The sequence below is a fragment of the Lissotriton helveticus genome, chromosome 7, assembly GCF_964261635.1.
Source record: "Lissotriton helveticus chromosome 7, aLisHel1.1, whole genome shotgun sequence".
Classification (NCBI taxonomy): Eukaryota; Metazoa; Chordata; class Amphibia; order Caudata; family Salamandridae; genus Lissotriton; species Lissotriton helveticus.
This window is the reverse complement of record NC_136068.1, coordinates 621,410,170-621,482,258: the sequence shown is the minus strand read 5'-3', so window position 1 is coordinate 621,482,258 and position 72,089 is coordinate 621,410,170. Positions and strand designations below refer to the sequence as shown.

Genomic DNA, 72,089 nt, shown 5'->3' with positions numbered 1-72,089 from the left:
CCGTTCTGTTCTCGAGAAATTCATGTATTCTGTTTTCAGTATTCCAGGTAGTATTTTGTCCAAACTGTTAATTTTAAATGTCATTCATGTATTTCAATGTCGTGGTATGAAAGTGGTGTAATTATCGTGTTCATTGTGTATTGTATTGTGTCTAGACTACAGTTCAGTCATGCCTCTATTTTCCAAGTTACGTCAGTTAAAAACTAGAAAAGGTCAGTTAGAAGAAGCAGTTCCTGTCCCGCCTAGGGACAGTCCAGGTCATTTTATGTATCAGAAGCATGGCATAAGCGCCATATTATATCTAGATTTATGGGTGGAGTACACCAAGAACTTAGAGGAAAAGTACAGATGGCCCGTATCGGGTACATGGGATGCCGAGTGCATCATGCAAGTAGAAGAAGTATTATGGAAAAAGAAAGCCAGACAGTCACAGAAAGATGCCATCGAGTTATGGCGCAAAGAATCTCATAAAAGAACCGAAAAAGAAATCAGAAAGTCAGAATTAAGTAGAGAATCCTTAGAAAGAGCCCAAGAAAGGGAATTAATCGAAATAGGTGAACGAGTTAAAACCGAACAGTCAGACAGACAGAGGAATGCCCTCATTAAGGGTATGTATCCTCTTCTTGCCGAGGGCTTGCCAAAAGCAACCCCGGAAGCACCATGTAATTTTCCGCCACCCTTAGTTCCGACCAAGCTACGTCACAAACCGACCGCAGCTGATATTTTTCTCTCGTCCTATTTGGACGACACAGTCCCAGAATATGCAAATCCTGTTCCGCCAGCTCCTGTAAATAATGTAAATCCTGCTCCTCCAGTCACCGGGGCACCTGTTGCAGTACCTGTTACGGTACCCCCGGTCCAGCCCGTAGTACAAATTCCCGCCACATCAGTCACTTTGCCAGCACGAAGAGTATCAGTCGACGATTCCAGTATAGGGGCCGCGGGAGGAGGTCCTCCTGGTACCCCGCCGCCAAGTAGACGTTTAGGAGCAGTCGAGTTACATGAACGTGCGTTACAGCGTACGCCTAACTATAAGTCCATTGCAGAAATCAGGCGACTTCTTACTGAATGCTGTTATGATCCAGTCCCAGGCGAGGATAGTATGGTTATATATTCCGTACGTATAAGGCAGGTGTCCGAGTATTTGGTCACCCTACCGAATATGAAAGAAGATCTAGACAGAATGTATCGTTTCATTCGTACAGGAGACGATCCAGAAAGTATTGGTGAAGTCATGTCTCTCAGAAAATCTGAGATCCAGTTCATGTTATTAAAGTTTCTGATCAATTGTTTAATTAGGGAACAAGATTCCCCGACTAAAGATCCGACCGAAATGAAAATTCTGACAAAGTGGAGTGATAATATAGCCGAGGGTAAGCACAAGACACTCAATAGTATTGAGAATATGTACAAGAAAATACGTAAAGAAATATTAAGGTTACACGAACAACGCAAAGAAGCACAAGTAAGCGAGAAAGAAAATGACTCTTCTACTGAAGAGGTAGACGACGAGAATACCGCCAGAATAGCGTATGTAGGTAAATCTAGAATTCCAGACCGACATTTACGCCTAGAACACAAGAAAACTGTTCATCTTCCAGCACCGGAACAAGGTTCCCTAGAACAAGTATTTCAAGCTACCGATCAAATTCTGAAATCACGAATCGGTTATAGTGAATTAAGTACTATGCATGAACAAGAACTAGCCCGATCAGCAGTCCGATGGATTACTGATTCTACCACTTTTCCAGACGAAATAGTGGCACAAATGTTTCTGAAACTGCCCCTAGCCGAGCAGCGACTGGTGGGTATGTATATGATCCAACACCTCATTACACTGTATGAGGGTCAACATTCTGATCCAGGTCCGTTACATGATGTCCTGAATGAGTTACTCCAGTATAGATGGAAAGGTTTAGGTACCGATTTAATTAGTGTCATTCTAGAACAGCGCCACAAATACAGAACGTTTTTAAACCCGCATTTTGTTCATGTCTCACCTCCAGAAAGTAAACCGTTTTACATAGACAGACAGCATCCGTTACGAGAAGTACACCCAGTTAGGACACCAGATGGTGAAATGCAACGAGTATTTGTTTACACCCCAGTCACCAAGATGGAACTCTTAGAGATGAAGAAATTAATTCCCTGTCACGACAAAGATCCAGCAGGGTTCCACCGAGAATTAAAAGACATGCTCCGTATGGGAGAATACACGTATCCAGATATTATTAAAATGTTAAAAGTCCTGTTGCCTGCAGGCATATATGAAAAACTCAAGGAAAAGGATTGGGAGGTGGGAGAGAAAAAGATCGATTGGACAGCTCTAGAAGCTGAAGATAAGATACGAGTACCAGGTACCGGTCTTGGAGACAAATGTAAAGAATTACCAGAATTATTAATACAAGTTTTACCTAGATTATTAGCCACTAAAAAGGAAGACTGGGATGCAATCTCAGCCTGTAAACAGAAACAAGACGAAGACACTAGTGATTTTTATTCCAGATTTGAGAAATGTTTTATCATAAACAGTGGTTTGAAGACGAGTAGCGAGTCATACCCTCATCTTTTTGTTACTAAATTAGTCGAGAATTCAAGTCCACAAGTTAAAAATCGAGTTTTGAAAGTCGAAAGTACTTGGCAAGCTAGTACCCCGTCCCAAATGCTCCAGATGCTCCAGTATCACCAGAATAGAATCAGAGAAGAGCAAGAACACGAGAGAAGACGTATGAAAGACACGAAAATGAAAGTACTAGTTGCACAATCTGTTCCTCAAGACAGTCAGAAGAGGGGTCCGAATCAAGCCAGTCATCCTGCAGCTCCCGTTAAAGGGACATGCAATTATTGTAAACAGCCAGGTCATTTTATAAACGAGTGTGCAGTTCTGAAACACAACATAGCCACTGGTAAAACTAAAGAAAGACCACGTCCGCCTAGACAAGAACAAGTTTCACAGACTTCTCAGCCACAGAATGCGCAACAGACAGTTCCAGCACCGCAGCCTATCGCTGCAACACAGCATGTTGCACAGCAGATGTACCAGTATGCACAGACAGAGTATCCAGAGTATCAAGCGTATTCATGAAACAGCCTAGAGAGGGAGGTAGGCTTGCCTCTCATCGAGATTCCTGTAGATCAAGAAGGTCCCTATGTTCACAGTCAAGTATTAGGGAAAGACAGAAAGTTTCTGATTGATACAGGGGCAAGTAGGACTACCATTAGTCACGACGAGGTTCCAGGGGCTCCGCTCTCAGGCTCTAGAAATGTTTCCCTTGGATTTTCAGGAAAGCCTATTGTAAACGAGATATCAAAACCAGTTACTCTAGAAGTAGGTCCATTGTCCCGAACTACTGACCTGTTACTTACGAAATCATGTCCAGAAAATTTGTTAGGCATTAAGACACTGAAAGAATTAGGTGCAGTTATTTGCTGCTCCCCAGAGGGAATACGTTTGTTTTTACGTGACTTCAAGGGTCACTATGTATTACGAGATTTTGATCCGAGATTGTCTAATGTTCCGCAGCATCTATGGGCGCAAGGTCCAACTGATGTTGGTTTCATGCAAATCACACCCCATCGTGTGACTCTCAAGCAAGGTGTAGTCTTGCCACGAATCAGACAGTACAGATTGCCACCTGAGGCTGTAGCAGCCTTATCCAAAATTATTGACGAGCTCATGGCTCAAGGAGTAGTTGTAGAAACTGACTCCAATGTATGTAATTCTCCGATCATTCCAGTCATGAAACGTACTGATCCAAATGCACCCCCAGTATATCGATTAGTGATTGACCTTCGAGAACTCAATAAATGTATTATTCCCCAGTATCCAGTTGTTCCAGATATCTCATCTCTATTGACAGCTATTGATTCTGAGGCAATATTTTTTACAGTAATCGACCTCAAGAATGCATTTTTCAGTGTTCCAATTCATCCAGACAGCCAGTACCTTTTCGGTTTTTGTTTAAATGGAAGGAGCTATAAATTCACACGAGCTCCTCAAGGTTTCACAGAAAGTCCTAGCATTTACAGTCAAGCACTTAAGAGACAACTAGACAACATTCACATGCCAACTGACACTGCCCTGCTCCAGTATGTCGATGATCTACTGATCACAGCCCGTTCTGAACGTGCTTGCGAGCGAGCATCACTTACAGTCTTGTATTTCATTTATGTTTTCCAATTTCTCATGTAAATAAGTCTTCTAATGCTACAGTAGAGCACACGTTTAGTGATCTGCCTCCTCATGAACTATCTTATCGTCTTGCTATGCGCAACAATTCATTTATCTGTATGTTACATTATTCACACCAGACCAGCAATGCCACAAATTGTTGGGTGTGTGGTCGACTCCCTCCTTTCCAGACACCGAAGGGAGTTCTGCCACTGTTTCCTTATCCATTCTCACATAATGGCTCATGTGGAGCCTGGTCCATGTTAACGTCATCCTCAACTGATATGTCCTTTCTGAACAGTACATGTTTTCCAGACAAGCAAGGTCTTCCCCACAGAACAGGGTTAGATCTAGAAAATGAAGTTTATAATTTAGGTAATTATTCTTCGAAATTCATGGTCCTGAATGTTCAGTCTGATCCTACTCCAGACTTACCTGCTATTTCAGTACTACCAGTCAAAGGCGAATTATGTGTCAGAAAGAATGGTTCCGTACATGTAGGACATAGTGATTGTACTACTATTGTCAAGTATAGTGACAGTGGGAAATCTATTTTCAAAGCCTCACGTCATTCTTATTTTGTTTGTGGTCAGACCGCATATGTTCGTCTGCCCCTCGATTGGGATGGAACCTGTTACATTGCCTTCCTACTGCCACCAGTTTTCCTAGCCCCATCTGATTATCACAGAAACACACATCTAGTACACATTAGACATAGAAGGGAGATCGAGTCCCCGATTGTCGACCAAACTGAAACTGCTCTAGAACAGTATACAGATTTCAATAGAGGATTCTTTTTCTTTATAGGACCTATCCAGAATAGTAAGTTAATCCGTAGATTAACCAGAACCCTTGAGGCAGTAGTGAATGAGACTGCTTCTGCCCTAGGTAACTTAACCAAAGAACAATCTGCTATGAGATTTGTCGTGCTCCAAAATCGTCTCGTTCTTGACGTCATACTGGCCGATAGAGGAGGAGCATGTAGAGTCATCGGATCTAGTTGCTGCATTTTCATTCCTAATAACGCGCCGTCTGTTTATTCAGCTATAACCAGACTTCATAAAATTGCCCATCAGTTACACCAGAATCCAGGCACCTGGACATGGTCCGGTTGGTTCTGGAGTATAATTTCTGCCTGGGGATGGAAAATATTGTCCTTTCTAGGTATTGCAGCAGCGATCATATTCAGTTGCTGCCTCTGTATACAATGTGGCCCTGCGATTTGCGGCATTTGTGCTACCTCTTGTATTCCTAGTCCCAAGTCCCGTCCTAGATCCCGTTCCAAGAAAATTCGAGACGAGCAAATGATACTGTATGAAATGATAGATGGTATCATGAATATTGATGTTTCCTGATGGAAACGTAGTGACAAGGAGGGAATGTGGAAAAGTAAATTTTGCCATGTTCTGTGTCCCTACGTGTTCCCCATCTTATGTTGTATGTACATGATTAATATGCATATGTATTCCCCATGATCGATTAAAGACGCAATTACAGTTGTGTCCATCTCTAGTATGCCAGTTTCCAGTTTTCGTGAATACAACGAATATCAGGCCTATGTAAAGCTACGTTGCCACGTTTCACAGTGTGCACGTTATTTCATTGTAAAGTCCCCGTTTCTAGGCCTCAAAAGGGCCCAGACTCAGATTCAGCTCCTGTCTCCTGAACCCTCTCCGAGGAGCGATACAGCCCCCACCTGTATCCCTGACCCTTCACTTACTTCCTGCCTCACAGTGCCCGGCTCGGCCTGGCTCTGCCTGTCAGTCTGCCAAGAGTATGTTATGATTCTAGTTATCAGTCCAGCTCTCCTTCTCTGCATTCCTAAGCTACTGAATCGCATCAATAGTTTCAGTCATCGTCTAGCCTTTACGTCTCCATGTAAGAGAAATACTGTATTTATGGTCATTTAATATTCCTCAACACACACTACATGTAGAATAATGCATGCACCAGTCTTAGAGTCTGTTAGCCTTTACCCCGATAACTTTTGGATTCTATCAACATGTTCTCTAAACATCAGATACTAGATAGTGTTTAGGTACATGTCGCTCTGACTCTCCAGACTTTCGTCTCTCCTTCTAGCTCAGAAGTCATAGCCCCCAGCTTCTCCCTAGTTACACGTCATTGCCAGCTTGCGCGCACCACTAGGTTAGAGGTCCCGGCTCCTTAGGTAGCCCCCTCCATGTTTCCGCCCCATTTGTGACATATTCCGTTACGTTTACATCACATGTCTATGTTCACGCCTCCTGTTACACCTACTTGCACCCACTATCACGCCTACTGTATGTACTGTAATGCAATTGTTCTAGTATATATACTTGTGTACTGTTATTAAAAGCCAGCGCGCTCATTCCAGATCCTGCCCGACAGCTGTCGGGGCCCCCCTGTTGGCTAGCCATCCCAGATCTTGCCTGTGCAGGTTGTCCTGTTCCTGTCCTTATGCTGTATTAAACCTGCAAACTCCTACTACCTCGAATCTTGACTCTTATTTATTGAGCTATCTGTTATTGTTATATCTAGTCAAAAATAGAGGTATTATTTATTTATTTACCACAACTTCTCAGTACTGCTGCAATGCATTTAATAGGAGAGTACTGACACTTTCCAGGAACAAATGGGCACTCTGGATAGCGAGTACCTGCACTTCTATACTACCATTAAAAGCCTTGGCGGGGGACCATGTGTACTGGGCGTAGGGGTCGTGATTGTGTCCCAGGGTGCTCCACGCTCCCTTGCAGCCACAGTAAGCCCATACAATAGCGGGCACGGCAGACAAGAGTGTAAGCCCAGCTTCTAAGGTTCCGCGCACTCAAGGTACCTACAGATATCACTCCAAGTTAGTTCTGCAGATGTTTTGGGGACCAGGGTGGGTGGAGATGCTTACAGACTTGGGTTCTGGACATTTGATAGTGTCTGGTCTCTGCCCATCACCGTAGCCTTGACACTTACAGGTGACGTGCTGGTACAACTGGTTTTGATTGAACAATACTGGTGCGACAGACATATGGGGCCCCGTTGGAAGGTACCTGCCCTTGCGGTCTGAGAAGGCACCGAGGGTGCTCGGTGATGTGTTGCTGGCAGCTTTGCACATACGTGTAGGATGCTGGGATGAGAAGCAGTGTCTTCCTACAGTAGCATTCTGATGCCTCTGACTAAGGCATGTGGGATAAAAAAAGGGGGGTATCTCAAAGGGGTGTGGGCGAGATAAGTAGGGCGTGACTTAACACAATTTAGCTAAAAATGTGTGCTCAGCATAGTGTGCCACCTCACTGGTAATTTGCTGCTTCTGTCATTACAACCAGATCTATAATACAACACGTAACATTACACCATCAAGCCAGGACTTTTGGCTTGCCAATGGTAGTTGTATGAGAGAAATAAGCAACAACTATGGCTTCGTTGTATAGAATATTGAAAATGCTTCTGTTCTGAAATGATGAGATGAAGGATGTATAACCAGTCTCTTTGAAGTTACCTCAAAGGCAGTGACGGTGGTACCGCTGCAGAGTTAAGATTTTTTTGGCATCCTGAAGGTGAGGGCAAAAATGTAGAGCCCGATATGGACCCGTCTCCGCAACTGCTTTTTACAACTGCCGATGCTCAGCACTGGCAGGACCCGGCGCACTTAAAGCCCAGTGTAAGGCTCACTTCAACAGATTATGTGGGTTCTGTTACATAAGCATATGAACGTGACAAACGTGTCCCATGGTATTGTGGGATGAAGAGGCAGTCGCAGGTGACAATGTATTGACATGGGACGCACCTTGGAGCTGATGCTGCGATGTCATGTACAGCTCTAAAGGGAACGTACAAGTTTTATGCTGTTTTATTTAAAATACAATAAAGAAATAAAAAAAAAACGACAAACAAAGGCGTACGGGTGGATCATATACAATGGAAGCAGCCAGGGCCTTTGTTTCAGGGGGTCTTATAAGATCTTCTTATGAACACAACCAATGCATGCTGGGCTGAAAGAAGCTGCTATAAAGAGGGTCCCGTCCACATCAAAAGCCTAGGTTTTTTTTGTAGCTGAACTGAGTCTGTGTGGTTGTTGGTAGTTACATAACGTATCCTTTGCAGCTCGATAAGAGTGCCTTCCCTCAGAATCGACCAAAAGTACACTTTTTCAAGAGTGACACCCCTGTGTTTCAATGGAGCCTACAAATAAGGTCAACATTCTAAAGCCGGCATCTATAAAACGTGATTGAGTGGACTAAAGAGCAAGCACTCTCAAAAGCGTTAAACAAACACAGTTGCATGTTGTTGATTAGTTCTGGCCTCTTAAGGTTTTAGGTCGAGCCAGGGCAGCGCTCCACGAACTACTGAGTCCCCTCCCCCTCCCGCCCAATTCCGCCCCGAGGCTGCAGTTCTGACAGACTATGCTAAAGAGCGACAACACTTCCCCAAAATGTTTTTCTTCTTTCAATCCATTTCACAGGGTAATATGGAGGGGAGAAAGAGAAGGTAAGAACAGTCACGGTTTTCCTTCAGCAAGTTTGAACGAGGGAGAACATGGGGCTCCAAGGACCACCTCACCTCTCCCAGCCCCTTTCACCTGAGCTGGCAGGACAGGACGCGGTGACAAGCGCCGTGCGGACTTAACTACCCCACACCCAGCTCTCCGTCCATCTGCCAACAAGCATTTGCAAATCAAAATGCCTCGCATTTTTTAAGCTATTGGCATTGTAAATGACAATGTCTTTTATGTTTGTTTATAAAACCAACGCGTAAATAAAAGGCATCGTCATTTACAATGCCAATAGCTCAAACTCTTGCAAAGGTTTCCATTCCTGTACAAAAATAATCATCCCCGCAATGCAGGCACCCTTGCACCATTGTGCAAAGGTGCCTGCGTTGGCACAGGCTGCCCATTGTGATCCACCACAGGGGAAAAGGACAGGAATGCGCAGTATCTTATAGATTCGGCACATTCCTGCCCTTTTCTTTTGCCGTAGGGAAGCGCAGCAGGAAGGCCTGCTGCGCTTCCCTACGGCAAAACCTCATAAATGAGGCCCACAGCTTTTAAGGTGGAATTTACCTTGCAAACGAACATTCGCAATTTAGTGAATCTGGTGATTCAATTTTTCACATGCAATCTTTCGAGCACTGAGCATGGCATTAAATATCACAAAATGAGACAGCTGATTGTGTGAGCACTAGGCAGCAATGAGTCATGGCTACAACCGAGCAACCAGCCATATGGTATCTCTTGACAGTGACTGATAGTTCTTTAGATGTATATATTCCTTTCTTTATGGAGCTATTGCATTCTTCTTTCTTCTCAGTTAGTTGTTTGGTGTATTATAGTCCTAATCCTAGTCACTTACATCTCATATGTTTCTGTTTCTGAAGATCTCCAGCCCCAATCTCGGCGCCACATGAAGTACTGCACAGAGATGGTGGTGGATGAATGCTCTGTTTTTCAAATCTTCACACAAGGGACTATTTTCGATTTCTACACGTCGAGGAAGATGGTCTTAATCTTTAGAAACCCTTTTAGGATCATGCTGTCCTTTGTGTCTCTTCTGAATAAAGTAGTAAAGCATCCCAATTTTTGCCTTCTCTTTGTTATTTATCAGAAGAAAGTATAGACAAGTGTAAATGATATTAAGTGATTGCATACAATATGATTTTATTGCTTATCTCCAGCAAATAATAAGGTAAATTTATTGAAACCAATCCATCCCAGAAGAACATGGTGAGTTTAGTAGATTGTAAATGGTCGTTATCAACTTCTTTTCTGTGGAAGGATAGTACTTTCTATAGCCAAGATCACAAGGAACGTATGCTTTTCATCTACATAATCCATTGCTATCAAATATCAATTATATCAATAGAAAATGATCGGGCATCCCTTTTTGATGCAAGAGTTAAAATGACCCACCTTGACATTAAAGTACAATAGTAGCAAAAGGCCTTTGACACTATTATTGGTGTGTTCTCCAGAGTGAAAACGCTAAACTGCTTACATTAAAAATCACAAAGAATCCATAGGAAAGGAGTGTCATAAATGAATATTATTCGACCAAAATTACAATGAGATCTTAGTGATTCACTTTATTCTTTTACATCTATGCCATCAAGTAGCATACCCCTTTAACATTATATCTACATTTTATATATTACTTAAATTTTGTGCTCACCTCTGACACAATCAGTGTCTCAAAGGAGCAGAAACTAAACTTTTCTTTAAGCAGAAACCAAAGAAGGAAGAGAAAGGCTGGTTCTATGTTATTATATGTGTTGTAAGAAGTTTAGAAAGTTGTGGTGAGCTGGCATTAAATGGGCAGCATTAAAAATATTAACAAATTTGTCTTTAATTAAATATAAATTACTTCCCATCATGCTTTACAGTGTCTGCGTTATTAGTAGTCAATCAATCAATCAATAACGCTTGATTCCGCTTAAAGGATAAAACCATAAAAGTCATACAGCCTATGTTATACCATAAATCAGACTACAAGTTGACAAATGTTATAAAATCCAAATGAGCTATACACATATAAATAACATAAGTTACAATACAGATAATATTTACAATTTGCCGTTTGTCTGATGGCGAACCGTAAAAAATTGATAGTGTACAAAAAATTATCACTAGAAAGAAGTTGTAAGAGAATAAAAGCTGGTCTCACCCTCCTAAAGCCCATTTTTTAAGATAGGGATAATAAATAACTTTCTAGGAACAGCATAAAAAGTGCAGAACATTAGAAAGCGTATCATGTCCTGAGGAGATTCTCCATCACAGCCACAGGGCATGAGGCACTGACCTCTGTGAGAACCATCAGGGTATGCCAATAAGTAGTGGAAAAGGTCAAGCTGGAATCTCGTCAAAAGAAAACGATTGTGTATGCTTTTCAGCCCTAGAAGATAAGGCTCTATGACAGGCACACTCGTGCACACTGGGATTACACAGCACGTTTCCTTCCCTTTCACTATGTTGCATTCTTAAAAAATACTCCTTGGCCCAAGTGAGGTCCCTTTTATCAATTCCCTCAGGATTCGTAAAGAGATCAACTCTTCCTAGTCTGGCAAGGCCATATTTTATATACCGGAGCCATGGAATACATGTAAAGTGATCAAGAGAAAGACAGTCCCGTAGGACGTCTTTACTAAGTATGCTCGCTTGCTTGGCCCATATGTTAAACCACAAGGCCAGAGGTCGAAAAGCCAAGTCTTCAGAGAGATAAGGCATCCCCAATTCCTCATGCACAACATAAGATGGGGTACCTTCCAGGACAGAAAGAGCTCTTCGCAAAAATGAGTTTTCGGTGCTCTGCAGAGCCCCAAGCGCAATATGGCCCCATATCTTGCTCCCATAACAGACCTTTGAGATACATTTCACTTGGTAGATCTTCAGCATGGCCCCTATTGGCTTCCCTCCCACTCTGCTGGCAAAGTTAAAAACAGAAGCTGAAGTTTTCACTGGGTCCCCTTTCTTTCGGTTAAGCAGGGGGTTCCAGCTCAGTGAATCGTCAAACACTACTCCCACATAGGAAAAAACATTTTTCTTGGGTATTAAAGAACTTCCTAGTTTAAAGATGGGCTGCTTAGCCTTAGCCTTTCCGGGGCCCACCTGCATGATATATGATTTAGAGTGGTTCACCGACAGATCCAGCTCCTCCATAAAAGAGGCAAAACAGTTTAGGAGAAGTTGTAAGCCACTTGCAGTCCTCGCCAGGAGGACTGCGTTGTCTGCATATATAAGGACTGGCAGGCTACGCTTGCCTTCCTGGGGACTGTCAGCTTTGGTTCCTAAGAGGGCCTTTTCTAGAGAGTTGATGTATAACTTGAAAAGGAAGGGTGCAAGAATGCACCCCTGACGTACCCCCCTCCTGATGTTAAACTGAGGGACACTTTCAAGTCCTTATAATAGAAGGCAACCGCCCTTGAATCTCGGTGAAGGTCCCTCAAGAACCAAATTATGTTTTTATCAATGCCAATGGATACCATCAGCAGCCATAACATGGACCTGTTCACACAGTCAAAGGCTGAGGACAGGTCCATGAAGGCTAAATATATTTTACATGAATGAGCCACAGTATACTTATTCAAAACATGATATAAGTTCAAACACTGCTCCTGGCCAGGGCGGAAATCACATTGCATTTCTGATAAAAAGTTGCCTTTGTCCGCCCAAGTTACCAACCGGTTAAGAATCATATGACCCACCACCTTCACCACAGAGTCTAGGAGAGAAATGGGCCTATAACATGAGGTACTGTCCTGGTCGTCCTTTTTAAATACTGGCACTATGGTCGATAAAGCCAGGGAGTCTGGGCGGCCGGCCACACTGCAGAATTAATAACAGCTGTAAGGACAGGCGCCCAAAAGTCTATATGGGCAATGTGAAGGTGAGGATGAATCCCATCTGACCCTGGGGCCTTTCTTTTGGTTAGAGCTAATATACCAGCTCTTACTTCTTGGGTTGCATAGAAAAAAAGAGATCCGCCTTGCCTTTCACAGTTTCCTGCCCTTCAGGTAGTGTGGACTTTGGTTGAAAGATACCCTCAAATTGGTGGACCCAATCATCCTCCGTGATGTGGGCGTCCAATAAGTTGACGTTCTCTTATGAAGTAAATGGGCTATTAATGAGGGCCCAAAACCTTTGAGCTATTGTGCAGTGTGCTTGTCTCCACTAGATCAGCCCAGGCCTCCTCCTTCAGCGAGGACTTACGAGTTGCTAGTGCGGCCTTATATGCTCTACGCAGTCCTTTTACCTCCACCACGTCTCAGGCCTGTTACTTAAGGCCTGCCTCATCTTCCTAGAACCCTGGAAACAAACTGAATTGAACCATCGTGGGCCTACTGGCTCATGGTCCCCATCTGAGGCTCGTAAGAGCCTCCGTATGACAGTGGACATGTTTCTTTTTTTTTATAAACTTTATTTTTCAGGTTTTTGTGAAGCATACAACAGACATAGGGGGTATAGTTACATGGAAAGCTGCAGCCAGGAAAGTAAAAATAAAAAGCGAAATCAAGTTTTCAGTACTGGTTACAATAACAGCTCATATTGTGAACGAGACATCTAGCAAGTGATCGTTAAGGTGTTCTAGACAAAATGTTACATCTGTTAACTTTCAAATAGGCATATATGCACCAGCTGTTGAGATAACCATATCAGTTCATATTCGATATATTAGTCTATGACATGTGTCCTTCATTCATCGATAGCTGGGCCACTAAGCAATGCGCACCAGTATGTACCCATAGCAAGGAGCGTGTCAAATGTGAACTACTGAGCCCCTCTCATTAGACTGCCATGCAATAGAAGACAGTGAACTGCAAGGTTGGAAAAGCATCCCCTCAACCCACCTGTGACAAGCGTGTCCCATCCCCAACGTCAGGGTCAGCATGGTCTAGTAAATAACACCGCAGCGGGGCCCATATATCAGCAGGCCGCGAATTCAGCGGCAGTAATTCAGCATACATTGTGATCTGTTCCTGACAATATACGAGGTCATTCAACCAGACCTTAAATTTGGGCGCTCTCCCCTACCCCATCTGCACGCCACTCTTCTCTTCGCCAGGAGTAGCGCCAATGCAATACATTTGCGGTGCAATACACTGATAGGTGCCACCCACCCCAATAGTGCAACAATAGGTGAGGGTTCTAGGTCAACTTGGTGGACCCAATCATCCTCCGTAGTGTCGTAGAGTGCAGTAGTGTAAAGTAGATTAGCATAGAGTGAATTGGTTTTGATTGCAGCGGCATAGAATAAAGTGTTGCAAAGTGGAGTGCACAGGGTAGATTGCAGAGGCGTGGCATGGTGTGGTGTAGGGTGGAATGGCACAGAGTGGAATAAAGTGGCTTAGAGTTCAGTGGCATATAATAGAGTGCAGTGGTGCAGAGTAGATTAGAGTGACTTGGGGTAGATTGGCGTAGTGTGGAGTGATGTAGAGTGCAATGGATTACAGTGCATTGGTGTAGAGTGCAGTAGATTGGCGTAAAGCAGAGTGGTGCAGAGTAGAGTGCAGTGGTACAGAGTACAGTGGTGTAGAGATCAATGGTGGCACTGAGTGCATTCGTCTAGAGTCACGTAGAGTGCAATGGCGGAGAGTGCAGTGTTGCAGAGCAGACTGTCATAGAGTGCAGTGGTGTATAGTAGAGTGAGGTAGAGTCTATTGGCGCAGAGTATAGTGAGGTAGAGTGGCTCAGAGTAAATTGCATTAGCATAGAGGGCAGTGTTGCAGAGAGGAGTGGCGCAGAGTAGAGCGAGGGCAGTGCTGTGTAGTAGAGTAATGTGGGGAAGAGTGCATTGGCATACAGTATAGAGGTATGGAGTGGTGCAGAGTACAGTGACACAGTGTAGAGTGGTCTAGAGTAAAATGTAGTGGGGCGGTGCAGAGTACAGTGGAGTATGGTAAAGTGGAGTATACATGGTGTGCTAGCGCACTGCCATTACAGGCAACACACATCTTCTATTGAAGTGACCACTACATTTGCACAGATGTACAGTTTTACTGATGAAAGTATACAACGTGCAAACCATAATATGTGGAAATGTCATCACCTAGTGTATTCATTTGTTTTGATCTTATTCACATATTTGTTTCCACCACACTTCAGAATTACCCAAAAATTTGCTTAATTTGTGCTGTCCTAATTCTGAAATATCTGCACTGTTCATTTAGTCTTGTCAAGGTTGGTGTGTGTTAGAAAAAAAGAACATCCTACAGCCTTCCATTCAGCACACCCGCAGTAGCCAGCATGATTGTCACATAATTCCTCTCAGTTTGAAGTTGGAGAAGGAAAAGTAAACCCCAAGCTCCCTGGAAGACAGAGCCTGATATTTGACATCTGTCTTTGATTACCCAGCAATCGTGACAAGATACGAACAAGATTTAATGGCCAGTTTACAAAAATGCAGTACTGGTGGAAGAATACAGTAAATAAGGTTTGGGCAAGGGAAGTGACTAACTCAAGCTGGGCAGCCTAAAACAAATAAAGCCAGAAAATAGAAAGCAAGCAAATGTGGGGTAAAAACCGCAAAACCAGAGGCAAGCAAAGGGTGGAATGTATTCCCAGGGAAGCTTTCAGAATGTCCCAAGATTTCGTTAGCAAACAAGACAGCTGTGCTGTCTGATAGGCTACGACCTGAAAAACTAGCCTCTCTCATGCTTAGTTTCGTTACCCCAGCCCTGTTAGCATTCGTGAGCACTGGCTGAGTGGCAAATGAAAGAATGTCAATGGGACCAGAAGCCCACCATGCCACGCGAACACTCCCAATGTGGGGCATGAGCCGAGTACTCAGTGCACTTGTTTATTGTATAGTGCACACAAATATTGACTTTGCTATTAAACAGTGCTACAGAGCTGAGTTCCAGAGCCAGGAGATGAGTCGAGTTGGTGTGGGTGGGTGGGGACTTTGTGTTCACTTCAAATCAAATGACTTACCGTCTTAGGGGCCGATTAAGATGGCGGACAGACCTGAGTCCGTCCGCCACCATAGAGTTGGAGGGACCGTCCGCAGGGCAGCGGCGGTCCCTCCGTGCAGATTAGGATGTGACCGCCAGGGTGGCGGTCACATCCTCTATCTTTAACATTGCGGCGGGTGCAGCTTCAAGCTGCACCTGCTGCAATGTTAAAAATGCATGCACGGCATTTGCGTGCACAAAGCAGCAGGCACCGCGCGGTGCCTGTCGCTTTGTTCACACAAATGCAGGGCGGTACTATAGGTACCCCCATGTACACCCCCCAACCCCCCTTCACCCAGGGGGCCCGCAACGGGCCCCCAAAGTGAAGGTCTGTATGCTTTTCCACGGCGGAAAAGCCGCCGTGGAAAAGCATACTTTCTACTCCATCCTAATATGTCTGGCGGTGTCTGATAGACACCGCCAGCCATGTTAATGCTTTTCCGCCGCGGTCGGAAGGCAACCGCGGCGGAAAAGTGGAGGACAGGTTGCAAGACCCACCAGCCATCCTAATTTGGCGGTGGGTCTTTCAACCCTCCGCGGCGGTTTTCCCGCATCCTCCAGGCCGGCGGAGTCAAGTACCCCTTCAGCACTTGACTCTTAGGAAAAGCGTGGTCGGAGCAGTCCATGGCTCCCTCGGGGTAAGGTGGATTCAGAGGAGTGAACACAAGCTCACAACTCAGAATGCATGTAGCAGCATCATTAAATTAGTGTCCAGTCAAATACTCACTTTTATGAAAAAGAGAAGAATTTTATTTCTACTGCAAACAACACAAAAGAAGAATTTGATATTCATAAAGAACTACATAGTCCTGAGGTCAGGGCTCTAGTGTTTCTTTGGGCAGTTTCCCGGGTTTCACTTCCTCCTAGTAATAATAGTTATTCCTCATTCACTGTAGACAACATCAATGGCAAGCCCAACTAGTAGTTACGAGTCTCCAGAGTCCACTCTGACTCTATTTTAAATACAACAGTGTTCCAGCGCTATAGCGCCTACTAGCAAGCAAGTTTCCCCGGGGCTTCCTGACTCAAAATAAGTCTTATCTCCACCTGCAGGCTTAGAGCTTCCAGAGTTCCTGAGTGCGTACCATCCATGGGTGCCAAGAGCGTTAGCGGCGGAATCAGGTGAGTTCAACACACTTAGCCCAGGTTGGCCGCACTTAGCGGGCACAGAGTTCATCACACATGGTTGCGCCACAGAAGCAACTTGAGTTCTATTGCGGCTCCTCCTTGCAGGATAAGTGTCTGTTCATCCCATGATGGCTTAGGGGAGATGCAACAGTTCTGAAGCAGGTCACTTGCCTTGATGACAGTGCGCAGTTACTCCCATAGTGGTCTTTGGCAGGAAGGCGTCGATAAGAGTGCAAGTCTTGTTGCTCCCGGTGACCCCCTCTGGCATACGGAGTCATTGTATCCTCCCTGTACACAGGTTTTAACCTGTTCACCATTGAGAAGTTCTCAGCGGCGGCACCTTCTGGCATACGGGGTCACTGCTCACCACTACACAGGGGCATGTTCCCTCACAACACAGTAATCTTCTTGCGATGGCCACTCCTGGCACACAGGCTCTCCGACTCCTGACTACCCACAGGCCCAATCGGCACACGGATGCACATGGCTCAATTCACAGTGGCCCTTCCTCTGACATACTAGGGTCGCCAAATGTTCCCTGCATATGGGCACTGACATGATCAGTGCAGCAGATGTCTCCTCACACCTCGGAAAGGGAGCCACTAGACAGGGCTCCCCACTGATCCTTGCTTCCTCCACTCTACTCTGTCTCACAGAGCACACTAGTCTTGGCAAGCGAGCAGGCACTAGTGCTCCTGGCTCCAGGGCAGGTGGTCTTGGTTTCTCTCGGTGATGTCACCTAACCCAACAGGGAGACTAGCAGGCCTTGGCCCTCAGTCCTGGCCAAGTCTTGTAGAGCTACCCCTCCATACACAGCGTGGCTTTGTAGATGACAATTTTGGGTGGCCTCAAGCTCCCATTCTTATATTCCATTTCCCAACAGTCTGAGTCTTTGAAGTTTATGTTGGGGGTCTACTTCTTTTGAAATCAGTGGCGGCCAGCATGGCGGGCAGCGGAGGGCGTTGCACAAGGAAGCACATAATTAAAAAAAAGTTTTTTTTAACTTATCTTCCTGCTGGGTCATGTGTCTCTGCTCCTGCTCTCCTCGAGGAACAGGAACACTGAACAATCACAGCGCTGCAATGCAGCATTGTGATTGGTAAGCACCCAGGCTCCCCTAACCAACCACTGCAATGCAGTGTTGTAATTGGTTTTGAGCGTCTTGGTTTGACACTCAACTAGGGAATGCGCCCCAGGGCATGTTCTTCAAGCAGGCTGTAATGAAGCCTGGATGGAGAACGAGGAAAGTGTGCATGACTGGTTTGGGTGGTCCCAGACTGCCGACCAAACAGTCATTGCATACTTAGGAGTGGGCAAATCACTCCTCCCCTGCCCTCCTCAGACAGCAGAGCAGCCCCGCCCGCAAAGCAGCACTAACATAAAAATGATGATAACTGAAAGTTATTATAATTTTATGTTTCCTCTTCTCGTACTGCTTGAAAGCAGTGGAGTGATGCTCCGCCGCCATAGTGGAGGAGCCGCCACTGTTTGAAATGCCCACTTTTTTGCCCTTGATCCCACAGCACAGGCCACAGGAGGGACTAGAGTTCATACTTTTATGTCAGCCACTGTGATGTGTATGAAAAGGTTAGCCCACGGCCCAACCCTACTCTTTATGTTTCTGTTATTAGCTCTATCCCCTTCCTGAGATATGCTTAGGCCCATTCCTTGACCTCGCACTGAATCAAAGAGCACCGTTAAGTGTATGGGGAAGCCTGGCTGTCCCCTCTCTAGGGTGTCTGTAGGATGTGTCCCACCCAAATTACAAGAATGCAGCAATACACAAATCTGTATGTGGGATTCCTCTACCTCCTCTACTCACGTTTCACTGTGCAGGCCTGGGTGTCCCAAAATGAAACCCAGGGTCCTCCATGTATTGTGCCATTTACAGGCACACATTCACAAAGTGTATGTGTACAGCATACTCACACTGCACATCACTGAATCCTTCCTGTACTGTACCTCTCATGGGTACACATGCACCCAATACTTATATTTAGCATGCATGCACTGCATAGCACTGTATTCTGCATGTACAATATCAATCATAGGCACACATACATCCAGCACATACATTTAACAAGCACACACTGCACTGCACTACACCCTTTAGGTGTTGGTTCCACTCATAGGCAAACATACATCCAGCACATGCATTTACCATGCATGCACTGCACAGGGCTGCATTATCGCTATATTTACCCTTCCCATGTACACATATACCCAATGCAGATACACCACTCATGCGCAGGGCAGCGCTACACACCACACTGATGTAGGCCAAGGGTGAGTTAAGCACAAAGAAGTAGAAATTTAACTGAGTGAGCTCAAAGGCCTCACTGAAGTGACACAGGTGAAAAAGTACCTGCTCACTCCTACTGATCACCACATGGTATGCTGCTACCACAGCTCTAGTGCCACTTAACTCCTTGTGAGCACAATAGCCTTTTACCACTATGAGGGTAGAGTTTGGGTATCCCTCCTGGTCTAACAAGAACGCTGCTCATGAGACAGTCCAATGGCATTATGCACACACATGATCAGTGTCTGCCTGTGACAACAAACCTCAGCATTAGGGATCCAGACGCCAATAGAGTTGGGGCACTCAGGGCAGGGATGCACGTCCATTACCATGCAGACTTTTCTGTCTCAACACCAGTGCTCGCACATGCAGTCGAGTTCAGTGGTGAAGGAAGTGGGAAGAAGAAGATTAATGATAAGCACTATAAATGTGGGGAAATCATTGAGAAAATCGAGGCACTTCTTTGTTGACGTATGTCCGAGAGTAGTGAGACAGCTGCATTCACTTGTGCCTGATGCCTCAGACTACCACCCTATGTGAGAAAGTGCCCTCTTTCTTGCATGGTATGCCCCCACTTTTTGCTGAATTGCTGATGTTCTTTCACTGAGTGTGCCCTGGGCTCCTGCTAATCAGGTACACAGGGCCTATGTTCCTTCCCTAAAACTGCATTGAAGCCTATACCTAATTGGTATCTCTGGCCACATGTCAGGCCCTGGTAAATTGTACCATAGGTACCCAGCGCACTGTGACCAGAGAAGGCCTCTAAGGACTGCAGCACTTAGTGTGCCACTCTTAGAGGCCTTGCACCCTGACACTCACACACTGCCTTTGCAGGCTACGTGTTTTGGTGCAGAGCAAAGTGAAGAGTCGACATGGCACACATCCCTGTGTGCCATGCCCACACAACACTGCCCTGGCATACATTAGTCACCACTCTAGCTGGGTGCCCTATGCCAGTGGTGAGGGTACAGGTGCATGAACCCTGTACCCCTACAGTAACCAGGTCCGTTTCTGGGCACTGTAAGTGCAGTGCTGCCATTAGGAGTATATGGTGCTGGGAATTTGTAATTACGAACTCCACAGCCCCACAATGGCTACACTGAAGACTGGGAAGTTTGGTATCAAACTTCTCAGCACTTTAAACCCACACTGATGCCAGTGTGGGATTTAATTTTAAATACACCACAGAGGAAATCTTAGAGATGCCCCTTGAAACTCGACCAACTTCTAGTGACTTGACTGAGTGGCTGCCTAGGCTGCCACCACCAGACATGTTTCTGGACCCCTGGGTCGAGAGCTTGCTGCTCTCGGGGCCTAAAACAATGCACATCCTGGGACGAGGTGCCATGCCTCCTCCCCCAGGATGGGCAAGGTTCAGAAAGGAGAGGCTTCAAAGGCATGCCACCTTTGTGAGCCTCTCCAGACCATTTGCTGCTTTCAGCAACTGGTCCCCACTAGTTCTACCCCCCACTTCGGACGGAAGAACTGGCAGGAAAAACAAGTGAGGAAGAGAGGTGTACCCACCTCTGCCAACTCCACCCCTAAGGTGGGGAAGGCGAGGTGAAGCACAACCTCGGGTCCCGGTCAACTTGAGGATGGGGGACCCAGCCAACCAGGGACAGGCTCCTGCCCCCTCCCACTGGAGAGTGGCAGAATAGGAGGTGTATCCATGCCAGGGAAGGGACCCATTGGTCCATGCCCTTTACCTACCTGTAACACCTCTAAATTGAATATTTAGGGTCACCCTGAACCTTCCTTCCTCTGCTCCAGCAACCACAAGAAAAGAAGAGAAGAAGAAGGACGAGAAGCCGTTCAGAGCTAACAAGAGGACGACGCTCACTGACTTGGACCCATCCCTACAGGCCTGTCTCCCCTCGAACCTGCTCCCGCGAAACCCCAGCGTGTCCAGCAGCCAGCAACCTCAAAAACCCCAGAGGACCTGCTTGCCTTCACTTTCAAGACTGTTTCTCCCATGAACACCAGACGTGTTTAAACTGCAGCTTCTGGTGCCAGCCATGACCGCGAATCCAGCCCACTCTGCACCCGCCGAATCCGGCCCGAGCGAGTGGAAAAATACCACAAGGAGGTCCCCCGGCCATCCTGACCCGAGATCCGGCGACCCCTGACCTGCCTCAAGCCTTGAGACAACGCCTACAGCCTCAATCCAGAGGACCCCCCTACCGCGGCCAGAGCGGGTAAGAAAATCCATCGTCCAAAGGCACCCCTGCACCCGACTCTCCAAGGGCTTGTGTGCCCAACCCAGGGGTGCCTAACCAACCCTCAACATCCCAACTTACCCCTTAAAGTGGTGGTCCCTCCTGGAAGATCCTCGTCCCCGAACCAGCAGTGTTTCTTTGTACCGGAGAATCTCCATTGAAATCAACAGGGCACCTGAACTCAAAACAGCACCCTGCACCCGGCCGCCCTAGTGCCGCTGAGGGTGCACTTTTGGTGCTACTTTGGTCCCCAGCTTGCCCTGAGCTAAACCCTAGGAGCTTTGCTCCCACAGCCCCGTGGCCTGCTTGCCAGCAGCCACCAACCGGAGCTCTCCTATCCTCCATAGGATAACATTGGGCCTCAACACTGCACTCGGCCGCCCTAGTGTCAGTGAGGGTGCAATCACAGTGCATCACTGACCTTGGGGGACCCCTGAGCCTAACCCCGGGACCTTAACTCCCACAGTCGATAACCTGTTTTTTTCAATAGAATAACATGGACAATTTTCTTCAGAAAAACGAGAAAGTGTGGAGTTTTGAAAACTCGAAATATTCCATAAAAATTATAACAATAACCTAAGCGCATTTTCTGAACTATTTTCAGGAAATTTCCCAGTGCTGAATCTAGGCCTCCAGCACTGAGTTAGAAAAAGTAACATAAAACTAACTTATCTGAAATCGACTGAAAAAACCTATTCATTCCAATGTACTGTATTTACTAAGTGTTGCATTCTTTTGCTCCCCTGTAAACCAAACAAAGTACAATTCCTATTGCATTTTCAAACAGTTCTATAACCAGTAACTTATTACTGAAAAGTATTTAATGCATACCTGTTCCAGGCGTGCTTGGTTCTAAAAATAAACAACAGTATATTTTTTTATACCAAAACAATTGGCCTAGAGTTCAGTTCTTGAGTGTGTGAATTCATTTGCTGACTGAGTGGGTACATCAAATGCTTAACACTGTCCTCTGATACTGTCTTACTGCTCGACCAAGCTACCACTTTAGAGAGTAAGGTTCTGTGGGGAGCTCAGATACTACTTCAGCGTGGGGACATTTACCTTGTTGCCGCCACTTTCTCTCGCCCTGCTGCCGGTTGCCTTGGTTCCCTCCTGCTGCTGCAGCCCACAACAACGCAGCGCAGCCAGCGTGGAGTGGGGGGACCACAAGACCCAGGATCCTTAGCGGCAGAAGCCGCCTCCACCCTCACCACGCACGGAGGCGCATAAATCAGAGCTGAGCCCCGGTGGAGCGGGAGCTCAGATACTATCTTCAGCGTGGGGACATTTACCTTGTTGCCGCCACTTTCTCTCGCCCTGCTGCCGGTTGCCTTGGTCCCCTCCTGCTGCCGCAGCCCACAACAACGCAGCGCAACTAGGGTGGAGTGGGGGGACCACAAGACCCAGAATCCTTAGAGGCGGAAGCCGCCTCCGCCCTGACCGCACCCGGAGGCGCATAAATCAGAGCTGAGCCCGGGTGGAGCTGGAGCTCAGATACTACTTCAGCATGGAGACATTTACCTTGTTGCCGCCACTTTCTCTCGCCCTGCTGCCGGTTGCCTTGGCCCGCTCCCGCTGCCCAAACAACGCAGCGCGGCCAGCATGGAGTGGGGGGACCACAAGACCCAGGATCCTTAGCGGCGGAAGCCGCCTCTGCCCTCATCGCGCCCGGAGGCGCATAAATCAGAGTTGAGTCCCCACATCGCGGGATCGCGTGCGGGTTGTGCCGGGTTAAGCCCGGGCAAAGGCTGGGCCGTCTGTGACCATCCGGGGCAGGAGGAGGCAGTGCTGAGCCACCCCCCTAACATGCCCCCATCGTAAAAGAAAGACCCTGCCTGTGAACTTTGTATATTGACTTGGGTACAGGTATTTTCTTGCTTTCACAAAGGCAACATATAACCTGTGATTATGGCACAACGATCGGGGAAGGGGAGGAAAATAGTGCCGAATACTATAGGGGGCAGTATCATTGGGACACTAGACAACTTTATCACTAGATCAGCGGTTGTCTTAGAACGCGAGATAGCCCTCACCGAGAAGCGGCTATCTTTGGAATGCCTTGGCTCGAAGCGGTCATCTTTGAGTAATATCAAGAATGCTGTAACCCCAGAACAACCTGGTAGCCAGAGACATAGCAGGGCCAGTTTGCCAGAAGTGTGTACAGGATTAGCTGGGTGTAATAACATCTCCTCTGTGGACACCACTTTAGGTAGTAGTATATTATCTGCAGATAGTGGGCCTATTGAAATAGGTTCAACCAAGGACCTAGTTGAGCCCACACCACAAATTCCTGTAACACATACCAACCAACCTGGTAAAAGGAAGAGGGGAGGGGGAAGACAAAAGGGCCGATGCCCAAAGGTAATTAAAACATCTAATATTGCGGCAAATTTAACTCCCCTAGTTAACCCCTCTTCATCTAGCGCCCCCATTACAATGCAGAGAGTTCCCAAAATTACCATCTCTAACGCAAACTCTCAGTCTTCTAAATGCCCCAAATCAGCACTACACATTCCTGACGGCCTCATCGCACAAGTGGAACAGATACTTAAGTCATTTATGCTTCCACTAATAGAGAGATTGAAGGTGATAAATGAAAGTTTGGGAAAACTGCAAAAGGCCACCTTAGAAAACACACATACTCTAGAAAGTTTGTCAGCCTGCATGCAAACTGGCGGCCCTGTCCCACCCTCCAAAAAACCCGCAGAGCCCAATAAAAGTCCATCATCCATGGCATGTCCAATACTTACCACTGTAGGTAAAGAGTATCACGATCAAACTAATAGGGAGTACAACGCAGAGGCTGAAAAAATCTAATTTACGGGTATTACGGGAAAAGAATGCGCAGAGGGGGTAAACAGGAAAAAAGTTCTGTATTCATTAATACAGTTAGAAGGAAGTCTGAACACAGAAAAGACAACTAGAAGTGTGGGAAACCTTCCCGTTATCGACCTACCCCCACAATCTACCCCATTGGTGATAGTACTGGGTAATGTTCCACCTCTCCTTGAGGGAGTCAAAGAGTATTACAGCCAATTAAAAAATAAGGTAACCCATTGGCTGTCCTGTAACACTGTAGAAGGACACATGGCTGTGTATGATGTTATCATGGTTCGCCGGGTATCCTGGCTGGGTAGTTTGAGAAAAGCTAGAAGGGGAGATTGTATAGTGATAAACTTTAACAGCCCTGTTGCAGTGGAAAGGATATTTAGGGAAGTGGAGCTGGGAACAGTTTCCTGGGGCCAAGGTATAGAGATACTGCCACTGGATTTCTTTTACAGGAGGGAGAAACCAGGTCGGCCCGATAACTGGAATAGGGGCCAACAAGATAGGCCACCCTACCCCAGAAATCAATCGAGGCTGGGCCCTTTACCTTCGAGACCGAATGGGGTACACACTTGGGTTGGAAATGGCTATTCCCCGTTTCCAGTGGGCGCAAACAAATACGAAGCTCTCTCTGGTCTTATTGACTGTGATTGACTGCGCTGGAAACCTACCATATCAGCCGCCGAAGTTAACAGTAGCATATTCCCCAATTGGCACCCTCAAAATGATCGTTCAGCATCGGAGTCTTTGCCTGTGGAGGTATTCCCGCAAATTCCTGTTCCCTCCACGGGAGGAGGGACCTGGGAAGATAACCCCCCTGTAGAAACAATGGCTAATTCTCCTGGGGAGCAACAGGACGTTACTTTCGGTCCAAATGAGTACACCATGGATCATAACATACTCTCATGGAACATTGCGGGGTTGGCAGGGAAAGTCGCAGACCCCCTTTGGGTACAATTCATCAGCCACTTCTCGATAATATGTCTCCAAGAGACGTGGCTTGTTAACTGTAACCAGTATAGAGCTTTTTTTGTTCCAGCAACCCCATCTAATAGTGGTAGAGCAAAGGGAGGGTTGGCAATCTTTACATCCTTGGCCTTGAGATGCAACATCAGGGCCATCCCTAATGTTAACAGAAACATACAGGCCATCTCCCTGGGGCAAAAAAACAATAGCTTTCACGTGATAAACTTCTACTATGCCACTAATAATGAAAAGGGTTGTGGGATTAGCGAGCTGAATAATTTTGTGGAACAGTGCTGTGGCCTTTCTAGAAATAATTTAATCATCGTAGGAGTCTTCAATGTGCGCCCATGTGGTGATCCTAAATCTAATGACATAAGCACACCGGGTGTCCGTTGATTCCGGGACTTAATTTTGAGCATTCCAAACAGGGTAATGTTCTTAAAGATATGCTTAATAAGTTCGATCTGTTCTCCGCAATGAGTTATACTCCTCCGCTTAGTAATCAAGGGGAACCGACTTATAAAGGTAGAGGAGGTGGTTCCTTTATAGATCACATATTGCTCTCCAGAACCATTTTATCTCTTCTTCAGGGTTTTTTAATAGCACCAAGTGCATTTAGTGATCATAACCCGGTCTGTGTTACTATAGGTGGGAGCATCATGAAGAAAAAGGGTTCAGTAAGAGGTACCAATACGCTGCAACCAATTGATGGTGGACGGCGGTTAAAATTGAACCAAGTAATTCTGTCTCTTTTTCATGAACAATTTAAAGAACTTTGTGCTGCAGAAATCTCTTGTTGCCTCCACGATGAAACATCGGCCACTGGAATTCTTAAAGCTTTTGAAGGGATTGCTTCTAAAGTGGGGGGTATGTTATTGGCTCCAGGGAAACCCAGGGTCTTTAGTGATCCTAAATGGTTCTGTCCCCTATGTTCAAAAGCCTCAAGAGATCTTAAAGCGGGACCGAAAGAAACACCCAGGGACAGAACCCAGATTGGAAGACTCCGGAAAAATTATAAAAAAGTATTGGCCACTCGAAAAATGGAAATGAAAGAAGCAATCTGGAGGGAGCTCCTAGATCCACTGACCCTATCTAGCAGCTCCAGATTCTGGAGCATTATTAATAGATCGCCTTTTTTAGTGGAAGGGGCTAAAGAAGTGGGTACTAATATAACGGAGGACGAATGGGTGACCCACTTTGTCAATATTTTTAAAAGTACATCAATCCCGCCATACTTGCCGGATACGCGATCGGGCAAGGATGTAATCGTGTTCTCTGTTAACGAGATGGAGGAGGGTATTAACAACCTTACAAAAAAGAAGGCCCCAGGCCCGGATGGTATTCCTCTGGACTTTTTAAATCAAATCCCTCCTTTTGGGCCTCGATCCTGACAGCGGTGGGTAAAGCCGCGGCTAAAGAAGGATGCCCAACATCTTGGGGAATCTCAACAATTGTGCCAGTATTTAAAAAGGGGGATCACAATAGCACCATGAATTATAGGCCAATCTCCCTGCTCGACTCCGTTGCAAAGGTTATAGGGGGAGTCATTTTGAAGAGATTGATTGTTTGGGCGGAGGAGAAGAAGATTATCTCAGATATCCAGTATGGGTTCCGCCCAGGCAACTCGACCATGGCACAATGCCTAAATCTCTATCTGCTCCTAGGAAAGTACACCATCGCTCGCCCGGGAACCATCTACATGGCCTTCATGGACCTTTCGTCTGCTTTTGACTGCGTCAACCGGGGAAATCTGTGGCAGTCCAAGAGGGCCATGGGAGTGGAGCCTGATTTGGTGGACTTTCTGATGGAACTGCATAGAGATACCAAGGCAAATATTAGATACACCCTAGACCTCAAGGTTACTAGGAATTTTAACACAGAAAGGGGGGTGCGTCAGGGGTGCATATTGGCACCCTTCCTTTTTAATCTCTGTATTAATGACCTAGAGAGAACACTGTTAGAAACCGGGGCTGACTACCCTTATGTGGGCCGGCGGGGCCTGCCGGTCTTGCTATATGCAGACTACGCAGTCCTCCTGGCTCGCACCCCGGAAAGGGTTACAAACCCTACTTGATGCTTTCCATGGGTTTATGGCAAAAAGAGATCTGTCCATAAATAACTCCAAATCCTATGTGATGCAGGTAGGGCTGCGCCCAAAACGACAGTATCCCTTCATGGTGAATGGTGATAGAGTGCCACTTTGCACGACCTTTTCGTATCTAGGCATCCTTTTAGACGACTGGCTTAATTGGGTCGCTCTCCATAACAAGAAAAGGGGAGAAGTCACCAGGGCCGACGCTGCGCTATTTGGCTTTGCAGCCAAAATGGGCAATCGCCCAGTGGCTGCAATGTTAAAAATTTATCGAGCCAGGAACGTATCTATAGCCAGTTATGGGAGTGACCTATGAGGATATTCCGGACTTGAGGGTCTACAGGTTACGGAAAACAATTTTTTAAAACAGCTAATGAGTGTTCCAAAGGGGACTGCGAATATAATAGTACACGAAGAAACTGGCAAGCCATATTTAAGTGATATGTTGGCTCTGCGGCCTGTAACTTTTTGGCTACAATGCTGGCTTAATAAACATCTTGATCTCACACACAACCTTCTTAAAGAGATCATGGACCTAGATCACATGATTAACATTCCATGGATGAAATATTTAAAGATGTGTTTTAGCGAGTTGGGACGCTTGGACTTGTTTTTTAAAACCTGATTGTATTGTCAAAGAAGATGTAGCACTTGTAAAACTCTCTTTCATCCAATGTAAAATAATGGAAAGAGAGGAGAAAGAACTGTTGAAGCCAAGTGTTCGTAAATATATGATGCTTAAAACATCACTAGACTTGGAACCATATTAATCTTGGCCGTTACCAGCCTACGAGAGATTTTTACTAATCAGGTTTAGAATGGACCTCTTCCATTTTTTATTAGCTGTTCCTAGGGGATGTCATAAAGGGAAAGTTCTAGCACTCTGTGGCTGCGACAATTTGTCTCCACAGGATCTGCTGCACTTTATGTTTTTCTGTAAATTGTATGAAATGCTTAGGATCCTTTATTTAAAAACCCTTTTAAAAAAAGTTAAATTTTGTGCAAGTACGTCCCGCTCTCTATTACCTGCAATTGTTAAAACCTAAATGTATTCCTTTTGTGGCCGGTTTCCTGAAATGTTCTCTGAAGTATAGAAAATGTCTGGAACCTTAAATGAATTGGTCAAAGTATTTTATGATTTTATAATCTTATATTATTTATTGGATCTTTTATGATGCCCTCCCCATCTTGTTAATATTGAAGTGATACCAAATTTTCGAAAAAAGAATGTTGTTCTGGAGAACATGGCGCCCGCATGTTGAGCGGTAGCGCGCACCCTCTCCAGTAATCCCCGCCCTTCGCCCCCCGCAGTGCTGCTCTTTTGATCCTTAGCACGGGGAATCGGTGCCGGAACGTGGGGAGAACCTATGTTTACCTTCCTGGCGCTGTAGAGTGCTGGATGGTCCCTGGATGTGTCATAAAGTTGGGGTGCAGGCTCCGGCTCTCACTCCTGGTCTCTCACGGCCGCAGCGCTGGGAGTTCGCAGCCGTGGAGCTGAGGCAGGGCCGCAGAGCGGCAGCCCGCGGTCTCCTGCGAGGAAGCGCCGGCAGAGTCAGCACAAGCGGGAGCGGCCCGATTCAAAGCAAGGCGGCGGCTGGTGTGCCGGGTATAGGTGTGTTCTTAACTTCTGAGGCTATTCCTTCAGACGTTTTCGCTGCAGCTGAGCTCCCGGCAGACGGGGGGTGTGTGTAGCTGCTTGTGTTGGAGCCAGAGAAAAGGAAAGTGACGGAGGTTCTGCAGAGCCCGCGAGTAGCTACAAGGGGAACAGACGACCGTTCGGCTCAGTGGCTGTGGCAGGAGAAGAGGAAAGCAAAAGTCCAAAATTGCTTAGCGGGAAGAAACAAGCTAAACAAGCTAAGGGCAAGCCCAAACGAGGTAGGGGCAGAGGAGGTAAGAACAGCTACTCTTCCCAAGTTCCATCAATAGAAGGTGACAGTGAGACCCATAAGGGGGTTCCTGCAAGGGGTGCAGAAAGCAGGGCTGAGTCAGTTGAGGCGGTTGAGAAGGGGAGTTTAAGGCAGGGAGTAGGCTTTAAAAAAAACACAGAGAAATAAGGCCACCGCGCATTACTCCCTCCCTGCGCTCATTTTTCAAAGTACTGCCTCAGGTTTTAAACATTCAATCAAACTTTCAAGAGTCTCCCTCTGACAAAGCTCCCTCTGGGCTTCTAGATTCGAGCTGCCAGTCGCCTACTTAGAAGACCTCCAATACAGTGGTGTCATCTCCTGGAGATAGATCTGGTATCTCTGCCCAAATGGCAGAGGTAGCTGAATTAACCTGCCTCCAGCAGCCACAGGAGAATTGTGTGCCTGATGTTATAACATCCCCAGCTCTAGTCAAGGTTTCCACATATGTTCTCGATCTTGATCGAACTGAGATAGGCGAGATACCCAATGTATCTATGGCTCATACATTAGCTAATTTTTTACCAGAAGCTGGTGGCTCTATGAGCAGGTGTGACACCGGTTTAGCCTGCTACTCAATCGAGTCTTTACTAGTCTCCTTGAAAGCAGACATAAGGAAGGGATTTTCGGTCTCGGCTGAAAACCAAAATGAGATAAGGGCTACCTGTGACGTCTTGGAAAAAAAGGTGGATCGGTTAAATGAAAGGACTGAGTCATTGGAAGGATCCGTCGAGGAGCTTAAGGGGAATTTGGGATCTGCCGAATTAAAAATACAATCTCTTCAAAAAGAGGGAGATGAGTTCCGCGAGAGGGTTGAGTCCTTGGAGAACACCTCAAGGAGAAACAACCTCCGCTCTTGAAGGTTCCAGAAGGGAAAGAGGGGAGTGATATTAAAACCTATGTGGTGAGCCTTTTAAAAGACGCATTAAATCTGGAGGAGACGGCGGACATACTGGATAAGGACATTCAAAGGATACATAGGGACCCTTTCCGTCTAAAACCTGGCAGGATGAAGCCCCGAAAAATTTTGGTAAACTTCCTTACGTACACACTTAAGAAAAAAATACTAAATCTAGCCCTAAATGCTAAATCGCTAAAAGGCCCGGACTTCCAGTTTGATATTCGCTCAGACCTATCGAAGACCACGTTGGATCGGCAGTGGGAGTGGGCAAAGGATGGAAAAATTCAGAGCCTTGGGTGTGACGGTACAGATGAGGTTTCCTGCTTTCCCTAGAGTCATTTCAACAACAAGATGCACAATCTTAGATCACCTCTTGAGGCAGATGAGATGCTGGAGTCATTGAGGGACCTCACACGAGGGGCAGGAAATTCGATGGGGTTGTAAGCTGAATTAGTGGTCCTTTTCCTCATTAGTTGGGAACTTAGAGGTAAAAATAAAAAATGGGGAATATAAAAATAAAAAAAATATAAATAAAATCAATATCATTTTGAAAACAAAGTATTAATATACTCTCCTCTGAAGGCAAAAATACTAAGGAGCTAAAAAGGCACAAAGAAGCACTTATAAATAAAAATAAAAAATAAAAAACAGAGAGAGAGTCTAAAATTAGAGCAGGCAGAACTAAAAGGTAATAGGGCTTAAGGGCACTGATGGTGTTTTATATAAAAATACAGGGAGAGTGAAAACGTTCATGCACTACTTATGACACAGTTCGGCAGTGGGGGGGGGAGGAGGTATGGTTGGTTGAGGGTGCAGAAAACTGGATATTCATCAGGCCAGTGTAAGTAGGGCTGGGTTTCCAGGGGGTGAGGGGGGCTATCACGTAGGGTGGTAGGGTTAAAATTGAAAAATGTCCTCGTAGGCCAGAATCCTCATTTTATTTTAAAGAGAACTAACAAGACCAGTGTATTTTTAGTCAAAGGAAATCAGGATAATAGAACTTCAGGGTGTTTAGATGGGTTAGTGAGGTGGGATGTGATGGGATGACACAGTTACGTTTTTTATCCTGGAATGTCAATGGCCTGTGCACGAGGAGTAGAAGAACGAAGATCTTTCAATATCTAAGAGACTCCCCGGCGCAGGTCATTGTCATTCAGGAGTCACATCTTCTCAAAGTAGAAACAACAGAGATTTTAAGAAAAGAAAAGTGGATAGACATCTTTCTGGGCACAGATCAATCGCCGAATATTAGGGGAGTCCTAGTCATTTTTAAAAAGCAGGCCAAAGCTCAAATAGTAGAGTATAGGGAGGATAAGAGCGGCAGGTGGCTTTTGGTAAGGGTTCTGCTGGATAGCTCTCCATATACCTTGGTTGGGTATTATGGCCCAAACCAGGACGACCCATCCTACATGAACACTATCTGTGACCACCTGCTTGCCTTTCAATACCCCATAATTTAGGCTGGCGATTTTAACATTGTCTTAAATCCAAAATTGGACAAGTCTGCAAGCTCTAGTCCCCATTTAGATACATGTTGTTATTTTAAAAATCTGGCATGGATCCGGCCCTCCAGGACCGGTTTGGAGACCCCTGCTCTAGAGCCTGTGTTTTTTCGAAATCTAGGCAGGTACTCTCAACAATAATGTCACAAATAGGCCTGGCAGATGTTTGGAGGGAAAGGGAGGGAGATAAGTTGGGTTTCTCTTTCCGTAACTTTAAGTACAAACACTTATCTAGGATTGATTATGTGTTATTCAGTTATAGTCTTAAAGACCTAGTAATAGACATCAGTTATCTCCCGTCACATCTTTCTGACCACTCGGCCATCTTATTCACTTTAAAAACAGGCCAGCTTCACACCCATGCCTCTTGGTCCTTTGACCAAACTATTTTACTTGAAGAAGAAGAAATTACCTTTCTTCGATCAGAGACCAAGCACTTTCTGGAGGTAATTCTAGGTTCAGCCGATGCTCGGATCATGTGGGACGCTCTAAAAGCATATGGAGGGGCTGTATTACTAGTCGCTTCTCTTATAGAAGGAAAAAATACAGAGAAAGCATTGAGAAGCTGGAGGCAGAAATGAAAGGCATCTAGAACAACTTAGGCGCCCATATTGGCTCAGGGGAGGAGCAAAACAGACTTGTAGTATTAAAATCTGAACTGGATAGCCTTTTACAGGCTAGGGTCGCCAGAAGGTAGGAAGCGAGTAAGAACTCTCCCTTCGAGCTTGGTGAGGCGGCAGGAAAGATTCTTGCCTGGAAAACCAAGGCCGACCAAGCTCGGAACCATATTAGGGAGATCAGGGTGGAAGGGTAAGCAGCTTCTCGGCTTTCAAAGTCAGACATAGGTAGTGCGTTTCAAGACTTTTTCCAGGCCATCTATAAAGAGGATACCTGTGAAGATCCAGATTCGAGAGATGCTTGGCTTAATAATAGATCTATGCCAAGGCTTTCATGTGTGCAAAGTACGGCTCTGGTGACAGAGATCACAGTAGAAGAGATCAAGAAAGCAATAGGGCAAGGGAAGCGTGGCAAGGCGGGTGGCCCCGATGGTCGACCGGTGGAACTATATCGTGTGCTCATTGAGGAGGTTACCCCAGTTTTGGCCACTCTCTTCAACAGCATTCTTTTGGCAAGGATGGACCCCCAAAGTCTTGGAATGACGCCACGGTAGTTTTAATACCCAAACCTGGAAAAAAATTAAAGGAGTGTGGGTCATATCGCCTAATATCGCTCCTTAACAGCGACTATAAAATCTTCGCCGGTATTATGGCTAATAGGTTGGGGGGGGGGGTGGTTACTTCAATAATTCATGAGGATCAAAAGGGGTTTATAAAAGGCAGACATCTAGCAGACCTTACACACGATCTAGTCGGGGCCATTGATATTGCCTCCACTTACTCCTTTCCGCTGGCTGCCCTCACCCTGGACGCAACCAAGGCCTTTGACAGGGTCAATTGGGCCTTTCTGTCAGCAGTCATGAGAAAATTCAATTTGCCTGAGAGCTTTTGCCGAATGGTAGCTCTACTATATAAAGCTCCAACTGCTAGGTTATCCGTAAATAACTCCCTGACAGAGCCTTTTAAAATTACAACAAGGCAGGGCTGCCCGCTCTCCCCACTTCTCTTCAATCTCTATATTGAGCCGTTTGCTCAGACTCTTAGAGATGAGGCTGATATTTTACCTTTTAGTTTTGGAGGGTGGGAAAAGCGAGTAGCTTTATATGCTGATGACATTCTTGTAATGACATCTGACTTGGACCTTGCTTTCCCAAGGGTGATTAAGAGGGTGGAGGAGTTCGGCAAAATTTCCGGTTACGAGATAAATGCCAACAACACGGAAATTATGGCCTGGAACATCAATATTACTCATCTGGACGTTGCTCCTTCTATGCGATATTTGGGTATTAGAATTTTCCAAGATATCAATAGAATCGCTGCCCAGAATCTTGATCGAGTACATAAAGAATGCCCAAAAAAAATAAAGGCATGGGCTCACCTCCCTCTTTCCATCTCGGGGAGGACAATCCTAATTAAGATGTCTATCCTGCCTAAATACACTTTTCTGTTTAATTCCATCCCCTCCATCCCCCTGGCTTTCGACTCCACTCAAATAGACAAATGTCAACGTGAGCTAAATTCCTTTGTTTGGAAATATGGAGCCACTAGACTGGCTTGGAAGAAGCTGAGGAGGAGGAGGGAAAAAGGAGGGCTAACACTACCAGACCTGCAGTATTACGCATGGGCGTTCCAGCTATCTTTTTCTAGAATGCTCTTAAAATCACCATCAGCTTCTTCCAGAGGAGAGATGTTTGGAGCCATGCTAGAAGGTGCCGATCTTTCACCGGACGGCTTCCTCTTTAAGTTTGGGGACCAGAAATTCTTTAAAAAAGTAACATTAAAAATACTTCAATCACTGGCTAGAAGCTGGGCTAAAATGAGAAAGTGCACAGGGCTCAGCTACTTCTCAAACCTAGCACCTATGTGGGACTCGCCAGGCACTCCACCGTGTCTTAAAGACAGACTGGCTAGCCCAATAAACGAGGCTGAAATCTTGCATTGGGGGATCTGCTGGCTAGCGGCTCAATGGTGTCATGGGAAGAATTGCGGGAGAGAGTTGGGCCGGCCTTTCGAAATTCAAACATATGCAACTGACCAGTTGGGCTCAGGCAATGGTTAGGAAGGGCATCCCCTTGGGTATTTCTAGTAATCTGGAAATTCAATTGATGACAAGACCAGGGGGAGGCAAGAAGGTTTCATGCTGGTATTGGGTGATCCTGGAAGAGATAGACGGAGATTTTAAACTTGCCGTGGAATTATGGGGAGGAGAGGTTGGTGCTAATTGCGAACAGATGTGGTTGGATTCCTTTAGCCGATTATACCAGATTGTGAAGCCAGCATGGCTGAGGTGAAACCATCTTTTCACTTTACATCGAGCATATTTCTCCCCACAAAAACTGGCAAAGTTTCTTCCTGGGAAAAAATGCAACAAATGTGACCTGTTAGAGGCGACAGATGTGCATATGTTTAAGGACTGCCCTGCTATCAGTCAGTTTTGGGAAGAAGTGAAGGACGCCCTGAGTTCCATACTTAAGACCCCACTGTGTATTACACTCCCTTTAATTATCTTTGGGATTAACGAAAAAATCTCTGGGCAAGACAGATCTTTCCTCTTTTTTGCAATTCTCTTGGCAAGAAGACAGATATGCAGGTTCTGGGTGGATACTATACCCCCTATGTACTCTGGGTGGTTGACGTCCCTACACGAAGTTTTAAGGACTGACCTGGCTAGATCTGGCAGTAAGAAAAAGCGTGCCTTTTGGGACTTATTGGTAAAATGGAGCTAGGATTTCCGTTTTTTTTTTCTTTTTCTTTTCTTTTTAAATTAAAAAAAATATATATATTTTTCACCGGGTCCTATGATTATGCCTACTTTCTGCTCCAAGGACCTAAAGTTATGGTTCTTCCTGGCGAAATTGATGTCCTATTGGTTGCAATATACCTTGATGGAGTATAGTAGGACGCCCATCTTGTGCTGGTTTTCCCTCTTCCGCCAGAAAGACATCTGTGTCTCGGTCTGAGTGCCAATTTGTCGATCTTTGGCCACGGATACATAGACACACAATGGTGGTCGGTGGTTTCCTCACACGGGGGTAATGGCAAATGAGGACAAAAAATATATATATATTGAAGTGATACCATCGCCATTGTTTTATAATTCGGGAACGTGTACATTTAATGTGTTTTTATATTGTGTATTTTAACCTATGTCTATAATGTTTCTGTAACTTGTAAACTTTTATGGTTTCATATCAAGTAAACCGAATAAAGTACATATTGAATTGAATTGAGTAAGGTTCTATCTAACTTTAACCTCTGCTAAACCTCTAGGGACTCTTGGACTCTATACACACACTGTACCTCACTTTGGTGCAGTATATAGAGTCAGTTTCTTACACCCTAGCTTGCCCAATCTTGAAGCCACCCCTAAATACGGGCACTATTGAGATGTGAATGTCCCCTGCATGGTGAACTGTTGTGTCCCTCTGCCTTGTGAACCTGGCTGCATGTGAAACTGATATCCTGACATTTTTTTGGCCTTAGTGAAATGCTAATCGAGCACGTGTTCAGAGGGCTAGACATGGTAGATGGTTGGGGCACTGGGTGAGACTGCAGTTTCTGTTGTTTAAGGTGGTTGCATGTCAGAACAATGAATGCCTTTACCACACCTGCCATTACTCTGCAATTTTTATTATGCATTCCTTTACCACACATATCGTTATAACGACATGCCTTAGGGAAAGCGCTGAACTTTGGAGTGGTATAATCTACTATTCCAACTCGAGTTTGCGCAGCATTAGTGAAAGCATTGGACTTTAAAGTCCAATGCTGCTTTCCCTAAGGCATGTTATTTTAACAACATGCATGGTAAAGACGCATTCGTTGTAACGGCTGGGTTGTACCTGCAGCACGCGGATCAGCCATTGTGGTAAAGGCTGTTTCCCGTTGAAGGAAATTTTTAGGCTGGGCCTCTCATTTTATCTGTTTCTAAATACTGAGTTAGGAAGGATAATTGCAGGTGGATGCAGAGATCTTGCACCTTATTTTAACCTTGTTTTGGATAATCATGCTTGCTTGCAGTCCGTGCCATTGCTACCAGCTGTGAGAGCTGTCACTTTGAATAATATCTGTGTTTGAGGAACAGCCAAAAAAGTACATGTGGAGGAAAACCACCCCAAACCAGTTCTGAAACCTTAGAAACTTGGTCATCATTCCTCATCTGGAAAATGTGTTTAAAAGTGGCACCTAAACCACTCCCACTTTGTTCCGCTTTCTTCATGACCAAGGAAAGGTATTCTCCACAGAGTACCCAAGGGTGCTGTGTGACTAGGAGAGTACCCAAGGGGTGCTGTGTGACTAGGCCTGTTGTCTGCCTGTCAGCCTATCTCCCAGAGTGAGGGGACATCATGTGAAGTCTGCACTTTCTGCTGGGGAACTGAGAAGCTCCCCAAAGTGATTAGACGCCTGTCTTCCAGCAGAGAGGACGAGTGTGCCTGACCCGCAGGAGGAGAGGTTATGTAGGAGGAGAGGCTAAGTGTGTTCCCAGCATAGGGGAGTACCCAGAGAAATCTGACTACCAGAAAGAGCAATGCTAGAAGTTACCCATGATGGGAGATTGTCCCCTGGTTTTTCTGAGCAGCTCCCATGTGAATTGCACTTCGACTTCTGCATAAAAAAGTATCACTGTGTCAACTGACAATCTACCCTGAGCTCGAGAGACTAGTGCTGCCAGTGCTGATATCGGGGAGAGCAGCTGCAGTGCTGCCTAACCAGAAAAGCCCCAATTGGCCCAGATGCCACAACTTCCATACCTGAGCACCTGCCCTAGGGGCCTTCCATGCTGAAGACAAGTGCTGCTGCACATCCTGCTACACCAGATACACCCAGCAGTCCCTATTCCAAACCGAGGTCGCTGCTGCAGCCCCTGCAGAAATGAAGCCACCCAGGAGAAGTCAGGTATGTGAACTTCACCAGTCACACAGCTAAAAAGGCAACTCCAAACCGCAGGTAAAAGCAGGACCTGCAACTGAACAAGATACTCGAACATGCACATGAGTCTCTAGCAAACTCTAGGGGTAGAAAGCATTGCACTGAATGATATGTTTAAGCAGTGGGATATTTGAAGTAATCAGCCGTAATTTACATTTGTGCCTGATTGTTGCCTATGTATATTATGATGGGTTTACAAACTCATCTAGACGCACACTGTGCACTTGGTGTGTTACACCTTCACCATTTCCAAAAAGAAATTTTAACTAAACTCTGTGCCAGAAAACAATTCACTGTTTTAATACATGATACTCATTGTTTACTGTACATTTATATACTCAATGCTGATTATTTCATCATATCAACAAATGCATCATGATATCTGCTATTGCTTTAAATCATTCATATACAATATACATTCCATTGTTATTTCTCAATACAGTATTCTTATGCTGCCCAATGCATTTCGGTACACAATGGTACCTTCATCAGGGGCCAGTCTGAAAAAACTAAAATATAAGGAGATGTAAGTGTAATGTAATTGTAAGAACGCCCATGAGTGTGGTATTACTGTTATATTAAATTCATACCTGTATGAACAAATCACTGTGCTTGCGAGCTGAAAACAATAGAAGTATGTAAATGTTCGATCTATCCTAAATTGATACTCTACTACACTACATTGTTAGATCTCTTTTTTAGGATTGTTTAAGCTTACCGTGATCTGAATAGTGTTATACTGTAGATAAGCTGAAAAAACGAAATAATGATAATGATGAACTCTCACTGATAACTACTGGTATTTCCATATTGAATACCCCAAATATCATCCGAACATACCTCAGCTGTTGCCGAACCGTTTCTAGTCCTGCAAAAATATATATCTGATGTTATGGTAGTTGACGAGCAAAATATTCATAAGCTCAATATTACCGTATTAACGTGTGTACGTACCTCAACGCTTGGATGTTAAATCTACAAACTAAACGAAACGAAAACAACACTGTAAATTCCTGCCGCTTATTTAAATGTTAAAGTGCTAAAGCCTTCATATGAAGCCCAACGAGCTCTGTATTTACCTGTACTAGTGTCTCTTCCCGCCTACACGTTAACGAGGTTTGCAAAACCGCGTTCAAAGTCGCCGCCATTCGCCATTCGCGGGCAGGTTTTAAGTTGCTCACATCAATGCTCTGCCTTAAACATAGAAAACGGACTGTAAACACTATTCGCCAAGCTGTGGGGTATGACTTTTGTCTCCTACGCTGACAACACGCAGCTGGCGGTTACTCTTAGTGGGAATTCTGACATCGACGCCCTTCGGTTCCGAAATGGTCTCCTGGCAGTGGCTGGCTGGATGACAGCTAACTGTCTTCAGCTTACCGCCAAGAAAACGGACGTCTTGATTGTGGGCAAGCAAAGCAACCTCTGGGGTGATAATTGGTGGCCCCCAGAGTTAGGAATCACTCCTACCCCGGTTTCGGAGGTTAAAAACCTAGGTGTCTGGCTAGATCCAGCCCTCACTTTCTGTGGCCATTCAAAAAAAGTAGCAGCGACCTGTTTTGGGATTTTATGTGGCTTGAGGCCCGTATAAAATTTTTTTGATGCCCCTACCAGGCAGCTGATTATGCAGGCAAGCATTTTATCCCGACTTGATTATGCCAGCTCAGTTCTGTTAGGGGCTAATCAAGCGGAAATTGTCCGGTTTCAGCGTGCACAGAATGCTGCGGCTAGGGCTGTGGTAGGCCTACAGAGGTTCTGCTCTGCAAAAGAAACTATCCGCGCACTCCACTGGCTACCGATGGCGCAAAGGATTGACTTTAAGACCTTATGTCTCTCCTTCAAGATTCTCAAGTTATCCTCTCCTCGGATTCTTCAGAAGCTTCTTATTTCCTATGTCCCTTCACGATCTCTGAGGTCTCTTGGCCAAAATCTGGCGGTTGTTCCACGATTTAGGCTTTGTAGAGCTGGTGGACGTTCCTTTCGTGTTTTAGCTGCCAAACTCTGGAATTCACTTCCATGTCACATTCGTGCCCTCAATGACCTGTTCGAATTCAGGAGGGCTATCAAAACGTTTCTGTTTCCTTCCTTTTTTTAAATTTTCTATGCCCCTGGTCTTCCTGCTGTTTTCTGTAGTGTTGTGTTTCTTCTGCCTATCCTAAGCGCCGGGACGCCCCTTTGCTGGGGCAGCTGTGCGCTATAGAAGTCTTTTTTAACATAACATAACACAACATATCGCTAACGCCCGTGATCGCCATCTTAAACTAGGTTAAAGAGCCACTAAAACCTAGTGAATATCTATAGTTATTCCAACTGCAGGTTGTGCGCCTCCTAAAGATATTCCCAATACGTACTGGTTACGTTTATGATGTACGCCCCGCGTGAATTCTAATGTTGAAAAAAATCTGCGTTCCGATAAACATTACGTGATGCTGCAAGTTAATTATTGCTAAGCCTGTAGTTCACTCTCAATGGGGTAATCGATCTTTCTATTCAACCACAACTATTAACAACGTTACCGTGGGGAATTATATGCCTGTGTGTCCAAGATCTCCTCCATAAGTTAGATTTTTATCTGTGCTATGTTAAACTAATGTACGATCGTTCTGAGTGTTCTATAATGACCGTATTTCATGGGATAAGATCTGATGTAAAAGTTTACCCCGCACAAAACCAAAAGCATTAATCATAAAAAATTGAAAATTGAAAACATTGCGTCTAGTATCGATATTGATTACATGAATTAAATCTCGAGGTTGATACAGTTCTCTTTTTACAGGACAGTTCATACCTGGATGATGATATGTAGTTGATAGACATTGCTCATTTGATACTATATGATTTTAGATCTCCCAAGCTCAACAAATACATTATAAATGGATACAATTGAAAACATTCCAATTTAAAATGATGTCACATACTTAAATACCAGTTGAGTGTTTTTAGGTCTATGTTTGGAGATAGCATTAGAAACCATTCCTTAATTACGATGTTATAAACCATATACTGTAGTGAGACAATATCTAGTTACATATGCTTTGGTATCAAGTTCGTCTTATACACCATCATAATAAAACCGCTATCGATTGTTCAGTGATTAAATCCCGCTTACTATGTTTTATGTGTCCAAAAGCTGTGTTTACAGATAACGCGATAAATCATACCTATCATTCAGACCAGTCGGGATCATGGTGTTTAGATGTTTTATCCAATATAGTTCACGTTGTAGCAATCTTTGGTCATTGTCTATTCCTGATTGCATGTCTACTTTCTCAATAATAAGGAAACAAATTTGTGAAATGGAGTGTTTTGTATCTCTCCAGTTCGTAACCAATGGTGATGACAAATTTAAATTGCGTATTCTACTCTTGTGCTCAGTCAGTCTGATTTTTAACTTCCGTTTGGTTTGCCAACATACATCATCCCGCATGGACATTTGATGCCATAAAAAACGGGCCCGATTCACAGAATGAACTTAAGACTCAATCCTAAACTTACTACTATTTTGGTATTCACAGAATGCACTTACTACTTTTGGCATTCACAGAATGAACTTACTACTTTTGGTATTCACAGAAGTTAGGATTTTGTCTTAAGTTTGTCTTAAGACAAACTTAAGACAGACTTAAGACAGACTTAAGACAAAATCCTAACTTCTGTGAATTCCAAAAGTAGTAAGTTTATTCTGTGAATGCCAAAAGTAGTAAGTGCATTCTGTGAATACCAAAATAGTAGTAAGTTTAGGATTGAGTCTTAAGTTCATTCTGTGAATCGGGCCCAACGTGCTGCGCATTGCAATCACTTGTGTGTCTCAGTTTGATCTGTGCTCCTGTTGTAGGGTGTGTGAATGAATTTCCAGTAATCACATTGTTGCAATGTGTACAGTTCTGACAACGCACTGTGCCTTTATGAGATGGTACTTGTTGTGCTGCTTGTTTCTGTTTCTGCTTAAATATTTGTCTTAGATTTTGTCCTCTGGTGTAGGCATGCATTGGTTTTTCTCTGAATATGTCTTTAAACTCAGATTTTGTGGACAGCAATTCCCACCTTTGATTTATGATACTTTTGATAGCTTTAGATTGTGTAGTATACTTAGTGACAAGGACCATCCTGTCACTGGTTGTTTTGATTTTAGGTGTGAGTAACTCTTGTCTGTCCATCTTGATCACTCTCTCAATACTTGCTTGCAGTTCTTCTCTGGGATAGCCTCTGTCCTCATATTTTATTGCCTGGTCCTGCAACTTCATTCGACAAGTTTTTGGGTCTGAGCAAATTCTCTTAATTCTGATAAACTGAGAAAGTGGAAGATTCTTTACCAGACTCCTGGGATGGAAACTCGCATAGCTCAATGCGTTATTGCGATCTGTTGGCTTGGAGTACAGTTCAGTCTCAAATCCTGTTGGTTTCTTAATTATTCTGACGTCCAAAAAGTCCATCACGTTGTTGTCAATTTTGTGAGTGAATTGTATTCTAGGGTTCACCTGATTGAGTTTCAAAATTAGTTCTTGTAATGAGTCTGTTGTGTCATCCCATATTAAAAATATGTTGTCGATGAATCGACAATACATTTTAATGTTGCTCCATTCATTGGTGTTCATCAAGTTATCTGCTTCAAATTGAGCCATAAATATATTTGCGTACGCAGGGGCCCCTGCAAAACCCATCGATGTACCAGATAGTTGTGCAAAATATTGATCTTTCCACTGAAAATAGCTGTTGTGCAGACAAAACTGAAGAAGTTGTAGTAAAAATACTTTATCTGTGGGTAAATTCTCCATTTTAAGTAGTGCCCATTCTGTTGATTCAAGACCTAATGAATGTGGAATCGAGGTATAAAGCGCTACAACATCAATTGTACACAAGATCCAATGTTCCTGAAAATCCTGTTGCATTGTGGATAATTTATTCAAGAAATCTGTTGTGTCCCTGATATAGGACCTCCACCCTTGCACAAATTGTTGCAGGAAATAATCCAAATACCGTCCGACGGGGTCGAATTTCGACCCACACCCCGAGACGATCGGTCTAAATGGAGGGTTGGTCAGATGTTTATGGACCTTTGGAATCATATATAGCTTCGGGCATCTTGGATGCTTAGTCATCAGAAAAGCTTGTGTGTTCACATCAATCCATTGTTGGTTAATGGCATTCTGTAGTAGGTCTCTCAACATTTGTTGCAGTTTCACTGTAGGATCACTTTCCAGCAACAGGTAGGTGTTAGTGTCTAATACGTGTTCATTAACTTTCCTCTCATAAAAATGAGTGTCCATAATCACCATTGCTCCTTCCAAAGGTGGGAATTGCTGTCCACAGAATCTGAGTTTAAAGACATATTCAGAGAAAAAAAAATGCATGCCTACACCAGAGGACAAAATCTAAGACAAATATTTAAGCAGAAACAGAAACAAGCAGCACAACAAGTACCATCTCATAAAGGCACAGTGCGTTGTCAGAACTGTACACATTGCAACAATGTGATTACTGGAAATACATTCACACACCCTACAACAGGAGCACAGATCAAACTGAGACACACAAGTGATTGCAATGCTCAGCACGTTGTTTATGGCATCAAATGTCCATGCGGGATGATGTATGTTGGCAAAACCAAACGGAAGTTAAAAATCAGACCGACCGAGCACAAGAGTAGAATACGCAATTTAAATTTGTCATCACCATTGGTTACGCACTGGAGAGATGCAAAACACACCATTTCACAAATTTGTTTCCTTATTATTGAGAAAGTAGACATGCGATCAGGACTAGACAATGACCAAAGATTGCTACAACGTGAACTATATTGGATAAAACATCTAAACACCATGATCCCGACTGGTCTGAATGATAGGTATGATTTATCGTGTTATCTGTAAACACAGCTTTTGGACACATAAAACATAGTAAGCGGGATTTAATCTCTGAACAATCGATAGCGGTTTTATTATGATGGTGTATAAGATGAACTTGATACCAAAGCATATGTAACTAGATATTGTCTCACTATAGTATATGGTTTATAACATCGTAATTAAGGAATGGTTTCTCATGCTATCTCCAAACATAGACCTAAAAACACTCAACTGGTATTTAAGTATGTGACATCGTTTTAAATTGGAATGTTTTCAATTGTATCCAATTATAATGTATTCGTTGAGCTTAGGAGATCTAACATCATATAGTATCAAATGAGCAATATCTATCAACTACATATCATCATCCAGGTATGAACTGTCCTGTAAAAAGAGAACTGTATCAACCTCGAGATTTAATTCATGTAATCAATATCGATACTAGACGCAATGTTTTCAATTTTCAATTTTTTATGATTAATGCTTTTAGTTTTGTACGGGGTAAACTTTTACATCAGATCTTATCCCATGAACTACGGTCATTATAGCACACTCAGAACGATCGTACATTAGTTTAACATAACACAGATAAAAATCTAAATTATGGAGGAGATCTTGGTCACACAGGCATATAATTCCCCACGGTAACGTTGTTAATAGTTGTGGTTGAATAGAAAGATCGTTTACCCCATTGAGAGTGAATTACAGGATTAGCAATAATTAACTTGCAGCATCACGTAATGTTTATCGGAACCCGGATTTTTTTCAACATTAGAATTCACGCGGAACGTACATCATAAACTTAACCAGTACGTATTGGGAATATCTTTAGGAAGCGCACAGCCTGCAGTTGGAATAACTATAGATATTCACTAGGTTTTAGTGACTCTTTAAGCTAGTTTAAGATGGCGATCACGGGCGTTAGCGATATGTCTAGAATAGTGTTTACAGTCCGTTTTCTATGTTTAAGGCAGAGCATTGATGTGAGCAACTTAAAACCTGCCCGCGAATGGCGGCGACTTTGAACGCAGTTTTGCAAACCTCGTTAACGTGTAGGCGGGAAGAGACACTAGTACAGGTAAATACGGAGCTCGTTGGGCTTCATATGAAGGCTTTAGCACTTTAACATTTAAATAAGCGGCAGGAATTTACAGTGTTGTTTTCGTTTCGTTTATTTTGTAGATTTAACATCCAAGCATTGAGGTACGTACACACGTTAATACGGTAATATTGAGCATATGAATATTTGGCCCGTCAACTACCATAACATCGGATATATATTTTTGCAGGACTAGAAACGGTTCGGCAACAGCTTAGGTATGTTCGGATGATATTTGGGGTATTCAATATGGAAATACCAGTAGTTATCAGTGAGAGTTCATCATTATCATTATTTCGTTTTTTCAGCTTATCTACAGTATAACACTGTTCAGAACACGGTAAGCTTAAACATTCCTAAAAAAGAGATCTACCAATGTAGTGTAGTAGAGTATCAATTTGGGATAGATCGAACATTTACATATTTCTATTGTTTTCAGCTCGCAAGCACAGTGATTTGTTCATACAGGTATGAATTTAATACAACAGTAATACCACACTCATGGGCGTTCTTACAATTACATTACACTTACATCTCCTTATATCTTAGTTTTTTCAGACTGGCCCCTGATGAAGGTACCATTGTGTACCGAAATGCATTGGGCAGCATAAGAATACTGTATTGAGAAATAACAATGGAATGTATATTGTATATGAATGATTTAAAGCAATAGCAGATATCATGATGCATTTGTTGATGTGATGAAATAATCAGCATTGAGTATATAAATGTACAGTAAACAATGAGTATCATGTATTAAAACAGTGAATTGTTTGCTGGCACAGAGTTTAGTTAAAATTTCTTTTTGAAAATGGTGAAGGTGTAACACACCAAGTGCACAGTGCGCGTCTAGATGAGTTTGTAAACCCATCATAACTTAAATTTAGAAACAAGGAGTGACTACGCTTATTAGCCTTGGCACCGATTCTTAAAATTTATAAAGAAGGACAACCAACGGAGTGCTCCTCACACACCCACATAACCAATAATTGTTGCCTATGCCACATTATACTGTGGGTAGTAGCCACTAGATACCTCCTATAGAAGGAGAATACCGAGGGGGGGTGTAACTCCTTACTGAAGATTGTAACTGAGATAACAACGCTGTACTTTCATTCCTACTGAACTGTGTAGTATTAGGTTTTGTTGTGAGATTAAAGTACTTTATTTTAACTAAAAAATAGGCACTGAGCCACACAATATGTTATTAGGTCAATGGTTTGACTGTTGAGTTCTAAACTCTTGCACCGCATCCTAACTCCCTGAGATATGCCCAAAGAACTTAGACTCCTAGCCCATGAGAACACTTTTAGGAAACAACTGAAAACTTGGATTTTTAATTTATCTGATGTTTTTGTAATGGCTTCCATTTAATTCCCATCATTGTACAATACATTACTTCAGCGCCAGGATGCTCCTTTCGGAGCGACAGTACGCTGTTTACAAATACCCCATACAAAATACAAAAAATCAAATACCTTGGACTGCTTGCCCTCGCTATTGTAGTAGCTTTTTTCATGAGCAAATGTGAAAATTTTGGGTGAAAATTATTCTTGAAATGTGATGGTCTTAATGATGTATATAGTTGTAATTGATGAATTACTAATGTTGCACTTGAAATGAGAGTACCGAGTCACTTTTAAATGTAAATTATACTGTGAAGTAGTTATGCCACATTTTCTGTGAGACGCCATTTATTTCAAAATGGATTATGCTCCTGGTGGTCTGTTCATCTTGCTCCTGCTCATTACCCCTCCCAATGAGTGTCCTGCTGAAACCATCTTGTTGCTCCTTACAGCGGATCATCATGGGACTGACATCAAGGATTCAGAAATGAACTATTGTGTTAGGAAGTGTGTATTGTGAATGAAGCTTCCATCATGTACCCAAAAGTATCCTATTCAAGAGCTTCCACTGGAAGGTCAGCTGAAGGCATGAGAATTCTATTAGGCATTGTTTAGGAAATGTTTCATTTTGTGCTGCTCATCTCCGGAGTGCAGTTGCTGAGAAAGTAGGTAAAATATTTCTCTTACCTTGAGAAATGCGTTAGTGCTAAAGATTTTTAAATTATGTTACTGTTTCTGATTTGCCAAAGCGACCCTAACCATGTTTATACTATACTGAATTTACAGAATCTAATAATAAAATTTGCGATTTGTTTATAAAAACTCTTGGGATTTAGAATACGGGAGGGTTAATTTTTACATTTGTTTCTAGCGCTGCTGAAACTGGGAGATTTTTTATTTTTTATATCTATTTGACAAGTATTTTTAATGGGGTTGTTGTCGGTGCTCTTTATGATTTCAACTTGGGATTTGCTTAGCTTATTTGTTAGGGTTAAGGTTATAATTCTGGATATCTATAATTGGGCCTTAATGGCAGTTCATTCATGTATCTCTGTACCTTGTTTACCAACATCCTGTAATAAATCTATTTTTGATCTAGAACTCAGTTATTAGCACTTCCTCATTTATTCTATTTTACTCTGCTGAAATGTATATTTTTACATGATGAGTGTAGTCTCTAGCCCCAACATGTTTGGAGATCCTGCACTCAAATTAATTTGGTACATTTTGGGATGTTTGAAATATTGGGGTTCATGGGATTATTGGGGTTTGGCTCCCACACTACCCTGCAATCCAAGTGTGGACATGCACTTGACCCAGTTTGCTGAGCTAGAGTAGGAGAGTCCCTAGGACACCATTGGCAAACAACCTCAACCATCACAGTTGAGGCCCAAAAGTCAACACTTGCCTTGGGTCCCTCCAAACAGGGTCTGATGCACAAATTTACAGTCTATCTGAAGGACATAAACTGCACACCAAACTGCATTTTAAACAGACTATTCCTGTCACAGCCTGTGCTATCAATTTACTTCCTCATCTAGTAATAGAGGTGAGATGGATCAGATATCACTGACTGGATTTGGAGTAAACATGGTATAAATGATTCCGATTTTTCTTTTTTCAGAGAGAAATATGGGCAGACATCTGGCTGCGATCTATACCACATATATTCATAAAAGTGCCAACCCTGTATCCACCAAGGAACCTTGGTATTGTACTGTAAATGCATTTATATAGCTCTTCATAGCCAAGATCAAGCACTGAGGCAAATTGGTGGAAGTACTGAAATAGACATTTAAGAAAGATTTCATAGGGGTAATCATTTAACATCAACACATTTGTTTATACATGATAATCCCTTAAGTTATTTACTACTACCACTATAAGTTCCTTTTAACACTTAGCACCTACAGCCAATAAATAGAAAATATATAGAACAGTGGCTCTTATTGGATGTAATCAAATCTCAGAGGATCTATGTCTGTTTGTACGGCAGAAAAGTGCAAGGTTGATAGATTTATGTTTTGTTAATACGTACGACGGCCGTGTAGGACCTTGGTGTTAAGGCTTTCTTTCATATTTCTTGTACTTGAGCTTGAGCTTGCTCCAGCAGCTTTATGTGTACATTGTATAGTATGGTAATCTTTGTTTTGACATGCCATACCTAGGCTTTCCTGTTGTCAGTTTCTATTTTTGGTCAATTCTGGTGTTTTTTTTCAGTGTTTCCCAGTGATTTCAATACCTTAAAAAACAATGGTTATCAGTGGTTACACATTTTCATGCCATTAAAAATAACCGAAACAGGGGTTTTCCGATGTTTATAGAACGTTTTGCTTTTATTATTGCTTCCTTTCTGCAATGATAGTGAATGGTATATAGGCAGTGTACTACAGTGTTTATGGGGTCCAAACACATTTTTACAAATCAAACTTATTGTAGTACAACATACAAAACTTATTTAGTGAGTCTTTGATCATGCACACTCACTCTTTCCTTCCCATCTGTGTAAAGGCCATCTCAACATTGCCAATTGAGACGGGCAACGTCAAATCAGCCAGTTCACAATTTGCTAACTCTGACCACTGACATAGCTTTCCATGCCAAAACTGGTGCACCTGAAGATTGTGATTCTCTGGGACATGTGCTGCAACAAATGCAATAAACAGGGTGTGTATGCACTCAGATTTATTAAAGCAGTCAAAAATGAAGCAGCATTTATCATGGTCTGGAGAAAATGCACCCTTAGGGAAGGGATCTAGAACTTGTGCAGATTAGGAGAATGAGCTATGGGATGAGTCACAGAGTATTGGTGTAGAATATATTGAGAGTGGTATGGGGTAGTGTATTGGAGATGCTGAATTAGGAGTAAAGAAAGAAATATAAAGATACATGGGATTATGGAAGGTATATATGTGTAAGGAAGGTAATATATCTTCTCTATAGTTTGTTCACTGGGCTCTGTAGGGCAAAGAGAGGCTGGGGCTACCCAATTAAGCATACTATCTAGTTTAGAAATTAGTGTGGGTGCCGAACTGTCAGTGCAGAAAATCTGTCAGTTACTGAGGTCAAAATGTCTCACACTGCAAGCAGGAATGCCAACCAGTACCAAGTAAGGAAGCAAAGACTCCATAATGTTGCAGATGTGCCAATGATTGACAGTCTGCATCTGCTAAAACAGGAGTGTCCACCAAAGGCTGAGAAGGCCAAATAACAGACAGATCTTCAAGACCTCCTGCCAAGCTGATCCGACTAATTTGCATTGACACTGACCCAAAAATTAGGTTGCTCTCGCTATGAGCTTTTCTGCAGCGCCAAATCCAATTCAGCTGGACTTGGTGTAGAGTGTATCTCACCTTGTGGAGCGCTCTTCGACTACAGCCTGCAGCCTTGCCCCACTGGAAGAATACGAGGTCCAAAGAAGTGGATATGGGCCAGATGTACGACCCGTTTTTGCACATGCAGAAACCTCATGGGCCATGTACAAAGCTTATATAGGCAGTCACAAATTATTTGCGACTCGCTAAATAGGTTTTGCGACTCGTTATTAGGAAGGGGCGTTCCCTTCCAAAGAGCGACCGCAAAGCATGTACCAATGTATTGTGACCGCAATTGTGGTCGCTTAAACATTTGCAAATTCCCACCCTTTTCAAGAGGGTGGTAATGGAGTCGTAAATGGGAAGGGTTTCCCAGGGGACCCCTTCCCCTTTGTGGCAGACTCTGGAAATATTTTTTAAGGGCAGGCAGTGGTCTCGGGGACCACTACCTGCCCTCAAAAACTGTAACGAAAATGTTTCATTTGAAAAAAGAAAATAATGAATACCGGAAAACAGGCTGCATTAAAAAAAAAAGCTGCTTTATTTAAAAGCTGTCCCAGAGATGGTGGTCTGCTGAGCCCAGCAGGCCACCATCCCTGGGTGGGACTGTCATTCCCAATGGGCTCGCAAATTGTGAGAGGCTTATTAATATTCATACAAAAACAGCAGTTGATGGACAGAATGCAGAACAATGTCATACATTCACCCCAGTACAGAGATTTGGGCCTAAATTCATCATTTTTTTGCACTCCACACCACCCCAGTTCAGACATGGCCATATGCAAATCAGCCTTGACCTTATGCCTCATGGGAACAGTCAAGCCCGAACTGCCAAGCCATGTCTTCCCTGGACCGGAATCAAGCATCCTAGGACCGGTTTCTGGCTATCAGCCGTCATCAGCCAGGATAGCTTGACTCCAGTGATGTGGAGAGCACGGGAATCATGCCTGAGCATATCCGTCCCACTCAGGGTGACAAATGCAAAAACAACAGTTGATGGACAGAATGCAGAACAATGTCATACATTCACCCCAGTACAGAGATCTGTGCCTAAATCCATTGTATTTTTGCACTCCACACCACCCCAGTTCAGACATGGCCACATGCAAATCAGCCTTGACCCTATGCCTCATGGGAACAGACCAGCCCGAACTGCCAAGCCATGTCTTCCCTGGACCGGAATCAAGCATCCTAGGATCGGTTTCTGGCTATCAGCCGTCATCAGCCAGGATAGCTTGACTCCAGTGCTGTGGAGAGCACGGGACTCACGTCTGAGCATACCCGTCCAACTCGGGGTGACAAATGCAAAAACAACAGTTGATGGACAGAATGCAGAACAATGTCATACATTCACCCCAGTACAGAGATCTGGGCCTAAATCCATTGTATTTTTGCACTCCACACCACCCCAGTTCAGACATGGCCACATGCAAATCAGCCTTGACCCTGTGCCTCATGGGAACAGACCAGCCCGAACTGCCAAGCCATGTCTTCCCTGGACCGGAATCAAGCATCCTAGGACCGGTTTCTGGCTATCAGCCATCATCAGCCAGGATAGCTTGACTCCAGTGCTGTGGAGAGCACGGGACTCACATCTGAACATACCCGTCCCACTCGGGGTGACAAATGCAAAAACAACAGTTGATGGACAGAATGCAGAACAATGTCATACATTCACCCCAGTACAGAGATCTGTGCCTAAATCCATTGTATTTTTGCACTCCACACCACCCCAGTTCAGACATGGCCATATGCAAATCAGCCTTGACCTTATGCCTCATGGGAACAGTCAAGCCCAAACTGCCAAGCCATGCCTTCCCTGGACCGGAATCAAGCATCCTAGGACCGGTTTCTGGCTATCAGCCGTCATCAGCCAGGATAGCTTGACTCCAGTGATGTGGAGAGCACGGGAATCATGCCTGAGCATATCCGTCCCACTCGGGGTGACAAATGCAAAAACAACAGTTGATGGACAGAATGCAGAACAATGTCATAGTTTCACCCCAGTACAGAGATCTGTGCCTAAATCCATTGTATTTTTGCACTCCACACCACCCCAGTTCAGACATGGCCACATGCAAATCAGCCTTGACCCTGTGCCTCATGGGAACAGACCAGCCTGAACTGCCAAGCCATGTCTTCCCTGGACCGGAATCAAGCATCCTAGGACCGGTTTCTGGCTATCAGCCGTCATCAGCCAGGATAGCTTGACTCCAGTGCTGTGGAGAGCACGGGACTCACGTCTGAGCATACCCGTCCAACTCGGGGTGACAAATGCAAAAACAACAGTTGATGGACAGAATGCAGAACAATGTCATACATTCACCCCAGTACAGAGATCTGGGACTAAATCCATTGTATTTTTGCACTCCACACCACCCCAGTTCAGACATGGCCACATGCAAATCAGCCTTGACCCTGTGCCTCATGGGAACAGACCAGCCCGAACTGCCAAGCCATGTCTTCCCTGGACCGGAATCAAGCATCCTAGGACCGGTTTCTGGCTATCAGCCGTCATCAGCCAGGATAGCTTGACTCCAGTGCTGTGGAGAGCACGGGAATCATGCCTGAGCATATCCGTCCCACTCGGGGTGACAAATGCAAAAACAACAGTTGATGGACAGAATGCAGAACAATGTCATAGTTTCACCCCAGTACAGAGATCTGTGCCTAAATCCATTGTATTTTTGCACTCCACACCACCCCAGTTCAGACATGGCCACATGCAAATCAGCCTTGACCCTGTGCCTCATGGGAACAGACCAGCCTGAACTGCCAAGCCATGTCTTCCCTGGACCGGAATCAAGCATCCTAGGACCGGTTTCTGGCTATCAGCCGTCATCAGCCAGGATAGCTTGACTCCAGTGCTGTGGAGAGCACGGGACTCACGTCTGAGCATACCCGTCCAACTCGGGGTGACAAATGCAAAAACAACAGTTGATGGACAGAATGCAGAACAATGTCATACATTCACCCCAGTACAGAGATCTGGGACTAAATCCATTGTATTTTTGCACTCCACACCACCCCAGTTCAGATATGGCCACATGCAAATCAGCCTTGACCCTGTGCCTCATGGGAACAGACCAGCCCGAACTGCCAAGCCATGTCTTCCCTGGACCGGAATCAAGCATCCTAGGACCGGTTTCTGGCTATCAGCCGTCATCAGCCAGGATAGCTTGACTCCAGTGCTGTGGAGAGCACGGGACTCACATCTGAGCATACCCGTCCCACTCGGGGTGACAAATGCAAAAACAACAGTTGATGGACAGAATGCAGAACAATGTCATACATTCACCCCAGTACAAAGATCTGGGCCTAAATCCATAGTATTTTGCACTCCACACCACCTCAGTTCAGACATGGCCATATGCAAATTAGCCTTGACCCTGTGCCTCATGGGAACAGTCCAGCCCGAACTGCCAAGCCATGTCTTCCCTGGACGATGTCATGCCATACCATACTATACAATAACATGCCATACCATACTATTTTATACAATGATAGACCATACCATAAAATGACAGGCCATGCTATTGCATAACATACTATACAATGACATGCCATACCAGATCTTCATAAGACATACCATTTACAATGACAAGCCATTTCATACAATGACAAGACATACCATACCATATCATGCTATGCAAAAGTTATCATGCAATGATTTTATACTATATTATATTGAATTATAATATAATCATGTTGTACAACATGGCAAAAACCATTGAGAAAGCCAATAGTTCTTTCATATGCTAGATTTATTGGCTTTGCCAACGCTTGTTGTGAGATGCAATTGATAGTTTCCAAGTCTTGGTAATTATATAAAAAGTTTAATCCACCTCTAGGGGTAAAGGCCCCTTAGGATCAAGCACTTTTATTATGTCAAACATAACTGTTGTGTTGTCTATGCCTTTGTAGATCAATTCGAGTGAATGGACCAATGAATACTCAAGTCAGGAACCCACAAACCTCAAAGAACATGTTCGCACTTTGAGCCAGGAACTATGTTATTCCAGCAGGGAGCAGAAAAGACTCAGCGTTCATGGTGAGAGCAGAAGGGGCAGGGAGAAGCGAGGGTGTTGAGTGTTTTTGGTTGACAGCAGCAGATGGGTCAGTGTGTGAGAGCTGAAGGGGCAGGAGCAGAGATTGGCAGTGAAATAAACAACATCGTCCAATCCTAAAAAAAGATGAAATTACAATTTCACAAGTCCACAAGCCCCCTACCATTCTAAGGTGCCACCTGCAATTCCTCCAAATTTATTTCCAAAATTGGGTCATCTGAATCATCAATAATGTTGTGAACCTGGCTCCTGAGGCAATCGGGCTGGTCAGTGATGCCTAATCAGATGGAGCTAACATACAAGCAGGACTAAGAGGGTCAGTAAGTGGGAGACAAGGATAGCAAGATGTGATCATTTGCAGGTTAAAGTGTAGGGGTGGAGACAGACAGACCCAGTTAATGCTGACAGTGCACCTGGAACAAATGCCCACAGGTGATCACAAATCCGTCATTTTAAATACAAAAAGAGTGCATTACAATTAATTTCAACAGTTACCCCTGCTGCGACCAAGTATTCGTTACAGTAGGGACACCAACTAATGTCAGTGCACCATACTAGGTTCTTGAAGGTCTTTGTGTGTTGGCCAGATCAATATTATCAATTTGGTTGCTCTGCATGGGCGTAGTATTCAGATTACTGAAAGAAACATTTCACAATCTTAATCGTAATAGTTACTTTACATAAAAATCTGCACTATATATCACAGACACACAGCTGCCTTCCTGGCTTGTGGAGTGATGATGTAAGGCAGCCTTAGCTTTCCAGTCAGCAGCCCTTCGAATTCTGGGTCGTTTTGGCACCCTTATTTAATAATTCTTTCATTAGGTCTGATGTTCAACTTTGTAAAACTTCACTGAGTGATGGCATACTGCCATTTCACAAATAGCAAATTCACACAAAAGTGTGGCTTTACCCTTTATGATGTGGTTTTTATATTTTCTGCATTCTATACTGACCTGGTGTGGAGGGGTTGGTTGCCCAGAGTCTTTCTTCCGCTCTCAGTTGTCTTCTTTCTACGTTGAGGTATTTGTTGCACCAGGCTCTCAAGTGAGTGTCTCTAATTTTTTTAGGTTTCCAGGGAGCTTGTTGACCTAGGATGGATGACGTTCTTGAGATATAGAGGGGTGTGAGACTGTGAAGAGATTGTCTGTTGGGGCAGGGAGGGAGTAGGGACATATTTGTATCTTCCAGATCCTCCATGGGAATCTGATGTATATTGCAGGCCCATTATTTGTTTTTTGAGTACAAATAGGGTCTATTTCATTTCTGTTTGGTTGAGGGGGAAAACAATGGAGTGGTTGTCTGATGAGCCGACTGGAAGGATGTTATCAGTCCTTACCTCTTTATAGTGGGCTATGATGTCGTCTAAGGTTGCACCTTTGGTATGTGTTTGGCCCTTGCAGTGCTGGATAAGGTTTTTGCTGAGAAGGAGATCATTTAGGGATTGTATAAGTGAGTCTTTCTTATCATTCAAGTGAAGATTGAAGTCACCTAGGAATAAGTGATTGTCATTGAAGAGTAAGCAGTTTCAATAGGTGTTCTCCGAAGCAGTGTGTTGCCTGGTGGTTGATAAAGAATGTGGCATGTTGTTGTTTTATCGTTCGTCGTTAAGTTTGTGCTGGTATGTTCAAATGAGGGGTAGGTATAGATGTTGGTTTCTGCCATGTGGATGTTCTTGAAGATAATGGCTATTCCACCCCGTTGCAATTTTCCCTATCTTTCTTGATGATGGAGAAGTCAGGAGGGTCTAGTAGGTCAAGGATGGGATAGGAGGTGTTGTTTAGTTGTGTTTCTGTGATAACTGCACTGGCAATGTCATAGTTCAGGATGGTATCAGCTAGGTCAGTTGCATGTTTAGTTGCTGATATGCAGTTTGTGAGCATGCAGTTGATGTTACTGCTGCTGTTGAGATGGTGCCAGGGAGGCCTTGATATGGAGAGTTGGGTTTCTGGCAACTTTTGAAGGGTTGATGTCTCGCCTGATTCCGTCCATGACCTGTATCTTGGAGATGGGGTTGTCCGGTGCGGAATTTAAGTCATAGGTTTTTGGCTAGAACTATTGGTTCCTTCAGAGACATCCCAGGGTTGATCTTTTTGGCCTGTTTGCTAGGCTTTTGAGGGGAGTTGTGCACCAGCTGTGAGACTGTTTCATTGACAATCGTGTGGGTTGTCTTGAGGGGTAGGAGAAGGGGAGGAGTTGTCTTTGGGCCAGTTCATGATACAATTTGAGGTTCAATAGAATATTGTTAATGTCCTGCTTTACTTTATAGAGTTGGTTATCCATGTGAGTTAGTCATTCCTTGATATCCGTCATGGACATAGGGTTTAGTCAGGGGAGAGAAGAGTAGTTGAGGTGAGATTTATCTTGTGTGAAGCATTTTAGGTATGGAGGGCAGAGTTTAGTGAGGGTGAGCGTGGAGCTGCTGCAAATATCTATCCTGGTTTGAACCGAGTTGGGATTAAAAGAGTATCTGTGAACTTTAGACTTTGTTGAGTTGAAAAGAATGGGGTGCTGTTTGGGTTTGTCGGGTGCAGGTGCCTCTTAGTCTGCTTATTGTGAGGTATGGGAGGGAAATAGAAAGGGGGGTAGGTTAAGGTGTACATGGGTGGTGGAAGGCTGTGCAATAGGGTTGTTGATGTTGATGTTGCCTTGTTAGCTGGGTAGCCTGCCGCTGCAGTGTGATGGGATGCGATGTAATTGAGAGGGGTGGCGGAGGCAGGTTCAGTCAGGTTGGTGGAGTGGGCAGCGAAAATAATGGTAGAGGAGCTAGAGATGGAATGATTGGTGGGTCTTGAATTGTTACCATCCTGTATCATACCCTGAGGTGGAGTTTGGGCCGGGAGGGGGTGGTTAGCCTTAAGGTAAATGGCATACCTTAGAGTTGGAAAAATGGAGTCGAAGTAATGTAGGTTAATGTCGTTATCTTGGACCATGATATTTCCGTTCCTGTAGATGGTTATGGTGGCTTTGCCCTTGAAGGTGGGAGAGTTGGCGATCATCAGTTTTCAGCCGTATGGGATGTTGGTGGATTTTGTAATAGTAATGATGTTAGTTAGGGTTGTGCACCATTTCGCTGCATGGGGTGTGTTGAAGATGAGATTGTTTTTTTAGCCCTTTGGAGGAGTTGTAGTAGATAACGGCTATTAGTGTTTATGGGTGTTTGTGTTTGAGATTTTTGGCCGCATTCGCTGAGAGGTTTGGGGGTTAGGTTATGGAGAAGAAGTTAGGTCCATGGGGTTTCAGGTTGTTGGGCAGTGTACAGGTTGAGGATGCTGTGGAAGCATGCATATTTGTGTCTTCTTAGATCTTGATGATTAAAAAGAAATCTTCATTTGAGTTGCATCTAGTAAACACTTTTGGCCTCCCTATCGTGAAAAAAAACCATGAAGAGTCCGAGTTAATTCTCTATTTGGATCACGGGGAGGTGACTTTGTGAATGCAGTAGGGATAACATTGGTGTGCAGCTGGCCCAACCAGGATGGCCGTTGTTCTTGGTGTTTAGTTGGTGAGCTCTTTTGCAGTTTTTAGTTATTAGTCCTTTCTATTGTTATGCCCAAAACAAGATGGCCACCGACCTTTGTTTATCTGTGGCTGCTGTTTTTGTATTTAGTTGGTGGGAGTGTGTCCTCTTTAAGATGGCCATTGCTTTTGAGGTTTTCAACCTCTTTCTGTTGATTCAGTATTCTTTCTGCTATAGAGGTTAGGGGGTTAGAGGGAACCTCTTTTGTTTCTGAGGTTCCTTCATTCTTTTGCGGCTACTGAGAGAGCGTGGGGGGATGAGACCTGGACCCCCTACTAATGCTGTCTGCTGCACTGTAGCTCAGCCACAAATATTGGCTCACAATAGTGCAGAAATGAGGAGTATTGGGAGGCTTGCTGTGAGAATTCTTCGTGTGAGCGCTGGCACTTCCTCAAGCATGTAGTGTTCGTTTGGCCACTCCTGTGTCACATCACATTTTGCAGGGGCTGTGGGGCAGACCGGGGCTGGGGTGCTGTCCCGGTCGTGCCCATCCATGCCCCACCAATCACTACATTGGTGAGTAAATACTGGATATGGAGCCAGCTCCTGTCTGGAAGCGCGTCTCCAAATTTAAAGGTCTGTTAGTGGGTAAATATAGGCACAAAGCCAGGCCCTATCTGGTTGGTGCAGCTCTGAATACTGGCCCACGGCCTTTCAGGCACAAGGGTAGTATAGATAATAGGCAAATAAATAGATTGCCGGTCTAGTACTTGGGAGACTGGCGTTGCAAGCAGGAGTAGCACCCAGGACATGCAGTGGTATCGGGTGCCAAGTTCCAATGGGGCTAGCAATCATCAACCAGTCCGACAGTTGGAGCATTGGGGTTGTGACTCACCTGACTTCTGCGGGCGCCACCACCATGGGTGCATGCACTGCAGGGCTGCCTCCAGGCACACTTGGGTGCCGTCTGCACTGCAGCCTCATTGGCCAGATCAACAGCTGGATTATCTGAAGGGCAGCGTTGGTGGGCAGCACTATTAGAGTCCGGTAGGTTGTTGCTCAAAACTTTCAGTATTTTTTACCCTCAGATACACTGATGTTTCGTCGGATTGGTAATGTTAGTTTTAGATTGATGGCAGAGTGGTAGTCGGTGGCCTAGGGATTTGACCTTGATGTTTATTCCTGGCCCGGAGGTTCTTAGGAGATCTCCTCTCCATCAGCCATCATGAAGATACCATTCACAAAAACTTATGAAAGACTTGTGTTTGCTCTTTCTTGGTACAGACTCTGAAATCCGGGAAGAGCAATTGTCCTTTCTTATCCTCCTGGCGAAAGTGTCTCTTTGCAGCTGCTTTGAGCATGGCTGGGTCCTGTAAATCCAGTGATTAGACTGGAGGCACTGAGGGAAATCCTAGAACGTGCATATTCAATGCTTTACTCCTATTTTTCAACACCTCAATTTTCTCATATTTTTCAACACCTATATTATCCTCTCAAGAGTCAGAAATACATCAGCATATTTGTTGTCCCACTAATGCCCAGTTCTACATGGCTGACTCTATTTTCCTTCTTTTCCGTCCTGCTCTTAGAGCTCTCACCTGGCCATCACAGTTTGACATTCTGTTCTCCATGTGTTCCAAATTGGCTTCTATTGCATTTGTACAAAATGATAAAAAATGTCAATTGTATTACGCCTTATGTTGAATAACCACTTTTTAAGTCTTTCCAGTGTCCAAAAGTCCCACCTATTTTAGGTCCAAAAGTGATGATTCACTTCCGACAGTCATTTTCGGTCGAAAGTTTAACATGAAATAATCACCATTTCTGATCATTTGGAGAAAGTTCCACAGTTCTGGTGTCATGGTTTTTCTTCAGAAATTGGATTTTTTAGACTGTACAACAAATGATTCAAAATGTCAATTGTATCGCGCCTCAAATTGAATAATCACTTTTTAAGGCCTCCCAGTGACCAAATTTGCTATGTTTATAGACTTTTCCACCTACTCAAAAAAGCTTGTATTTGGCCCGATTTTGATCATAACATGACTCCACACTCACCTATTTTAGTTCCAAAAGTGAAAATTCACATCCAACAGTCATTTACGGTTGAAAGATTAAACATTAAAAGATCACCATTAGTGACCGTTTGGAGAAAGTTCCTCATGTCCGGGGTCATCATTTTCATCAAAAGTAGGGTTTTTTGGACTGTGCAAAAAAGGATTGAAAATATCAATTGCATCATCCCTCTTGTTGAATAACCACTTTTTAAGGCTTTCCAGTGACAAACAATGCCATATTTATAGACTTTTCCTCCTACTCAGAAGCTTGTATTTTGCCTGATTTCGACCATGAAAACGACTCTAAACACACTAATTTTGCTTCCAAAAGTGATGATTCAGACCAAAAGCCATTTACAGTCAAAAGACTAGACATTAAAAAATCACCAGTACTTACCAACCGGAGAAAGTTCCTCAAGTCCGGGGTCATCTTTTTTCATCATAAAATTGAGTTTTTGGACTGTATAAAAAAATGACTCAAAATGTCAACTGCATCCCACCTCATGTTCAATACCCACTTTTTGAGGCATCCCAGTGACCAAAATTGCAATTTTTATAGACTTTTCCTCTTACTCAGAAGCTAGTATTTTGCCTGAATTCGAGCATGAAAATGACTCTAAACACACTAGTTTTGCTTCCAAAAGTGATGTTTCACATCCGCCACTCATTTACAGTCAAAGGACTAAATATTAAATAATCACAATTACTTACCAACCGGAGAAAGTTCCTCAGGTCGTGGGTCCTTGCTTTTCATCAGAAAGTTGATTTTTGGACTGTATAAAAAATAAATCAAAATGTCAACTGTATCATTCCTCATGTTGAATAACCACTTTTTAAGACCTCCCAGTGACCACAATTGCCATTGTATAGACATTCCTCCTACTCAGAAGCTTGTATTTTGCCTGAGCATGAAAATGACTCTAAACACACTCATTTTGCTTCCAAAAATGATCATTCACATCTGACAGTCATTTACAGTGGGTGGAAAGACTAAACATTAAAAAAAAATCACAATTACTGGCCATTCAGAGAAAGTTCCTCAGGTCAGGGTTAATCTTTTTTCATTATAAAATGGATTTTTGGCCTGTGCAAAGAATGCATAAAATGTCAATTGTATCACGCCTCTTGTTGAAAAAACACTTGTTAAGGTTTCCCAGTTATCAAAATTGCCATTTTTATGGCCATTTCCTCCTGCACAGAGGCTTGTATTTTGCCTGATTTAGAGCACCAAAATTACTCTAAGGACACTAATTTCACTTCCAAAAGTGATGATTCACACCTGACGGTCATTTACAGTCAAAATACTACACATTAAAAAGTCACCATTACTCACCAACCAGAGAAAGTTCCTCAGGTCCAGAGTCATCATTTCTAATCAGAAATTTGATTTATGGAACTGTGTCAAAAAATGATTCAGAATGTCAATTGTATCATGCCTCTTGTTGAATAAGCACTTTTAAGGGCTTCCCTGTGCCCAAAATTGTCATTTTTATAGCCTTTTCCTCCTAATCAGAAGATGTATATTTCTGTATTTTGAGCACGAAAAGGACTCTAAACACACAAATTTACAGTGGAAAGACTAAACATTAAAAAATCACAATTACTGACAATTCGGATAATGTTCCTCAGGTCCAGGCTGATTTTGAGCATAAAAATGCCTATAAACAAGCACATTTTTCTTCCAAAAGTCATGTTTCACATCCGAGAGTCATTCACTGTCAAAGGATTAAACTTTAAAAAATCACCATTACTGACCATTCTTAAATAGTTACTCAGGTCCGAGGTCACAATTTGTCATCAGAAAAGGGATTTCTGTGTTGAATAGACACTTTTTAAGGCTTCACAGTGCCCAAAATTGTCATTTTATATCTTTTTTCTGCTAATCGGAAAATTTTATTTTACCCAATGTCGAGCATGAAAATGACCCAAAACACACTAATTTTAGTTCCAAAAGTGATAACTCACATCGACAGTCATGTACAGTGGAAAGACTAAACATTAAAAAATCACAATTACTGACAATTCGGATAATGTTTCTTAGGTCCGGGTCATTGTTTTTCATCAGAAATTGGATTTTTTGGACTGTACAAAAATGATTCAAAATGTCAATTATATTGCGCCTCATGCTGAATAACCACTTTTTAAGGCCTTCCAGTGACCAAAACTGCCATTTTAATAGACTTTCCCTCCTAATTGGAATCTTGTATTTTGCCCGTTTTCGAGCATTAAAATGACTTTAAACACAATCATTTTAGTTCCAAAAGGGACGAGTCACATCTGACAGTCCTTTACCGTTGAACGATTAAACATTAAAAATATCTGCATTTCTGACTATTCGGAGAAAGTTCCACAGGTTTGGGGTCATCAATTTTCATCTGAAATTGTTTTTTTCGGACTGTTAATAAATTATTCAAAATGTCAATTGTATTGTGCCTCATCTTGATTAACCACTTTGTAGGGCCTTCCAGTGACCCAAATTGCCTTTTTAATAGAATTTTGCTCAGAAACTTAGTTTTGCCTGATTTCGAGCATGAAAACGACTCTAACACACCTAGTTTTGTTCCAAAAGTGATGACTTACATCCGAGAGTCATTTACAGTCAAAAGATAAAACATTAAAAAATCCCCATTTCTGACCATTTGGAGAAAGTTCCAAAGGTTCATCGTTAAAGAGTAAACATTTTAAAAAACACTATTTTTGACCATTCTGAGAAAGTTCCATAGGTCCGGGGTCCTTGTTTTTCATCAAAAATTAGATTTTTTGGACTGTACATAAATGATTCAAAATGTCAATTGTATTGCTCCTCATGCTGAATAACTACTTTTTAAGGCCTCCCAGTGACCAAAACTGCCATTTTTATAGACTTTTTCTCCTAATCGGAAGCTTGTATTTTGACCAATTTCAGGCAGGAAAATGACTCTGAACAGACATATTTGTGTTCCAAAAGTTATAATTCACATGCAATAGACTTTTACAGTCAAAAGATAAAAAAATAAAAAACTCACTATAACTGGCCATCTGCAGAAAGTTCGACAGGTCCAGGGTCATCGTTTTTAATCAGAAAACTGATTTTTTGGGCTGTACAAGACAAGAAATTATTCAAAATGTCAATTGGATCATGCCTCATGTCAAATAACCACTTGTTAAAGCCTCAAAGGAACCAAAATTCCCATGTTTACAGACTTTTCCTCCTACTCAGAAGCTTCTATTTTGACCGATTTCGGGCATGAACATGACTGTAAACAGATTTATTTTAGTTCAAAAACTGATTATTCACACCAAACAGTCATTTACAGTCAAAAGATTAAGTATTAAAAATTCACCATTACTGACCATCTGGAGAAAGTTTGACAGGTTTTTCATTGTTTTTCGTCAGAAAATTGATTCTTTGGACTGTACAAAAAATTATTCAAAATGTCAATTGGATCATGCCTTGTGAAGAATAACAACTTATTAAAACTAACCCTGGGCGTAGTTCGCGTAGCCGCACTCCGCGACGCTACGCGAAGACGCACTTGCACTCCGCGAGCTACACGTAGCTCCGCGGACATGCGTAGTAGCTTGCTAGACCCGTTCGCGCGCCGTTTTTCGTCTTCGGGAGCGCGGTGCGCGTGTTCGGGGCGCTGCCTGCATGCTCGCAATAGCTAGCGCGCTAAGTTACTCAATGAGGTTTGTCCCGCCCGCTTGCGTTCCCTTATTTCCGGTTCCGGGTCACAAGTAACGTGTTCGCGTTGTGTTAGACATGTTCGGGAACTCATCTTCTCGTTCGCACTGCCAAAGTGCGTGATCGCGTCAAATATCGCGCGAACTTACCGCGGCGGTCGCGACGGGCAGAGCCATCTTCGATTTCACACTCTGGCTATGGTTTTGGGCCTACTTTAGCATCTCACTCCTATCTCTTCCATCCTGGTCTTTTCCCTCAGTTTTTCTAACTTTCTTTACTTCTTACCTATTTCTGTCTGTGCCTAGGTTTATATTTCTCATTTTATTTTTACTTTTACCACTTTTTTTGCAACTTTTCTCTTGTTTTATATTACTTCCTTCTTTTATCTTTCTTCTTTCTTCCCCTAACCTTTTTGTCTTCAACTTTCCTTCTCCCCTCCACCCAGAACCATGGTGAAGGGTGCCAGCAGCATCGGCGGCTCAAAGGGCAAGGCGGCTGTGCCTAAAAAAACCCGGCTGCCTTGCGGCAGAATGCGCCCGGCAGGAGTGACGCCCCGCCAACTTTTTGGGGAGGAGGAGGTGGCCGCCCTGGTCTTTTTTATCCAACGTCACCTCCCCTTGACTTTGGCAGCAGGCGGCAGGCCCGGCTCCGGCTACCAGCGCATTGAAGAGCGTCTCCGGCGGTGGGCGAAGGTGCGCCGTGCAGTCTTCCGCTGCTCCGGTATCCGGCGTACCCACCATCAGCTGTCCCACCGCTGGGCCGACATTTTGGACCGGGAGCAGGACCTGTTGGACCTGCTTGGTGTGGAGGTTGTGGGTCTTGGTGAGTGGCTACCCCAAAAATAAAGTGTATATATACAAGCAAGCACTGTCTTGTTTCGGTCCCTGCTCGCTTCACATCGGGACTAGGAGGCTGGAACGTAAGGGGACCGGAGGGAGCATGCTGATTACTTCGCTGGACATTGACCTTTGCCACTCGCTACCCTGCCACATTAACGTTTGTCCACTGGGACACACCACCAGCAGCACTTACCTGGCTGTTGCATTATGGACCCTGCAGTTCCATCGAGCAGCAGGCATCGTGACTTCACTCCATTGGTGGGCGTGGCGCCTATCTACAAATGGGATTGCGGCAGGGGATACTTTTTCGAGCAGCAGAGGCGCCAGAACACTGTCCATGGCATCTGAGGAAGGCCTATATCAGGCCGAAATGCATTATGCCCAACAACAGCAATAATTAAATGGTGTCTCCGGTTTCCCGCTGTGGCCTCTGCTTCTACTTATTTTGTGAGAAGATGGTTGTTAATATTGCGCGCATTGCCAGATAATGCGCTTCAGAGGCCCCGTTCCACCAAGAGGCTCGGGCTCATCTGGACCCTGCGTTTGCAGTTCACCAATCAAGCAAGGTATTGCTATAGTTCCTGAGCCCGCCTCTGAACACCGGTGTTTCTCTGGGCGGCAGCAGTTGCTGAACCGTGACTTCACGGGGGACTCGCAAGCACTGTCTTGTTTCGGTCCCTGCTCGCTTCACATCGGGACTAGGAGGCTGGAACGTAAGGGGACCGGAGGGAGCATGCTGATTACTTCGCTGGACATTGACCTTTGCCACTCGCTACCCTGCCACATTAACGTTTGTCCACTGGGACACACCACCAGCAGCACTTACCTGGCTGTTGCATTATGGACCCTGCAGTTCCATCGAGCAGCAGGCATCGTGACTTCACTCCATTGGTGGGCGTGGCGCCTATCTACAAATGGGATTGCGGCAGGGGATACTTTTTCGAGCAGCAGAGGCGCCAGAACACTGTCCATGGCATCTGAGGAAGGCCTATATCAGGCCGAAATGCATTATGCCCAACAACAGCAATAATTAAATGGTGTCTCCGGTTTCCCGCTGTGGCCTCTGCTTCTACTTATTTTGTGAGAAGATGGTTGTTAATATTGCGCGCATTGCCAGATAATGCGCTTCAGAGGCCCCGTTCCACCAAGAGGCTCGGGCTCATCTGGACCCTGCGTTTGCAGTTCACCAATCAAGCAAGGTATTGCTATAGTTCCTGAGCCCGCCTCTGAACACCGGTGTTTCTCTGGGCGGCAGCAGTTGCTGAACCGTGACTTCACGGGGGACTCGCAAGCACTGTCTTGTTTCGGTCCCTGCTCGCTTCACATCGGGACAAGGAGGCTGGAACGTAAGGGGACCGGAGGGAGCATGCTGATTACTTCGCTGGACATTGACCTTTGCCACTCGCTACCCTGCCACATTAACGTTTGTCCACTGGGACACACCACCAGCAGCACTTACCTGGCTGTTGCATTATGGACCCTGCAGTTCCATCGAGCAGCAGGCATCGTGACTTCACTCCATTGGTGGGCGTGGCGCCTATCTACAAATGGGATTGCGGCAGGGGATACTTTTTCGAGCAGCAGAGGCGCCAGAACACTGTCCATGGCATCTGAGGAAGGCCTATATCAGGCCGAAATGCATTATGCCCAACAACAGCAATAATTAAATGGTGTCTCCGGTTTCCCGCTGTGGCCTCTGCTTCTACTTATTTTGTGAGAAGATGGTTGTTAATATTGCGCGCATTGCCAGATAATGCGCTTCAGAGGCCCCGTTCCACCAAGAGGCTCGGGCTCATCTGGACCCTGCGTTTGCAGTTCACCAATCAAGCAAGGTATTGCTATAGTTCCTGAGCCCGCCTCTGAACACCGGTGTTTCTCTGGGCGGCAGCAGTTGCTGAACCGTGACTTCACGGGGGACTCGCAAGCACTGTCTTGTTTCGGTCCCTGCTCGCTTCACATCGGGACTAGGAGGCTGGAACGTAAGGGGACCGGAGGGAGCATGCTGATTACTTCGCTGGACATTGACCTTTGCCACTCGCTACCCTGCCACATTAACGTTTGTCCACTGGGACACACCACCAGCAGCACTTACCTGGCTGTTGCATTATGGACCCTGCAGTTCCATCGAGCAGCAGGCATCGTGACTTCACTCCATTGGTGGGCGTGGCGCCTATCTACAAATGGGATTGCGGCAGGGGATACTTTTTCGAGCAGCAGAGGCGCCAGAACACTGTCCATGGCATCTGATGAAGGCCTATATCAGGCCGAAATGCATTATGCCCAACAACAGCAATAATTAAATGGTGTCTCCGGTTTCCCGCTGTGGCCTCTGCTTCTACTTATTTTGTGAGAAGATGGTTGTTAATATTGCGCGCATTGCCAGATAATGCGCTTCAGAGGCCCCGTTCCACCAAGAGGCTCGGGCTCATCTGGACCCTGCGTTTGCAGTTCACCAATCAAGCAAGGTATTGCTATAGTTCCTGAGCCCGCCTCTGAACACCGGTGTTTCTCTGGGCGGCAGCAGTTGCTGAACCGTGACTTCACGGGGGACTCGCAAGCACTGTCTTGTTTCGGTCCCTGCTCGCTTCACATCGGGACTAGGAGGCTGGAACGTAAGGGGACCGGAGGGAGCATGCTGATTACTTCGCTGGACATTGACCTTTGCCACTCGCTACCCTGCCACATTAACGTTTGTCCACTGGGACACACCACCAGCAGCACTTACCTGGCTGTTGCATTATGGACCCTGCAGTTCCATCGAGCAGCAGGCATCGTGACTTCACTCCATTGGTGGGCGTGGCGCCTATCTACAAATGGGATTGCGGCAGGGGATACTTTTTCGAGCAGCAGAGGCGCCAGAACACTGTCCATGGCATCTGAGGAAGGCCTATATCAGGCCGAAATGCATTATGCCCAACAACAGCAATAATTAAATGGTGTCTCCGGTTTCCCGCTGTGGCCTCTGCTTCTACTTATTTTGTGAGAAGATGGTTGTTAATATTGCGCGCATTGCCAGATAATGCGCTTCAGAGGCCCCGTTCCACCAAGAGGCTCGGGCTCATCTGGACCCTGCGTTTGCAGTTCACCAATCAAGCAAGGTATTGCTATAGTTCCTGAGCCCGCCTCTGAACACCGGTGTTTCTCTGGGCGGCAGCAGTTGCTGAACCGTGACTTCACGGGGGACTCGCAAGCACTGTCTTGTTTCGGTCCCTGCTCGCTTCACATCGGGACTAGGAGGCTGGAACGTAAGGGGACCGGAGGGAGCATGCTGATTACTTCGCTGGACATTGACCTTTGCCACTCGCTACCCTGCCACATTAACGTTTGTCCACTGGGACACACCACCAGCAGCACTTACCTGGCTGTTGCATTATGGACCCTGCAGTTCCATCGAGCAGCAGGCATCGTGACTTCACTCCATTGGTGGGCGTGGCGCCTATCTACAAATGGGATTGCGGCAGGGGATACTTTTTCGAGCAGCAGAGGCGCCAGAACACTGTCCATGGCATCTGAGGAAGGCCTATATCAGGCCGAAATGCATTATGCCCAACAACAGCAATAATTAAATGGTGTCTCCGGTTTCACGCTGTGGCCTCTGCTTCTACTTATTTTGTGAGAAGATGGTTGTTAATATATATATATATATATAGTTATATACATATATATATATATATATATATATATATATATATATATATATATATATATATATATATATATATATATATATATATATAGTTGTATAAATATTGTTATTGTATCTTTGTAAATATTGGCTGAATAAGTAACGCGATGACTGTTGCCCCTAGTTACATTTGCGATGTATTCCGGTATATCTACTGTCATTGTATGACAGTGTTCTTCTTCTTCACTGGCTCTTGCGTGTTGTTTCAACTTGGCGCTAGCTGTTGCTGTTTATTGATGTGAGATTTTCTTTATTGTTGAGAACTGAAGTTAGTTAATGCTATTAATAGAGTCTTGTCCTTCCTTTGTCCGTCAGTGAAATAGCGGTGGATGGATAATTGTACGTAGTTTGCATATTGTAGCATTTTTTTCACGGCCTTCTCTTCTGCATGAATCGAATCCTTTTCTTGCAAAGAATGCTAACGTTACTTTGTTCTTCTTACCTCAGCCAGGGCCGGCTCTAGGGGGCATGTGCAAGCTGTGCAACTGCACAGGGGCACCAAACTTCAGGGGCCACCGCACCAATAGATATCCTTAATTTAATAATACTCTAAGGATGGATACATATTTGCGTTGCGGCCCCTGGCATGGATTTGTTGCCTCCGGCTCTGTTCCACTGTAGCAGTGTTTTTTGCAATGATGTCTATGTTTCACAGCACTCAATGTTTTTCTCTTTGTTTATTATTTTAATTTTTACATGAACCACAGAACCCAGGGGCAAGCAGAATACAGGGACCGAGTCGGCGGGTGAACCACCAGTTACACAGAGCTCCTCTACTGAGGATCCTGCTGCTGTCCCCAGTAAGTCCAACAGTGCTTGTTTTTTCCTCTGTAATGTGTCTGCAGTGCTTTGGCAATTGACAGCAACCAAGTATGCATCCAGAATGATGTTTGTCTAGTATTTTTGTAAACGTTAGTATACCACTACTAGTCTTGTGGGAATTCTTCTATCTCCTATGGAGTTATATACATATTACACAACTATGTAACTATGCACACGAAAATTGGATGTTGTTGGTACTGATAGGCAGGTTGGACCTTACTTACACCTCAGTCACAGAACTCTGAGGAACGCACAATTCACTGAACGTCAGCCTATATGGCCTGAGTCATTGGTCAATTATTCAATTCACACTCCTGAACCCCAATACCAAGATGCCGAATGCTTTTAGGACACAAACCGTTACCTAAGAAACCCCCTTTTGCTCACTCACTCGTGTGAGTCTCTAAGACAACAGACACTGAAAATAAACTTCAAAGTCAAAGTGGTCATTCAAAAGCTTTATTTTGTTAGAAGTAAGTAAGTAACATCAATGTTTTTAAGTTGTTCCGTCAAATACGTTGAAGGGCCCACCAGAAAAAATCCAGAGTTAAAACAGGCATAATAAAGTAATCAACATTTGTACAGCTACTAGTGCACAATAGGGAAATGTGGCAACTATCGGAGACCTCTCACCAACGTATACTGGTCAGATATTCCTCTTTTTTTGTAAGCTATGGAAATGTCCGCTTCGTAGAAGGCAATCTTCTCACCTGCCGAAAAATAATGACAAAAGTGGTGCACGTTAGACAGTATGAAATACATTTATGCCAGTTTTATGCAGCCATGCTAAAAAGAAGTTGTAACCTGTAAGCAAACTCTATTCCACAATCCACATAGAAAACTTAAATACGGGCCCTTTTACTTTCCCACCTCTTCAGGTGTATGCATTGAACAATGATGTGTTGCCCCAGAGCGTCTTCTCGTACTGCGCAACAAGCTGCGAGTTAACATGCGCAAAACTGGATACATTGATGTACAAAGGTTACATAGTTCACTTCCAATTTCCAAGGACTAGAGTAGCAGGACAGATGAGATGAGCTTGGGTACCATACCATAACAATGAATGCTAATATGTGTAGTGACTCTGCTGTACTATGCAATGTGGACTCATACTGATTACGTACGTTGTACTTAACTGTTTTGAAGAACTCCATTCTTGGTGAACAAGTACAAAGGGGGCTGTGCATCCATCTAAAAAGGTATACTTATTTTTATAGGTGCAGAACCCTTACCATCGACCAGTGCCGACGGGGACAGCGGCGCAGCTTCAGCGATCCCGGCGGGGACAGGAGGAACAGAGGCACCTACACCAGCAGCAGTGGGGGGGGAGCCAACAGCGGCGGGCGATGGTAAGTTACATTCAATAGTGATCTGCATTACTTGGTGGGAGGGGAAAACTTTCTCACTGTACTCTACTGGAAAATATATGATGTTACCTTTACTTGTCATTAGCATGCTAAGCATTACCACTACAGTAATGCAAGTGGCTGATAGCAGTCGGATGCATGGGTTGTTGTTAAAGCATGTAAAGGGGAAAACACAGCTGCCAGCGTGGTTGGGAGACACACCCAATACCGGTGGTTAGTGGATAGTCTCAGCAGCAGCGGTGTTTTGGGCAAACCCAAAGGCAAGGGAAGGAGGGGACGACTGGGTGCATGGGTCGTTGCTGGTGAAACACAAACCAAATAAGGTTTGTTGCGCGGTATAAAGTATTATAGTCTTTACTAGACATGTGCTACTAGCTGCCCCCTGTTAATTAATGTTACTTTGAGAGTGTTCCCGCCTTCCCGGAATCAGAGTATATAATACAAAAGGAGATATGAAAAAGACAGGTGTTCGTTCTAATGTGTGTGACCGTTGAAGTACACCCATGCTAATAGGGCAGGCATAATGCCGTGCCAAAAAGTCCAAAAAATTTATAGAGGCTGTAGAATGTTCAAGATAGACGCAACACAATTTCTGGTACTCAGCTTGCTTGCTAGTGCTACTGTGCCGCCCACTATGTGTTGAATCAATGTTGTGTTCTTGATTTGCGGGGAGTTTGGATTACAACAATTCTGTTTCTTTCTTTATAGTTACTCCTTCCCAAAAACCAACAAGGAAGGAGTTGGCAGTCCGGGCCCGGCAGCGGAAACTGCAGGCAATTGTAGAGGCCTACCGCCGGCTGGTGGATCAGGCCGAGGAGGAGGAGGAGGAGGCGGCGGCAGCAGCTGCTGCCTCTTCCAATGCCCCGGGCCCCAAGCCTGCAGGACTACGTCGCCGTGGTCAGGCAGCCGCCCGCCGCCGCATTGTTACATCTTCGGCGGCCCCCCCACAACAACAACAACATGCATGCAAGTGTAGGTGCCGTGATTTCAAAGCAAAGATTCTCCGCCGGGTAGCGAAGTTGGAGGAGGAGCGGAAGAAGCTGGAGGACGGTCTAGAGGAGCGTGTGAAGATAATGGTGGACAAACACCTGAAAGCCCGCCGGCTTTGAAATGGACCCTGTTTTTTGCCCCTTTTTTAATCCTTTTGTTGGTGGGTGGGATGTGGGAGTTGGGGTGTACATTTGGGTTGAAATTTGGTTGGGGTTAGGGGAGGGTAGGGACAGCTCTGGGTCAGGGGGTTACATTTGTTATATATTTTATTTTTCTATTATCATTATGAAAATATAAAAATAAAACAAAGATATTTTCACAAGAAAACATTTGAAGTTCATTTGTGTTTGTTGGGGGGGTGGAGGGGGGACTGTTTCACCAAATAATGTACGTTGTGCAACATGAACATGAACTACGAACGATAAATTAAGTACTGACTGCACCTGTAGTAGTAGGGTCACAAGTGCATAAATAATTTATATTATTAAATAACATGGGAAAATTGCCCATCACGTGAGTCTGAAGTTACTACTAGTATACTTTAATTCCATGCACATTTGCTCAGAGTCGGCTAAACAATCCTATGCAATGCATTGCATCATTCCTTTAATATACCTGTCCTAGTTGTCAGGGAAGAGGAGCTCGTCCTCAAACTCTGTGCGTTCAGACAGAAGTAGGTCATGTAACCCAGTAGTGAGGACGTCTTCTTCACACTCGCTTTCTTCATCCGGCGGTGATTCACGTACTTGATAGTCTGGTGGTATGAAGCGTTGATTCATTGTTATCATTGTCAGCCGCTCCACGCTTTTGGGGGAGAGACTAGTCCTTTTCGATGTGACAATGGCACCAGCAGCACGGAAAACCCGCTCAGAGGAGACACTGGCTACAGGACAAGCCAGATACTTTATCGCCAGCCTGCTCAGCACTGGCCACTGTCTCCTTCTTTCATACCAATAGACCAATGGGCTTTGCTCCATGAACACCTCTGTTGTGTCATCCAGATAGGCCTGAACCATCCGCTCAATGTTCATTGGTGCTCGGCTTTGCTGGTCCTCTTTTCCCTTTGCAACAGCAACGGACTTACCCATCCCTTTCTGTAGAAAAAAAGCAGTTATGCTTTTGGTTGGGTCTGCTGAATTAGATCGTGTAGGTGCTGCTTTTGGTACTGTTGGTGCCTGCTGGAAAGCAGACGCACTGCTCTCACGCTGTGAAGAACTTGCGTCAGGAGTACTTGGACTGGCCTGGGCTGGCAGTGGCAGGCCTTTAAGTAACAGCCGTTCAGTTTCTAACTCATTAGCTTCCGCAGCTATGGAAGTTTTGTACTTGTCAACATCCTCATCTGAAAATGGAATTACTTTGTTACTGCTGACAAATAATTTGTACCGTGGATCCAAGATTGTTGCAGTTATGTAATGTTCACCTGACACAATATTGTTGAGCCTTACATTTTCACACAAGCGGTTGACTAAGCCCTTGGCTAAGGTATATGCATCAACTTTTTGTTCGTCACCTTCGTATGTTTGACAGACCTCCTTCACCTGTTGCTCAAGCATGTACAACAATGGGATGGCTTGGCCCATAGTACAGTCCTCCCTGCTAACTGCACGTGTGAAGACCTCAAAGGGTTGTAGCATCTCTGTGATGCATTTAATGAGGTCCCACTGCCACATCTCAATGGTCAGGGCTTTAAGATTAACAGTAGGATCCCCTAATCTTCTTGACATGACATAAGCATTCAGTGGGATGTACTGCTCAAAGAGACGCTCAAGCATGAAATAAGTTGAGTTCCAACGTGTTGGGACCTCCTGGATCAGTGCTTTGACTGGCAACCTATGCTCTTGCTGAATGACCCGTAGCAGCTTCCGTCCTTTGAAAGAATGGTTAAAGTGCGTGCATATTCTTCTGCAGATGGCCATTATGTTGCTGACTTTGGCTTCATTTTTCAGAAAGTCTTGCACGACTAAGTTTATGCAGTGTGCCAAACAGGGTACCCTGAAATAATGTCCTTCTCTCATTGCCTTCACTACATTACTGCCATTGTCGGTGGAAACAAAACCAATCTTAAGGCCTCTTGGTTTCAGCCATTCAAAGACCTTGTCGTTAAAGTCAGACAAAATGTTTTCAGCAGTATGACTTTTGTCCATACCAAACATGGCTATAGTTGCATGTCTGCGCGTATCATTAAAAATTCCAGCAACGTCACGGAGGCCTGAAGTTAACTTGTCTTTAACACCTGCAAAAGAGATCCAGTGTGCGGTGATGCACATGAAATCTGTAGCATCGCAACTGCTCCACATGTCTGTTGTCAGGTGGATACAATGGACAACACTCTGTTGTAAGGCTTTCCCAATCAATTCCAGCACATCGTGGTGTAGTGCTGGAACAGCCACTCGGGCAAAATAGTAGCGACTGGGAACGTTCCATTTTGGGCAGAGGGTTGCCACTAATTCCAGAAATCCAACAGCCTCAACAAATGAAAATGGGAGAAGGTCCAGTGCTAACATTTTCGCAAGTTTGGCATTGTATAAACGTGCTACTGGGTGGTTCCGCTCGTACTTTCC

At 44.4% G+C, this 72,089-nt stretch overlaps 1 protein-coding gene across 1 annotated transcript; it reads left to right on the top strand.

Annotated features, from left to right (window-relative positions):
- The first annotated feature begins 30,032 nt into the window (after positions 1 to 30,032).
- On the top strand, positions 30,033 to 69,886 carry LOC144769198 (uncharacterized). Its single transcript, XM_078653216.1, has 4 exons — positions 30,033 to 30,228; positions 67,057 to 67,149; positions 68,389 to 68,520; positions 69,247 to 69,886. The coding sequence occupies exons 1-4, from the start codon at positions 30,033 to 30,035 to the stop codon at positions 69,645 to 69,647; spliced, it is 822 nt and encodes a 273-aa protein (XP_078509342.1). The 3' UTR covers positions 69,648 to 69,886.
- Positions 69,887 to 72,089: the final 2,203 nt, after the last annotated feature.

Bases quoted from the DNA above. Each gene is read 5' to 3' on its own strand.
- LOC144769198 (XM_078653216.1), top strand. From the start codon at position 30,033: ATGAAGCCCCGAAAAATTTTGGTAAACTTCCTTACGTACACACTTAAG. The intron at 67,150-68,388 runs GTAAGTCCAACA...TTATTTTTATAG, and splicing joins GGATCCTGCTGCTGTCCCCA to GTGCAGAACCCTTACCATCG. The intron at 68,521-69,246 runs GTAAGTTACATT...CTTTCTTTATAG, and splicing joins GCCAACAGCGGCGGGCGATG to TTACTCCTTCCCAAAAACCA.